This window comes from Apium graveolens, chromosome 10 (genome assembly GCF_009905375.1).
Source record: "Apium graveolens cultivar Ventura chromosome 10, ASM990537v1, whole genome shotgun sequence".
Lineage (NCBI taxonomy): Eukaryota > Viridiplantae > Streptophyta > Magnoliopsida > Apiales > Apiaceae > Apium > Apium graveolens.
Genome location: NC_133656.1, coordinates 235,398,953 through 235,461,883, shown reverse-complemented (window position 1 = coordinate 235,461,883; position 62,931 = coordinate 235,398,953). Strand labels below are relative to the sequence as shown.

The window sequence follows — 62,931 nt, the reverse complement described above, 5'->3', positions numbered from 1 at the left end:
TGCAGAGTAGATTTGGGGATCAGATAGCACTTCCTGATCTCACTAAAAGTGACCTGATGCATATCCCTATAAACAAACTATAATTGTTTTTATTATAATAGTATAGTTTTAATTTTTTTTAGTAATTAGAGGTTTATCTACCTTAAACTAAGCATCTAATATCAAAATTATCGGGGGTGAGCGAGAATCGAACTTTATGATAAAAATAAGTTTTCACCACTTAAGTTGTTTATATGTTCTAAAAGGAAAAAAATAGAAAATACAGTGATGACCTTTATGTCATCTCATTTTCATTGCATATTAATTTATTTAATTTTTTATGAAATGTAATTAAATTTATGGAAATTTATTATTCACTATTACGTAATTGTTGTATGAATATAAAATAAAGTTAAAATGATCATTTAACGAATTCAGAGATTAATTTCTTATAGACACAAGTTCATTCGAGATAATATTTTAATATAAATACAGGCTCGTGCCTTGCACGTGCTTTTACGCTAGTTAATTAAATTGATCATTAAAACCCCTTGTTATATATATATATAATATATATATAATATATTATGAATTATCCCACATCGTTTGTGGGAGGGGTAATTTGCTAGAATATAAGCAGCCAGACAATTCCAATTAGTATGGGGACTTTTGGGAGTAACCCAAAAACAAACTCGTGTGGACTTCGCCCAGAGCGGACAATGTCATACTAATATGGAGTTAGGTCTGCTCAGCAAGCCCAACAAGTGGTATCAGAGCTTCAGGTTGTAAACGGTCCATAACAATCTCAGATGGACTCTAGAAGTGACCTAGGAAGAGGCAGATGGGCTTGTCCCATAATGGGCTCAAGGAAAAGGCATACGGGTCTTCTAGTATGGGCCTAGGGGAGCAGATAGCCAAATGGACTTTCAGTATGGGTCGAGGGGGAGCCTGATCACACTGAAGGAGGCAAAATCGACAGGTGTCGGGCCCGATGTGTGAAGAGGGAGATTGTTAGGAATTATCCCACATCGTTTGTGGGAGGGACAGTTTGCTAGAATATAAGCAGCCATGCAACTCCAATTAGTATGAGGCCTTTCGGGAGTAACCCAAAAACAAACTCGTACGGGCTTCGCCCAGAGCGGACAATATCATACTAATATGGAGTTAGGCCTGCTCAGCAAGTCCAACAATATATATATATATATGAGAGATAGATGAGCCAATTACACCATTCTTTGTTGTATTAAATCATGCATGTTGCGATACCCGATAATCTTAATTTGAGTAGGTCTGAATTCAAATGCCTAGTTAATTATAAATTTGAGTTAAATCTGATAAAACTCTTTATACACAAAATCATACCTATTTGACTTGATTGTATCCGAAATTATACTATAGGTTCGTCGGTATAAGAAATGATATGTATTTTAGGCATAAACAAAATCAACTTTTGACAAAAAATAAAATGATTCGAGGAAGTCATGTTACTAATACTTTCTTACTAATAATATTTGAGCTGGCCACAATTGGGTGTATAACAACATCGAAATATTTTGGTACTAACATTTTATGTCCCATTTTTTAAAACCGATAAAGATAAATAAACTCAACTCAAATACAAGGAAAACTCTGCTAGATATAGTTGATGATGTTAGAAAAAGAGTTCAAAATTTATCATCAACATACATGTCGTCAGTGTTTGTCATTAGCACTTCGTCACTAGTGTTTACTCAATCAATATTTACCATTAGTATTTGATGATAATAGATAATTTCTTTCTGTTCAAAAATGTAAGATATGTTAATATATGTCAGTTCCTGGAAAAACAACAGAGGTAGCTATCAGTTACATTATATGCTATACTTTTTGTCATGAATTTCCATGGATAATACTATACTTTTTGTCATGAATTGCCATGGATTGTAATAACATATCTTCTACATATAATGATATACTTTTTGTCATGAATTGTCATGGATAATGTTATACTTTTTGTAATGATTTTTCATGAATTGTAATCACATATTTTTTACATATAATAGAATAACAAGGTGATAATATTTCTCAGATTAAAAAGTTTCATTGAATTGACCAATTTGTTTTTAATATTTATATAAAAGACGTGGTTTGTGGGAATCGAACTCGAGATATTTCATTCACCTATACAACCTCATGCAAGCACATCATACTGTCACATGTGTTTTTTACCATACACATAATATATAAATGTGTTAAATTAATATTTTAATTAAGTTTAAAGATAGTTACTTGAATTCCGCAAAATAAAATAGTCACTTGAATATTTGTACAGATAATTTTAAAGAATTGAATTCCAGATATATAGTTAGGTTTTAATTAAGTTTAAAGATAGTTACTTGAATTCCGCAAAATAAAATAGTCACTTGAATATTTGTACAGATAATTTTAAAGAATTGAATTCCAGATATATAGTTAGGCATAGTGCATAAATGGATCATTATCTTATTTATTAATCATTTTTTTAGTTTAAAAATATATCTCATATATTTTTAACATATTTTTAATTATAAAAAGTAATTAAAATGTACATATAAAATTTTTAAAGAAAATATTGAAAATAAAATCGCTTATATATAAATAATCTATATCGGTATTACATATTTAGAGAAGTTCGCAATTATAATGAGTCAATGCATTTTAATTTATTCCGAATTTGAAATCAAAACTTGACCCATTGTTAAAAAAAATACTCGAAATTAAACTTCATGACCTGTCCAAAAAATATCGTCACATTCTACGTTTAGTAATTTAAATTATAAGCTCAACGAGAATATTTTACCAATAATGTGATTTTTTTTAATATATTATATTAATATAAATTAATGTGTTTGAGGTTTTTATAGGATCAAGTCAACTAATTATTTGTATTAAAATTACTAACTTCACTGTTAGCGCAATATTATTATAGGGACTTGTCCCGATTTCAAAAACATTCAAAATTTGATATGAGATCTCACGAGATTTCTTAAAATTACGATGATATATTGAATTGATTTATTTTTCATTTTTCACTTTAAAAAACTAGATTTTTAAAAAAATCTTTTAGATAAGCAATATTCATTGATCAGGATTATATTGTACAAATATTTGAATTATTTTAATATTTTGGATTAATCAAATAAAAGTTATATTTGTACTATATTGTAGCATTTGATTCAATGCATTTTATAATATTTAAAAAATATATTGCTCAATAATTTGATAAAATTAACCAGTTCAACATGTTGTAAGGTTTGAGGGTACTACTCCTGATGGGGAGCTATCTAAATCCTCTTTATTTCAATTGTAGGTTTCTTTTACAGGAACCACTCCCCTAAAACCCCCGGTTGAAATTGCACTCATAATTGAGCTGGTTTAGCACATTCAAGTGCAAGCTCAATACAAAATGAGCAAGGGTTTGAGGCAATGGTACATGACAGTAACCTGATCAAATCCCCTCCAATTCAATTGGAGGTTCCCATGGTTGGTGAACAACACACTGTCACAACCACATTTTCTACTATGAGTCCAATTGTGGCTTCTGTCACAGGTGATGTTCAAGAACCCCAACCCTCCACCTCAAACCCTACAAACATTCCTTCAACATCCAACCCCACACAACAATCCTCTCACCTAATTCAACACTGACTAGAGAATGCTCAATCCCAAATAAACACCATGGATGACCTTCTGGTTGAACAACTTTCTGGACTTGCCAATATCACACAACACCTGCTCATTACAGATGTGTCCAATCAAGGCTGTCAAATCATTCTGCTATCCTATAATGAAAATGTTGAGAAGCAAAAGCAGAAGATAGTGAACGAAGTCGAGCAGGATGATAATATGGATGCTTGGTTCTCTAAGGACTTTACTTTGGAAATGGATGAGGTCTTGTAAAGGTTTAGAGAGGAATATGTCACCATTTTAGAGAGTAATACCAAGACCCTCACTCCACGGGAAGTATATGATGCATTCATTGAAGTCTACAAGGCTCAAATCAAAGTTTTTCGTCTTTTTGGTGAAGCACTACTGTGACGGCCTCAACCTCGGGGTCATGAGTTGACGTCACCACCAACAACAATAAACATAATATAATCCAAATCATTAATTATACGTAACCACGACCCCTTTAACAAGACATTTTCCAGGTTTAAGTATGAATTAAGTTACAACTATAACAAATCCGTCTTACAACAAACCATCCTGACGCGACTAACTTAATACAATAACTCAATAGACCATCTTTGGTCCAACACAACCACCTCAGATGAGCCTGACACGGAAGAAACTGGAAATCTGCCCTGACTATCGCGGAAGAATCTCCTAGGCATCTGCAATACATATATAAATATTCTGTAAGGGTGAGCAATCAATTGCTCAACAGTACCACTATATGAATAACAAGTAAAATGATTTATGACAAAACAGTTATAGAAACTGAATTCATAACTTGTTAGAAACAAGTAAAATATGTATAAACTGGATATCAAAACTAGCATGCTCTGTAAAACAAAATCAACAGTCGTGTGTTGTGCATAAATACCAAAGTTCAATTTTAGCATGTTATTTTCATTTTCAAACCTTCCGTTCCATTACAGGAACCATAAAACCATTTGTCCCGTTACGGGGATCCAAAACCATTTGTTCCGTTACTGGAACCTCAGTCACTTGTTCCGTTACTGGAACCACAAAACATCTGTTCCGTTATGAGAACCACTAAATCAAAATCAAATATATAATTGGACGAATCCTAGGGACAACTGATCAGTCTATCCCACCACAAACCTGTTCCGGAACTCAGAGACTAGCTAGGTTTCTGTCACGGTGGACTAAGCGGTTTAAATAGGGCGTGCAACCGACTTAGCCTCTTACGCAAACCCGTTGGGTCGTTACGGGCCTCTTACGCAACCATCCAATATCTGATCCGTTTTTATCCAGTTTCTAAAAATCAATAATACCTATCTCTTTTAAACAATTATATCACATCACACTTTCCAAAATCTTTCCAATTTCAATCACAATCTAGAGATAGGCATTTTCAGAAGTCACTTTCCCCTCGAAACGCACGTTAATAAAACATATTCAAACACGGGGGAAACGTGACTTAAAACGTTTTGTTCGAGTACATAAATTAAATCAACAATTATTCATATATATTGAACAGTAAAAGATTGTTCAGGGGTACTTGCCTTGCAGAGCTTTACAACTAATATCGATTGACCTTGGACTGACTTGGACGCTCGGTTTTATCGCTTTACTAGTAGGCTATCCTGGATTCGACTTCGACACTTAAATCCTTTGCTTGGAACCTCGCTGAGCTGGTCGACTGATCACTAGGCTATCTTTGGTCTGACGTAAATTTTCTGTTTTCCGACTATAACCTACAGGGTCGAACTACTCTATATTAGACAACCAGTTATGCTTGACATATCCTCGCTATCAGTTATACCCAAAATATATCAAAACCCGATAAAAATTATATGTACTATCATCATACACATAACAATTAAGGTTCGCACAATTGGAACTTAGTCTGATGATCATAGTCAAAATATACGAACACTCTTGTTTCAGAAAATAGGGTTATCGAATATTTATAAAATATTTTATTTATAATTATATACGTATATACGTTCGACTAGTAATCCCAGTAATCACATGATGTGTCCCAGTATTTTTGAATTTAATTTTTCCAAAAATCGGGCAGCACCTCCTCTGTTTACTGGTCTACCCGTCGAAACATAATCGACGTCTCAACAATCTAGCAATCACAGTCCAAACCAATCACGCAATCCAAATAATCCCGAGAATAAATATTTAACTACTACTCTATCTCGAAAATTATAAAAGAGAAATTATAACTTTGATATTTTTTTAAGAGATACTCAAAATCAGAATTTTTAAATCGTAACCCAACGGAAGTTGAATTTTTCTGAAGCAAAACACAACCCAACACAACATGCAACAACACGCATAAACACGCACCGCCACCCTCACCTCCACTAATTTTATTAAATTGAGAAATAATATTTTTAAGGAAACTCCAACTCGAGGCTCTTATTTACTATCCCGTACAGGTTATCAAAAAGTTTCGGGACCAACAAAACTTTTACAATTTTTGAAAATATTTTGCAAGTTCGGCGTTTGATGGTGATATCTCCGTGAAACGCTGTTTACTAAAACGGTCGTTTTTTCCTAAACCGTAAGTTCGATTTAGGCGAACCACGTATCAAAACGAAGTTTAAAACACAACCTATCTAATAATGGAAGTGGTAAAATATGATCAGAGGGGTTCGCATGCCTAGTTTCTAGTGCAAGTTAAGCTTAAAAGAAATCGGGAATTACGACGGCTACGTTTACCTGCTTTCCCATTTTAAACCTATCCCAAAACAAAAACCAAGAAACTATATTCCAAGATATTCACTCCTAACATCATTTTAAGTCAAAACCTTCTCATAACCAAGGCCATTTCAAACTACTCATCCACTTATATCCATTATCATGCATAAATCATCCATTAAACAACTAATACTAACTACTTAGATAACCATGTCATAATCATGCTTCAAAACTCAAAGTTAAGCTAGGGTTTGGATCTGTTATACCTTCCTTGGAGTTTATATGATCACTATGATACCTTGATCTATGATTATCATGATCAAACTTGAAAAGGAATTCAAGAAAGAAGTTAGAATTTCGGAGTTACAATTAGTCCTCTTGAAAGAACTGGAAAAACGAGGGCCTGGACATACTTTTATGGACGAGGCTTCTAAACAATAGTTGTAGATCATCTCAAGACCTTTCCAATGAGATATAGAACACTAAATTTGAGTGAGATATGAAGGAGAAAGAGCAGTTTCAAGTTGTTGTCTCTGTTTTAGCCGAAATGAGAGAAAATGGAGGGGGGGAGGAGTGTAGCTTGGTTTCTTGAATTTTTATTCTTCTTTTTCTAAGCTAGGCGGAGAGTTCTTCAAGGGGGGGAGAAGAGAGTGTTCTTGGATTGGTGGAATTGTGTTTGTTTATGCTTATTTGAACAAATTACTGTAAGGGCTATTTATAGCTACATAAGGATAAGATAGTATTACACATACTACGAAAAGATAAAATATGATTTAATCAAAAAATCTCATATATCAAAAATATACGGTTTATCGGATAACGTTTTGGATAAGCATTATCCTATTTTGGATAATTATTATCCTGTTTTGGATAATTATCAAAACTGGGCTTTTATAAAACGCTTTTATACGAAGATAATGTTATAGAAAAAGGTTATCGTATTGGAAATTTTTGTGTCGGACCGCGCACGGGTCGAACCGCAATCCGGATCAAAAATGTCAAAATACGGAAAATGTCCGGAATTACAAGATTAGGTTAGGAAGGAGTTTTCGGAAGAGTTTTGGGTTGTAAAAACGTAAAAACGGTTGAAGTTGGACGATTTCCGACTTTAGGAAATGATTTGTAATTATTCAGAAAATAATTAATAAATTCATAAATCAATATAAAATCATATAACACTCTAAAAATTACCAGAAAAAATACCTTACTTGTCTATATTTTATTCTGAACATAATAAAATTAAATTACTTATACTTTACCACATATAAACATCCACATAACAACACCAATCATCAGATAATTCACCAAAAATCACAATATAATCACATAATAATTATTTATCAATAAAAATAATTACACGATATGTCCCAAATATTACAACTACAAGTGACTTTGACTGGTCATCAAGACAAAATCAGAAAAATGGCGAGGGAGGAGATGGATGAGATTATACATTCACATATAGAGATCAAAACAAGGTTTAACACCTTTGCATAACGGATGACAATATTTGATCTAACAAGAGTGGATACAAGTATCAAAAATCTAAGGCAATCATTCGTGACTCTGCATGAGGTGGTTCAACAACATATTGCAAATTCAAATGACACCAGACTCAAGTTGAATCAACTCCATCAAAGCAGATATGAGCCCTCAGCTCTGTTAATGGAGTGTATCTGTCCAAGCCACATTTGGTGCTACCATGCCTTCTAGCTCACAACAGTCAATATCCACTTCTACCAATCTACAAATCCAATCTCTTCAACAACAAGTCTCTACTCTTCAAGACTCTAGTGACTCTCTTACAAAACAAGTCTCTCAACTCACAGCTTTGGTGCAGAGTCAACAAGCTGACATATACAGAATTCAGTTTCTTTGGGAGCTATCATGGGTGCACTCAACATTCCATTACAAGCCCTGCCTGAAGCTGTGAGGCCTGAAATACCTTCACCTCTCATTTTTCCTGTTACTAAAACTAAGGGGGAGATAGATGAAAGGTTGCTAAAATCATCACTTCAAATCAAGAAAGCTAATGAAATGGAACTAGAAAAAGCTAAGGGAAAGGATCATGAACGGTAAGTTGATGTTGGGATGGAGAGGCTAATCCATGCAGCCGAGGGGCCAATTATGAGCAATAAACTTGAACAACTGCTAAAAGCTCTTAGGGACTCTCTATCCAACAATCACTTCACATACAAGAAAGCTTTAGACATGACTATTAACTTCTGAAGGGTGATTATGATAGTAACCAAAGATGGTGTCAAGGAAAATAGAGTTGTGGTCAACATAAATGACTCTTGTGTAAATAGATGTCTACATGTGTCCATAAATTTTCTCACATCAAGGAGGGAATCTGAACAGGACATTCTGATTAACAAAGTAAATAGAGTGATTCCTAAAGACACTCTCTTGCTGACTAAATTGAAAACTGCTCAAATAGCCGCTTTTCCAGAAGCATATCTGCAATCAAGCAAGGGAGTGGCAAATATTTGTCCAACTACCAAACATTGCAGACATTTCCAGATTCCAAAACAATGTATCATGGCAAATAAGAAGTTGATAATGATCATTGAGACTTGTTTGAAGACTAAGAAGAACGAGATAGTTGATGACATTGAGATGATAAAGATTATGGGGAGATACTTAAGAAATGTTGAAACTATGTTGTCTCAAACAAAAATCAACGCCAAGGATGATTTGGATGATGATGAGCAGAAGAAAGATGATCAAAAACCTTCTGGCTGAAATCCAACTTAATCCTCTAAGGCAGCTGGAAGCAAGGTGCATGAAAAGAGGAGAGGTCAAGATGACAAGAAGGGAGATTGGAAAAGAAATAAGAATGAGGGATACAGGGATTCTAAGAAGAAAGGTGTCCAAGTTCAACAAATCCAAACTCAAACTAATCAGACCCCTAAACCTAAAGACTCAAACATTCAACCACCTTTAACCTTTACGCCTAAAGTTTTGTATAAACAAACTGTAAATACTCTCCTTAAAATACCAATCACCTTCAGCCAAACCACTTTTAAGAAAATTTCAAACCTACCTTCATTTAAGCCACCTATCAAAACTCATTTCAAATCTGTTGGTAGAAAATCAAAGAAGCTGTAAGTTGAGGAAAAGGGTTATCTGAAATTGTTTTGATAAACTGATTTTCTTCCACTAAATTGGTGAATCACATATGATGATTACTTTCAACAATTAGTTGAAAAATGGTCAAAGTTTGGGTTGTTTCATTGAGGAAAGTTAGAATTTACTATCAAGAAGGCTCTACACTTTACTTGGCAAGGATTTAATAGACACATTTTCAAACACATAAATCAAAAGGGTGATTAGCTTGTTGAAGGATAAGGACACCAGTACAAGAGCATGGAGGGCTATGTTGTGTGTATGGCTAAAAGTAAAAGATGAAAGAAGAGCAAAAACATAGGCCAAAAAAGAAGAAAAGGATAGGAAGTATGCAGTAGAAACTGCCATATTTGAACAAATATCAAATGATATCAAGGCAAAGGGGATGAGCATAATTTCTAAGGATGGGCACTTTTTGAACATTAAGGTTGACAGATTTTCAAGATTAAGTGTTGGTTACTTGAATGGTTATTCATTGGATCATTGGCTCAAACTTGTGGAAGCTGTAAGAGGGACTTAAATCTTTGAAGAACTTCAATATGTGTAGGGAAAAATGAAGAAAGTCATATGGATCATAGACAGTGAATACTCAAAACATATGACAGGTGATAAGGCCCTGCTATCACAGTTTGAGGAGATGGCTGACCCGTTAGTGACTTTTGGAGACAAGAACAAAGGTTTCATTATGGGATATGTCAAGTTAATTTTTGAAAATGTAGCACTGGTTGCTGGTTTCGAAGTGAATCTCCTAAGTGTCAGTCAATTCACAGAGAGAGGATTCAATGTTGCATTTGACAAATGAGAATGCTTAATCATCAGCTTAAAGACTAGTGAAGTTGCTTTGAAAAGAGTAAGAAAGGGAAGCATTTTTGTTATATTTAAATATTTATTTTATTATTATTACATGAAAAAATAAATCTTCCAATAATATTTTACGTATATTTTTTTACAAAAAATAGATACAAAAACATATTCAAATTCAAATTTTACAAGACTTGACTGCACTTGAGTTTGTATGACTTATTGACTTTAAACTCGATTAGTAAAAACAAAATATTTAAATATAAATTATAATTATCTTTATTTTTATTATTAATTTTAAATTACACGAAATATAACGTGAAACGTACACGAAATGAAAGTACAAGAACACGAAACGAGTCCTTAACCGTTCAGGTTTGAATTAGTCATTCATGACACAAAATACGAAAGTACATGACGAACGAATCTTCAGCTCTGCCGCTATCACTAATAATTCGTACAGTCTACAAAAAGTTGAGTTTAAATTCAATGAATGATCATTTGATTGTCATAATTAATGACACGGGATCGAAATCATTATACGAGTATCGGTTGATATATTGTTCTTGATATCACTTTATTGTTATCAGAATGAAAAATAATTGAAATCATAAGTCGAGTTACGATGGTAGAGTGTAATAACTATTTTATATTATTTGAGTTATTAATTTAATGTCGTATTAAATATTTTCATGTATTTATAAAAAAAGGAAAACAGATAAAATGATATTTGATTATTGGAACACATGCTTCATAAGGGGTGTAAAATAAGTCAAACGTATGGTTCGTGATTAACTCTAACTCCACTCGTAAAATATTTAAATTTGGTTCATTTTGTTTGAGCTCGTGCTATTCCAATAATTCACCGAGCCGTGCTCGAATTTTAAATTACTCGGCTTGGAAGATTCATGGGAACAAACAAACTTATATTAGTATTATTACTTTTATGTTATTTATACATTTTATATAAATATTTAATAAACATATGTTTTTTACATGTCTAATCGAGTCGAACTTGAGCTGAATTTGTCGCATTAGAGTTTTTTCTAAATTGATTTGAGTTTTAAAGCTAAACTAGAACTTATTGATTTTTTTTGATCGCAACGAGTTTCGACCTAAGAATTTATGCTTCGGTTGAGTTCGAGCTTAAGTTCGAATTGTTAAATCAAGCTCCAACTCGAGTCTTGTAGTGTTTTACTCGATTCAACTCGTTTACACCCTACATAACCACTTTATCCTGTATAAAAAACCAATATCTCGTGGATATAAGATACTAGCTACGAGGAAAAAAATCAACCGAACACGAGGCTTGAGTTTGAAACGAATTAAAATTGAACATGACTTGAAAATAATTAGAACCAAACAACTTTTTGAAATCTATGGGATCTAAGCGAAATTTTGAAAAATTTAAAATTCATTACAAAATATCAACAAAATCAGTTTTTAAAAATTCTTGAAAGTCAATAAAAATTTGAATAACACTCACTTAAAAAATTGTTTGGAATTAATGTTAAATATTAAAAAAATATTTTAAATCCTGATTGGAATATGTTCATTTTGTTTAAAAAATCCGAATGAACTGTTTTCACATTTTAAAAATGATTTAAATTCTTTGACGGGACAACCCTAGATCCAAAATCAAATATTTAAATTCTTAAAATCCGCAAAAATCTTCTCGATTTTCAGTTTTCAATACACTTGGCGGGTCTTGTACAAAAGTTTCGTCTGACTCTGAAAGTGTTCGCAGTTTGGCCTCGAAAGCGGGCAAATTTCAAAACATTTGCGACACACACTGACACACTCCAAATTTAACCACACCAAAACTCAAATATTTAACTAAAAATCAAATTTTTAAGCGGAAAAAAACATTTCGTAAAAATTTTCAAACCCAAAACAAAATGGCGCCACATCTCTCTCCTTTTTAATATAACCCCTTTTCTCCCCTCAACATTTCACACACACTACATTTCTCTGATCTCTAAACCCTAGTTTCCAATTCACAATGTCGGGTCAAGAAAATTGTGTCCGAATGACCCGACTCGCAGTAAAACGGGCTGCTCTGTGTGAACTGCAACAACCCATTACCAAGAAACGCACAGTGTTGGGTGAGATTTCATCGAATTGTGTTAACGACGTCGTTGCAAAGGAGAGCAAGAAGTTGCGGGTCGACCTGGAAAAAGTGTCGGGTCGGGTCAAGAAGAGAGGGAAGAAAGGTGTGAAGAAGATTGAAATTGAGGAGAAATCCGGGTTGGGTTTTGATGTTGATGGGGATTTGGGTGACCCGCAGATGTGTGCTGCTTATGCTGCTGATATATATGAGTATCTTCGTAATATGGAGGTGAGTTTAATTTGGGGCTTTTGATTGTTTTTTGTTGGGGTTATTTATTTTTTTGTGAATTTAAGTGGGTTGTTGATAGTTTGTGAGTTCAATTGATTTATTTTCTGGGTTTTAGTTTTCTTGATTTTTTAGGGTTTGTGATTTGGTATTTTAATTAGGGCTTTTGGGGTTGACATTTGAAGTTATGGAATGAATTAGTCCAGTAGAATGATTAATCTTGTTATATAAAGACTAAATCTTGTTGAGAATGCGATATCATGAAGTTGAATTTGCTTGGATTAGTTGTTCATTAATTGAGTTGCCTACCAATTCAAGAAGTAGAATTTATTGCATTGTTTATTGGTTTATTGTGTTTAGAGTGTAGTTTACAGTTAAAAATTTTGAATTGAATTGATGTCATGTTTAAATTTTGTTTAGGCGGAAACAAAGAGAAGACCGTTGTCAAATTATATTGAAAAGGTGCAGAAAGATGTGACTGTGAACATGAGAGCAATTTTGGTGGATTGGTTGGTTGAGGTAGCGGTGGAGTACAAGCTTCTTTCCGACACTTTGTATTTGACCATTTCGTACATTGATAGATATTTATCGGTCAATGTTCTGAATAGGCAGAAGCTTCAGCTTCTTGGTGTCTCTTCAATGCTCATTGCTTCGTAAGCATCTAATATGTCTTTTTATAGTCTGTTTTTATTATAGTAATATGATGATTTGTTCTTATGAATGCATGTTGTGGTTTATGAATAGAAAATATGAAGAAATCAAGCCGCCAAATGTTGAGGATTTTTGTTATATTACCGATAGTACATACACCAAAGAAGAGGTTGTGAAAATGGAAGCTGATGTTCTCAAATCGCTTAAATTTGAAATGGGAAATCCAACTTTGAAAACATTTCTTAGGTTGGTACATACAGCAAACTATCTTTACTTCCCATCTCTAATATATTGCATCTCTAGTATGCTTTCTTTATGTGACTAAATATAACTTTTCTCTTTTTGATTTGTTCTTGCAGAAGATATAACAGTGTTGCGCAAGAAACTCAAAAGGCCAGTCTTCTGCCTTGTGTTATATTTGTATATGTTGAAGATGGTATCTTTTTCTGTTTGTACTTACATTTACTGTTCTTCTCTGCAGATACCTAGTTTGAAGTTACAGTTCTTGGGGTATTACCTGGCAGAACTAAGTTTGCTGGATTATGAATGCATCAAGTTTTTACCTTCTTTGGTAGCTGCATCTGTAATATTTCTGGCAAGGTTTACCATTGATTCGAAAGTGCATCCTTGGGTATGGCACCTAACTATGTATTTTGCAATTCTGTTACTTCAATAGATGGTTTATTAAACTAGTAAGAAAGTAACTAATTGCAAATTATACTGAATTTGTGAAACTTCTCTATTCTTACTGTTTGCACATATGTTGCAGAGTTCTGCTTTGCAGCTATACTCTGGATACAAAGCATCTGACTTGAAGGACTGTGTACTTATCATACAAGATTTACAATCACGGAAAAGAGCAAGCTCATTAAAGGCAGTTAGAGAGAAATATTCGCAACATGAGGTATATATATGGTATATTTAGCTTTTTGTTTTTTATATAGAACAAATCACTTCTAAATATGGACGCTAATTTATCTTGCACTTATTTGGAACAGTTCAAAAATGTGTCGGAACTAACAAGTCCAGAGATTCCAGTTTCGTTCTTTGCTGATATTAAAGAATGTTGAGGCAGATTTCGTGTCTGAAAAAGCCATTGCTGATTCTCAGACTATCTAAGTGGATAAAGCTAATGCACGTATCATTGGATTGAACCACCAAGATGCTTGATGGAGGGATTTTATGTTGATTTTCAATTGAAATGAAGTTGCACCGTGTGAACACTAAGACTCTGATTAGTGTAGCTTTATGATACAACTGATACATGATGTGAATATTACAATGGCTTTATTCAGGTCAGGATATTACGTTACTTTGAAAGGAACCATGTTGACATTTAGCCTTGTTTAGTTCCTAGTTACATGATCTTAGTGTGACAGTGTCTCATGTATGAAGTTTTGACCTGGCATGAGTTGGTAATGAACATTTAGTTACCATTTATTTTCTTAAATAGTAGTCAATCTTTTGAGTATTGAACGAAGAATCAATACAAGTGTATTGTTTTCCAACCATTTTTTGTTAACAATAATCTTGCCCCAAATGCATTAGAGATGGACTTTCAGTGATTTTAGCGATTTCTTGGGTAGTTATCACTTGATATTTAAATGTTACAATTATATTGCACGTTTGAGTCTCATGGCATGCAGCTTTTGTTTTTGTTGTCTAGATTGTTTGCCTTCTCGATTAGTATCCAGTAATATGATGTGTATTGGCTTACTGAAGCTCGATACTTTGATTGGAAGTCTCTAATTTTATTTTTCATTAAAATCCAGTAAGATGTGTATTGGCTAACTGAAGCTTGATACACATGTTTGCTGTATAATCGAGTTAATTGGTCACCGTCTAGCGATTAACTACCCATTGATTACCGATTTTTAGAACAAAATTTGTAGGGATATAAAGGTGTAATTAACTATGCAATTTTCCGCGCATGTTTAAATTCTCTTGAAATTTAAGAGAGAGAGAAAGAACTCTCTTGTGTAAATTCTTGGTATCACTCGTCTCCATCATAACTTCTGTATCAACGATATTCATTCTTTTTCATCAAATTGTTGAAAAATCAACAGCCAAGCACTAAGAATCGCAGCCGAATAGACCATACAAACACAAATACTAACTGACAATTACTATTACCATGCTTATTTGATTACCTATGAAACCATAATGAACGCGCACACACAATGATCAAGAACATATACATGAAATTCGATGGCTCGATAGATAAAATAATATTCTAATTGTCAAGAAAAATGGGACAGTCTCTTATGCAAATGGGACAGTCCCTTTACAAATGAGACAGGGTATAGGACAGTCTCAATTGCACTGCAGAAAATAAATAACAGAAATAAAATGCAGAATGCTGAAAACTAAAAAGTAAAAACACCAAAAGTTTTCACTTGGTTCGGCCCCTACACCTAGTCTATGGCCTACATCCAAGTCCCCATGCCAACTAGCATAGAGAATGTATTATATCAACTTTAATAAAAGAACTTACAGTCTTTTCCTTGATTACAAATATAGCACCTGAAAGAAACCATTTCCCAAGCTACCTTACTACCTAGCCCACTGCTATTCCTTAGCCTTCTAGCTACCTTGCTATACTTTGAAATCAAGCTTGCCACAACCCGGCACAAAGTTGATATGAATACACGAGTACAAGAATAAACAAATTGATTACAACTCAAACTAGGTTTCTTGTTTTTCTGGATATGAATATCTCGGGTATGAAACAAGAAAATAATTTCAGATGATGAAAGATTCTCGTGAAAGTGTTAGCTACAAATCTGAAATGAAGAGTTGTATTTATAAGCAAAGTTCTAACAGATTTATTTTCAAACACAAGATAAGGTTGGAAGATAAGTTTGTTTGAAAATATATTGAATGAATCTTTGAAACTAATAAATCAAGTAAAGATAAGGCTTGAGAGATTTAAACTTGATTTATAAGATAAGGTGGTGGGTTTGTTTGAGATAAGGTTTATCCAGATAAACAAGATATACATAAAACCCTAACAAACCTAATCAAAGTTCAAAAACCAACAAAACCAACACACCAACAAAACATAGTCTTAAAAAACCAAAAGAAACATCGCGTCTTAAAACACATAAAATTCATAAATTTCTCCCCCTTCATCATAAAAGGGGCAAAAGAATTAATCAGACAAAGAACACATACTAAGTTCTCGACGCATCAAACAAAATCTATCTTCAGCTAAAGGCTTAGTGAAGATATCTGCACGCTGTTTCTCAGTGGAAATATAAATAAGCTCAATATTACCTTTAGAAACATTATCTCGTAAAAAATGGTGACGAACATCAATATGCTTAGTACGAGAATGCATAACAGGATTTTTAGAGATATTAATTGCAGAGGTATTATCACAATAAATAGGAATATTTGAGTAAGAAATACCACAATCCTGCAATGTTTGTTGCATCCACAAAATTTGAGCACAGCAACTTCCAGCTGCAATGTACTCTCCTTCAGCGGTAGAAAGAGCTACTGAAGTTTGCTTTTTACTATGCCATGCAACTAAACAATCTCCTAAAAATTCACAAGCACCACTTGTGCTTTTTCTATCAACCTGTGACCCTGCATAGTCAGCATCTGAAAAACCGATTAAGTCAAAGGAAGAGGAGCTTGGATAAAATAATCCCAAGTCACTCGTACCTTTCAAATATTTAAAAATACGTTTAACGGCATTCAAATGAGATTCTTTAGGTTGAGATTGAAAACGAGCACACAAACATACACTATACATAATGTCAGGTCGTGAGGCAGTTAAATATAACAATGAACCAATCATACCTCGAAATTTAGTGACATCTACAGGTGTACCTTGTTCATCCTTAGTAAGCTTAACCGAAGTACTCATCGGAGTTGATTTAGGTGTGACATGATCAAGTGCAAATCTTTTGAGTAAATCCTTTATGTACTTGCCTTGGTGAATAAATATTCCTGCATCAGACTGATTAATTTGCAAACCTAGAAAGTACTGCAATTCACCCATCAAACTCATATCGAATTCCTTATGCATGCAATCAGAAAACCATTTACACAAAGATTCGTTAGAAGATCCAAATACTATATCATCAACATAAACTTGTACTAAAAGAAAGTTATCACGTTTATGAAAAATAAAGAGAGTTGGATCGAGTGTACCGCGAATGAAACCATTGTTCACAAAAAATTGACTGAGACGCTCGTACCAACAACGAGGGGACTGTCTCAATCCATAGACTGATTTCTTGAGCTTGTAAACATAGTTAGGGTACTTCTCGTGAATGAAACCTGGAGGCTGCTTCACGTAGACTTCTTCCTTGAGATAACCATTTAGAAATGCGCTTTTGACGTCCATCTGATAGAGCTTGAACTTCTTGTGAGCTGCAAAGGCCATTAAGATTCGAATAGCTTCTAAACGAGCTACTGGAGCATATGTCTCATCGTAATCGATTCCTTCCTGCTGGTTGTATCCCTCAGCAACCAACCGAGCTTTATTTCGAATGATATTTCCATCTTCATCTTTCTTATTCTTGAAAACCCAACGAGTTCCAATGATCTTGGCATCCTGAGGAGGTGGGACGAGTTCCCAAACATCACAACGCTCGAACTGGTTCAATTTCTCCTGCATTGCAACAGACCAGTGTTCGTCTGCAACTGCTTCTTGAGCATTCTTTGGTTCGAATTCAGCAACAAAAGCACAGAATGCACATAGATTATGAAGTCTGCTTCGAGTAGAAATCTCTTGATCTAAATCAGTGAGAAGATTATCTGGTGGATGATTCTTCACAGTCCTAGAAGACTTAGGAAGTTGAATATTACTCATTTCTTCCTCATTAGAATTATCTGCCTGGAAATGAATAGGAGTTGTCTCATTCAAAAGAGACTGCCTCATTTCCGCTTGTGAAGATTTATCCAGAGGAGTAACAAAATTCACATTTGAAACACTATCGGGAGTCTTTGGAGAGCTAGAAGATTCATCTGAAGCTTGAGTAGATCCTGCAGAATTATCAGAAGACTGAGATGGACCTAGAGAGTCTTGACTGTTTGATTTATCAGAATGAGACTGACTCTTTTCGGAATGAGACTGTCTCATTTGGGAATGAGACGATAGATCCGCAGTGTCTTCATCAATTTGAGATATATTCCTTGAGGATTCATCGAATGTAATATTGATGGATTCTTCTACTTTGTTCTTGACAGAATTATAAACACGATAAGCTTTGCTTGTTGTAGAATATCCCAAGAAGATTCCTTCCGTAGATTTCGCATCGAACTTGCCTCGATTATTTTGAGTATCTAAAATAAAACACTTGGAACCAAATACTCGAAAATAACTAATGTTAGGAGTCCTTTTCTTAAGCAATTCATACGGAGTTTTAAGCAAAATAGGACGAATAAGTACTCTATTTAAAACATAACAGGAAGTGTGTACCGCTTCAGCCCAAAATTTTCTTGGAAGCTTACTCTCATGCAGTAGAGTTCTGGCAGTTTCCTGTAGAGTTCTGTTCTTGCGTTCTACTACTCCGTTCTGCTGAGGAGTTCGAGGAGCTGAGAATTCATGAGTGATTCCTCTTGATTTACAGAAAGTTATGAAATCCTTCTCGAATTCACCTCCATGATCACTACGGATAGTCTTGAGCTTAAATGAATACTTAGTCTCAAGGTTAGTAATAAGATCCTTAAACTCAACAAAAGCTTCATCCTTAGTTCGTAAAAATAATACCCAAGTAAAACGAGAATAATCATCAACTATAACAAAAGCATAATTCTTACCTCCCAAGCTTACATACCTTTCTGGACCAAAAAGATCTAAATGAAGAAGCTGCAAAGGAACAGAAGTTGATACTTTATTCTTAGCAGTAAAGGAAGTTTTCACCTGTTTCCCAAGTTGGCAAGCTGAACAAGGTTCTATTTTCTTGTACTTCAGCTTTGGTAGACCTCGAACCAGATCATGAGAAGATATCTTCCGAAGAAGATCCATATGAACATGACCAAGACGCCTATGCCACAGATCTTGTTGTTCTTGAACGGTAGCTAGACAAATTTCTTCTTGCTGCTCATCAAAATCTAACACAAAAATATTTCCTTTCCTTTTGGCAACTAAAACAAACTCGTTAGTATGAGTACCAATATAACATACATCTTTATCGAACTTAACCTTATGACCAGCATCAGTGAGTTGACTTACACTAATAAGATTATATTTCAAACCATCAACTAAACGAACATTAGAAATGGCAAACCTGTCATTACCAATGGTGCCTTTTCCAATAATTCTGACGGTGTTTGAATCTCCAAGAGTAACTAAGCCACCTTCCTTGGCAACTAGAGATAGAAACTTGAATTTATCACCTGTCATGTGACGAGAACAACCACTGTCGATGATCCATTTATTTCGCGGAACATGGACCTTCAAATAAACCTGCAAGAATTGGTTTATCTCTTAGGTACCCACTTAATCTTGGGTCCTGGTTGGTTAGTATCACAAATCTTATATAAATGTCTATCTGATTTCTTAATCCACATCTGAACAATATTAACAGAAGTATTAGCAGATTTATATCTAGTAGACGATTTATAAGATGAGTTAGAGGAGTGGCCCTTGATACCACATAATCTAGATTCAGATGTAGGGTGGCCAGCTTTGCCACAATCTCGACATTTCTCATAAGGCATCTTATATTTCATAGGAGCTCGCTTATAACCGCCTTGAAATGCACGTTTCTTGATTGACTCACATCCTAAACCTCCTTTATCAAGAGAAGATTTTTGTTCACCAAGAAGAGCATTCAAAGTTCCTTCTCCATGAAAACATTTAGCTAAATCCTTTTCAAGCTGTTCGACTTTCTGCTTTAATTCAGGAACTAAGGGATCAGGAGCATTGTCTTCTTTAACGGTTTCTGAATCAACAGATATTGACTCTTTCTTCAAGGCTTCAAGGCATACATCCTTCATCTCAATCTCATTTTTGAGATATTGATTTTCTTCAGTAAGTTTTGAAACCCTTTCAAGCAATGATTTGTTCTCAGCAACTAGGGCTTCTTCCTTCATGGGGTCATCCATTTCACTAAGAACTTCACTTAAAGCTTGCTTTAAATAAGCATTCTTTTCTTTCAACTTCTTGACCTGGACCTGCAAATTTAAAATAGACGAAGATATATTTGAATTATACTTAATATTCTGTACCTCATCATTATCACTGGAGTCGTCCTCTAGTCCAGCAAAGCAAAGTTGAGCAACTTCATCATCTGAATCGATCTCCACATCAGATTCATCATCACTCCAGGTAATTAATGCCTTCTTTTTGTTCTTCAGCTTGTAGCAGTCCTTTTTGAAGTGCCCTTTCTTTCCACACTCAAAACAGGTATCCTTGCTTTGATTTGTTTTATTCTCCTTGCTCGGATTAGATTTGAAGTCCTTCTTTGGAAACTGTGACTTCATAGGTCGTTTGGAAGCATTCCGTTTGGCAAGAAATTTATGAAACTTCTTTGTTAGAAGAGCAATCTCTTCATCAGAATCATCAGGAGACTCATCTGCATCTGCATTAAGTGCAAGAGTTTTCTTACGAGGAGCTTCATCTTCTTCATCATATCTACGTAGCTGATTTTCGAATTCTTCCAATTCACTGAACAGTGTTAGAGTATCCATAGTCGAAAGCAGTGTTGAATCCTGCAGAATGGTAACCTTTGGAGCAAACTTCTTTGGCATTGCTCTGAGGATTTTCCTATTGATCTCAGATTGAGGAATGATCCTTTCCAGAAGTGAGATGGAGTTCATCAATGTCAGAAACCTCCCTTGAGCATCTCGCACGCTTTCATCTCTTTCCAACCTGAAACCTTCATAGTCACTCATTAGCATACTTAATTTTACTTCACGTACCTTAGACGTGCCTTCATGGCTGACTTTGATCGTATCCCAAATCTGCTTGGAAGTAGTACATGCTGAAACTTTTCTTAATTCTGTAGCTACCATGCCATTGAGAAGTGAGTTCATAGCTTTAGCATTGGAATTCATTGCGTTCACTTCTTCGGGAGAGAGATCCTTGAGAGATTTTGGCTTCCCTTCTTTCATAGGAATTGTGAAACCATTTTCTACAGCATCCCATTCAAATGCATCACGCTGGAGAAAGATTTTCATCCGAAACTTCCAGTCATTGTAGTTTTCAGCACCATGAAGCAGTGGTGGATAATTGTTTGAATACCTATCTGGTTGAGCCATGGATCGCTAGCAAAATAAATACTAAAAAGAGAATTAAATGTACCTGCTCTAATACCAAATGAAATTCGATGGCTCGATAGATAAAATAATATTCTAACTGTCAAGGCAAATGGGACAGTCTCTTATGCAAATGGGACAGTCCCTTTACAAATGAGACAGGGTATGGGACAGTCTCAATTACACTGCAGAAAATAAATAACAGAAATAAAATGCAGAATGCTGAAAACTGAAAAGTAAAAACACCAGAAGTTTTCATTTGGTTCGGCCCCTACACCTAGTCTATGGCCTACATCCAAGTTCCCATGCCAACTAGCATAGAGAATGTATTATATCAACTTTAATAAAAGAACTTACAGTCTTTTCCTTGATTACAAATATAGCACCTGAAAGAAACCCTTTCCCAAACTACCTTGCTACCTAGCCCACTGCTATTCCTTAGCCTTCTAGCTAACTTGCTATACTTTGAAATCAAGCTTGCCACAACCCGGCACAAAGTTGATATGAATACACGAGTACAAGAATACACAAATTGATTACAACTCAAACTAGGTTTCTTGTTTTTCTGGATATGAATATCTCGGGTATGAAACAAGAAAATGATTTCAGATGATGAAAGATTCTCGTGAAAGTGTTAGCTACAAATCTGAAATGAAGAGTTGTATTTATAAGCAAAGTTCTAACAGATTTATTTTCAAACACAAAAATAAGGTTGGAAGATAAGTTTGTTTGAAAATATATTGAATGAATCTTTGAAATAATCTGTTAGTACGTTTAAAAGAGATAAATCAAGTAAAGATAAAGCTTGAGAGATTTAAACTTGATTTATAAGATAAGGTGGTGGGTTTGTTTGAGATAAGGTTTATCCAGATAAACAAGACATAAAACCCTAACAAATCTAATCCTGAGAAATAGTCTTCTGGAAAATCTGAATCACTGCGATCTATGAACTCTAAACTGCTGTTATGTTGCAATTTGAATATCATCATAAACTCGTAGATTAACAATACATTCACACAATTACAAACCATTCTTTAGAAATTTGAAAATGGAGCCCGAAAGCTGGTTTTATTTGCTTTCAGTTATATCCATTTGTGTCGTTCTCCTTCACCTTGCAAAATATCGGAAACAACAATCTCGAAACACGAAGAAAGACCCTCCATCTCCTCTTTCACTTCCAATTATCGGCCATCTCCATCTAATAAAAAGTCTATTACACCGTATGTTACAGGTTTTTTCGTGCGAAAATGGTCCGATTTTTGGTCTGAAGTTTGGTTACCGTTCCATACTTGTCATCTCATCACGGTCTGCTGTCGAAGAATGCTTTACCAAACAGACCTCGTCTACTTTTTGGTAATTACCTATATTACAACTACACTACAGTTACTGTCGAAGAGAAGAAATTGGATTACTGATCAAGAATCCTTGTCAGGAATCGCGGGGAGAATCTGTGAAGGTAGAAATGCAAACAAGGCTATCAGAACTAACGTTCAACATTCTGATGAGAATGATTTGTGGCAAGAGATACTTTGGAGTTGAAGCGGAGAATCAGGAAGAAGCTAAGAAACTAGCAGAAGTGGTCAAGGAAGCTTTTGAACTTTCTGGAGGATCAAATTCTGGCGATTTTCTCTCATTTTTGCTATGGATTGATTTTGGAGGCATGGATAAGAGGATGAAGAGAGTGCATAATACAAATGATGCAGTTTTACACGTGATTGACGAATCTAGGCAGAAAAGTGAACCAGGAAAGACTAAGACACAGACACTTGTTGCTGTTATGCTTTCATTGCATGAATCTGAACCCAAGTACTACTCTGATGATATTCTCAAAGGCACCATTGTGGTACGTTGTTGCATGAATGCGATCATATTCTTAAAGGCGCGCGCACACACACATTTATGTACTGCATGCGTTGTTTAAACTAGGCGTTGCTTAAACAACTAACTGTATTTGAAATGTGCAAAGCAATTGCTATTTGCAGGCACGGACACAGTATGGGCTACAATAGAGTGGGCAATGTCCCTTCTGCTGAACCATCCAGTGGCACTAAAGAAGGCCAAAGACAAACTGGATAATAATGTTGAACACAAGCATTTAGTGGAGGAAAAAGATCTTCCAAAACTTCAATTCCTTTAAGGCATTGTCAATAAGACGTATCGACTATACCCAACAGCTCCGCTTCTCCACATGAGTCATCAGAGGAGTGCACAGTTGGAGGGTACAATCAATGTACCCCGTAGCACAATGCTGTTAATGAATGCATGGGCGATTCATAGAGACCCGAACGTGTGGGAAAATCGTACGAGTTCCATGCCAGAGAGATTTGAAGGAGCAAAGTCTGAGAATACAAACAAGTTAATAACATTTGGGATGGGAAGGAGACAATGCCCTGGAAATTCACTTGCCACTAAAGTGGTTAGTTTATGTTTGGCCCAATTGATTCAATGCTTTGAGGGGGAAAGAATTGGCGATGAGTTGGTGGATATGACTGAAGGCAAAGGGATTATAATGCCTAAAGCTAAGCCATTGGAAGCTATGTCCAAAATAGATGAAAGAATGACTAATGTCCTGAACCAGCTTTAAGAGATTTCTTAAATGATCATGGAACACCAATAATGAAATGACATTGTGCTACATTCTAAGTTTTATAGTAACAAACTGTCATTTTGAAAACAACTCTTTAACATTTCCGCAAAAAACAGATCTAGGACGGCCCTGAGATTCAGGACACCCTAGTCGAAATTAGTTTAGGAGACCTCATCGTACATTTAGGCTCTACATGTTTTATACTTTTATACGTATACACAGGAGATTTGAAAATTTAGGGTCCAACAAAGTTACTGAAGTTTTGGTTTTTTAAAAATAGGGGGAAACGAGAAGATAAATTACTCTTAATATTGTGATCTTCTGGCAATCCAAAACAAGGAAGTTTGGTTTATGTGTTTCTCCTTTACCTTGCAAAATATCGAAAACAATCCGAAAACACCAAGAAACACCCTCCATGTCCTCCTTCACTTCCAATTATCGGCCACCTGCATCTAATAAAGGATCCATTGCATCATATGTTAGAGGATCTTTCGTGCAAATATGGTCCGATTTTTAGGCTGAAGTTTGGTTATCGTGTTATACTTGTGGTATCATCACCATCTGCTGTTGAAGAATGCTTTACTAAACAGGACATTAGTTTTGCAAATAGGCCTCGTCTACTTGTTGGTAAACACCTTAATTACAACTACACTACAATTGCTGCAGCCTCGTATGGTCAACACTGGAGAAATCTACGTCGTCTTAGTGCAGTAGAAATCTTCTCCACTAATCGACTCAACGTGTTTTTAGGTGTTAGAAGAGAAGAAACTGGATCACTAATCAAGAATCTTTGTCAAGAGTCATGGGGAGATTTCGTGAAGGTAGAAATGCAAACAAGGCTTTCGGAACTATCGTTTAACATTATAATGAGAATGATTTGTGGCAAGAGATACTTTGGAGTTGAAGTGGAGAATCAGGAAGAAGCTAGGAAACCAGCAGAGATGGTTAAGGAGGCTTTTGAACTTCTCCACACCTCCAAAACTAATCCATTGCAAAAAACAAGAAGCTAGAATGATTTTCAAGGCATTGTCAACGAGACGTATAGATTATTTCCAGCAGCTCCGCTTCTGGTGCCACACGAGGCATCAGATGAGCGCGTAGTTGGAGGATACGATGTACCCCGTGGCACAATGCTGTTAGTGAATGTATGGGCGAATCACAGGGACCCGAACGTGTGGGAAAATCCTACGAGTTTCATGCCAGAAAGATTCGAAGGAGCAAAATCAGAGAACGCAAACAAGTTAATAACATTTGGGATGGGAAGGAGACAATGCCCCGGAATTGCACTTGCTAATAAAGTGGTAGGTTTGTGTTTGGCGTACATGAACTCTATAAACACAAAAAGCAATCATAAAATGCCAGCCATATAATTATGTCAACTACAAGTCAAGATTTGTCAATTACCCCCCTCGCTCCCCTTAACCTGAGCCAGGGGGTTCCGAATTTTGTCAAAGACAAGATGTGTGTGCGAGTTTGTTGATTACAAAAGCAAAAAGTTGAAATTTGTTGGAACTAAGCTACATATATTACAAAGAATTGTAGAATGGTTTTGTATAGCCTAATGACCTCGCCCTCTTTTGCTAGGCCCAGAAGCTAATTTGAACATCAAGCTCTGTACTGCAGAACCAACACCACCACCTGAATTTTTCGGAGAAACAACGAGCTTTGCAACGCCAGTAGCAGCTCCTTGATCCGCCATATTCGACGGAAATGCTCTGCATTCAACAACACTAAACTGTAAAACCGTCAAAAGAATAACCACAACCAACACCAAGCAAAGACTACTCATTGATGCCAATGTTTTCGCCATTTTCGTTTCTCTTCTGTATCGTAAATCGTAATCCTCTGCGCTATATTCTTCGCGTGCGTGTTTGTTGCAGTTTCGACTTTCAAGTGTTGATCGAGAATATTGATCAAGTCAGAATGCATTGCCTCTATATATAAGTAGAGAATGCAGTGATGTGAAGGCGATTTGAACACTTTTGACAAATGCGAGATTTGACTTAATTTGATTCCATGCCGCGGCTACACATCCACACTCTTGTCAAAGAACTGGCGGTTGGTGAAGACTAAAAGTTCGGTAAGTTTAGTTGTACCTACAGATTTTACCTGTTAAAAGTTGTAATTGGAATCGGTCTTTATTAATAAGCGAAACACCTTTTCGGTCCGTAATTCCGGTCCACCGCTGGTAAACATCTGTCGCGCACATATGTACACGTATATAATTATATAAAGAACACATTTTATGTTTGCGGTGAATGCTAAAGCTGAAAAAGATGGGGAAGCCGTGTGAAGAAGACTTTATATAGTCTAAAACTGTTTTTCAAGCTTTACGTCATTTTGAGCAATTGCATGTGTAATACGCCGTCTTTTGAACTGTCTTCTTTAGCCTACAAACATGACGGTGAAATGCAAATGTACGCACCTCTACCTGCTAATCCAACATATAGCTTTCTGAAAGTCAAATTCTATTTACATTTGTCAAATGGAACGAAAAAGTCCTATTGTACCTTTGGACACACTTTTCATTATCTTACTAGGGCTGCAGAGTCACTTCAATATTCCGCGCTTTATTTTGTCCAGCGTTTCAACCATCCACAAAATTTTTTGTGGACAAATGATTTGTCAACTATCGCGTGCTATACAGTGGACCAACGCCAATCTTACTATGGTAAGGTGAGAATTGAGGTAGTTAGGATACAAAAGCAATTTTTTTTAGAATTCATAATCTAAAAGATGAGACAATAACTTATTTCAATATTTTTTACTATGGTAGCCAAGATTATAATACCAGACAAGACAAAAGCAAAGAAAAGAATGTGCCACCAACACCATTGAAACAAATGGAAAGAGAAATTAGATGACTTGTAAAGAGATCAATCTAATTTTTCAAAGTCAGCCCCTTTTTGCGCGGTAGAACTTAGAGACAAACCTGTTAATTCACCAGGCAGATTAAATGAAGAAAAAAGTGTACTTGCTCATTGCATCATAAGTTAACAAGAATGCATTGCGAAAAAAATTATTTGTAAAGTTAGATAGTTTCTCCTGGTACATGACGGCTGAACTGAGCAGCAAAAACCACGGTGGGATCAAATTATGTACAAATCACATGTTCTACAGGATGGGTGGTAATAACAGACGCCAACTCACTTAGCTATACAGAACATACGAAAAACAGTATCGTAACAAAGACTCTGTCACTCTGTACAACATACCTTCACACTTTGAACATGCGAACCTTTAGTTCCAAGGTTTGGATATTATAATCTGAAATTGTGTTGTATTAGACAGTGAAAGTGAAACACAGTATATTGAAAAAAAATAGGTCGTATGAAGTCAATAATTTACCACAGAAGATAATGTATACAGGTGCAGAAGTAGTACTATGTCCATACTTGGGAGGCAAAAAAATCTGAACTCCATAAGCTTACATAACTTATTCCAAGCCCATCTGCTTCATCCACAAGGACCACTTAACAGCCTCCAGAAACATGTCGTTATTTCGAAGAGCCCCGACAAGGTTAGAATATGTCGCCTTATCAGGTTCTATTCCATTTTGTCTCATTTCCTTAACCAGAGACACTGCATCGTCAACCATTCCAGCAATTCCATATGCCTTTATCAATGTATTGTAACTGCACAAATCGGGTCCTAGTCCTGATTCTTTCAGTTCAGTAAGTACGTCAGAAACTTCTTCGATCCACCCTTTCTCCCCATAGATATTGATGATAATATTATAAGTGTAGTGATCTGAAGCACAACTTGATTCCTTCATTCGCTGCAAAACATCTTTAAACTTCTCCATGTCACCTGTTTTTCCATAGGCATCCAACATACAATTATATGCTTCAAGAGAAACTGAAAAACCATTAAATTGCATTTTCTTGATGGTTGACGACATATTCTTCAAGTCTTTGCCTTTACTATATGAAGCAACAATTGTATTGTAAGATACTACATCAAGCAAACCTCTTCTTTTAGCCAGCCTATAAATTCTCCCAACCTGTTTAAAAAGTCTACACTTACCATAGACATTGAGCATCACATTGAATGTAACAGTGTTAGGTTCAAAGCCACGCTGAAGCATCTCATCAAATATCCTGGTGAGTTCATCAACTGGTAATGCACGAGCACAGCAATTAATTAGGCAGTTGTACATTTCTTGATCCAGGGGGATTCCAGTCTTTAAAATTTTGTAGTAAAGGTCCGACAATTTATCATGCATGTTAAGTCTTTGATAAATACGCAGCATATCACGGAGCAGATAGACATCTGGAAGAATGTCCGATCTATTTTCTATTATTTCAAGAACTGAGCAGGCATCCTCCAAAGATCCTGACTTCACGTACATTCTTACAACAATGCTAAAGGCTATCAGATCCAAGGCAACGCCCGATGACTTCAACTTCATGTAAAGGTTTTCAGCTTCCTTAAATTGATTCGTAACGGTGTAAATGTCAATCATTGTGGACATTATGTGCAAATTAGGCTTCGAAGAATTTCGCATACTATCATAAATCTTAATAGCATCCTCAAGATGACCAAACTCTTTGCACGAACAAATTAACAAATGATACAAATTGTCCTCAAATATGGGATCTTTCCACCGTTTGTCTTGCAAAACTTTCACTGCATCAGTTACTAAGCTGTGTTTCACATAAGCCATTACTAGAATGGAGCAAGATGTCTGATTAATGAGGATATGTTCATAGAATGAACCCGTCACTACAGAAGGTACTTTATCAAACTTCCCAGCTCTCTCATAGGCCTGTATAAGAATACCAAGGACAGACGAATACTGGCAGTCCATTGCTATCATCTCGTTAAGGGTTTTAATTGCACCCTCTTCATCCCCGTGCTTAGCTTGCAAATTAATCATCGTATACAAGTTTGATGAATTAGGACTGAATCCCAATCCTTCAAGTTCCTTGTAATACTGCTCTGCCTCTTTGTAATTATCCATTCGACCCCAACCTTCAATCATAGACCTGTAGGTGGTTTCATCAGGCTTTAGTCCAACTTTTTCAAGGTTCAGGAATAACGATTGGGCAGCATTCATATCAAAAACTTTCCCATACCCTGTGATCATTGTGTTGTACGCAACAATATGTGGGGGAAATCCAGCTTTATGCATTGATTTCAATGCTAGCTCAGCTTTCTGCAACTTCCCTTGCTGACAATATGCATTTATCAGAACCAACCAATTCTCCTTATTCATTATCACCTTATCCTCTTTCAATAATCTGATAACTTCTTCTGCCTTATCATGCAAGCGTAAACGTGTATATATAGTAATCATAGCAGAGTATGCACTTTCACACATAATCTTAAAGCTCCTCATTTGTGAAAAAGTAAACTCTGCTTCCTGAACCAACAATCCCTTTTGGTAAAGACTCATAAGCATACCAATGGTTGCAACATTAGGCCGAACCCCCATATCCAACATCATATGAAACCACTTCCCACCAATTTCAGCAAACCCTTGCTTATTACAAGCATAAATTACAGTATTAAAAACCTGAAAGCTAAGTTCACATCCAGATTCATTCACCATCTCCCGAATCATAATTTCCGCTCCATCCCAATCCCGTCGCCTACCTAAAACACGAAGCGCTACCTTATAACCACTAACATTCCGCTTCAACTTCCCCTTACTTCTCATCCACCTAAAAAACTCCATCGCTTTACCATCACTAATCCTCTCAAAATTCTCCAACATAACATTACACCGTGCAACACTCATTTCAGGATCAAAATCACCACCAAAAAATTCTCCCAAATCCCCCCCACCATCAAAATCTTGATCACATAACAACCCAGCTCCCTCCCCATTCTCGCCCTTCGTATCATTCCTATCAAGAATCTTTAAATCTTTAACCTTACTTAAACTCCGAAACCTCATCCAAATATTCCTCTTACCCTTCTTAAATTCACTACTAAATTTTGAGGCTTTTTCAAGAACTGGTTCAGATAACTCAACATTATCTAACCTAGAAACCCTAATGTTCTTGAGCTTACTAAAGGGTATAATCATAAATACAGCAGTTGTATGCACATACCCACTAAAATTAAGCTTGTGGGTATCATTTGATTCCACTAAAGATGCAAACTTTATAGCAGCCATTGCTTATAGTGATCAAATTAACACTTTTTATGTAATTTACTCAATTGGGTTGATAAAAATGAACATAATTAGCTAAAATTAAATTAAAAAAAATGGTGAAATAGAGATGAGTGTACCTTTGAGAAGAAAAATGAGTGGAAGAAAACTAAGCCCACCCAGTTAGAACTTGTGTTTATTTTCTTTATATACTTTGTTATTTATGTGGGTTTTATTTGAATAAATGTAAAACAGAATGACAGCTGTGGGATTTGAACCCACGCCCTTTCGGACCAGAACCTGGATCTGGCGCCTTAAACCACTCGGCCAAACTGTCTCTGTGTTATCAAAAATCTAATTTAATTATGACTTACTAAAAAAAAACAAATTCTAACACCTACTGTCCAATTGTTATTTAATTTAATGTAAAATCTTATTTTCCGGATAATTAGATTTACACGTTTTACAAATAAACATACATTATACATGCACGAATTTAATGGATTTAAGTAAGGGTTAATGACGATATTGCTAGTACTTTCTGAAATTAGTCGAGGTGCGCGTAAACTGGTCCGGACACCTGATTATAAAAAACCAATTTTACAAGTTAAAACGACCACCGCTAGAAGGTACATACAACAATCATATTCTCTGTGTTTATTGAGCAAGTACATTTAGAATTCGAAGAAAGATGGTAACTAACAATATGAAAGCTACTGACATTGTCTATTGGTTTTTGATAAATTGCGAAAACTACTTGAAAATCTGTGAAATCAGTCATCATCAGTATAGTCAGGTTCTCGAGGTTTTGCTGGTACTTTCATCAATTCTCCTCCTGATACGGAGCCTCTTGACCGGAGTCTTTGAACTCCACGAAGAGCACTAGCTGCAAACTTTGAAGCTAACATGGTTGTCCGAAATTTAGTTTTTGAACTACTCTTAAGCAATGCTCTTTCTTCTTCTGCAATGCCATCAGCTTCTTCCTCTAATTCTTCCTTTCGACGAATTTCCAAGAATTTTCTACGTGCATATCGTCTCCATGCTGCTTGAATAAAGCTGGCAGCCCAAGTCCTCCATTGCTGTGAATAAAAGCGGAAAGTGTGCTGAACTTGCCTGCTGTGGAGTTTCCTGAATTGAGAGCTGATAAATTTTAATTCGTCTGCTGGTAAGGCGAATGCCTCTACTTCTGTCAAACTCCTCACAGTTCGAGTAGACGATGGTAAGTTTGCGCCAGCCTTAGGATCCAACGCCCATGTCAAGAGTTCCTCACCACAAAAATCACTTTCTTTCAAATATCCACGGTTGAAAAAACCCGTCCTCCCACCATCTGTCGTTACACTCTCAAGGCGACCACGAATGATGAATAACATTTCATTAACAGGATCACCTTCCCGGACTATATATGTGTTCTGTGTGTATAAACTTGGTTTCAGTCTCTCACAAACAGCATCTAGCAAACGTTCGTCCATATTTTCAAACATAGGAACCTTCAATCACATGAAAATATAAAATAATCTTAGAAATATACTACGGATTAATGTGAGAATTTAAATTAATTGTTGATCTGTTCACAGTCGTGACTCGTGACCTCATGCAATCTACAACTTAACTATTAACAATTTATACAAGACACTAACATATTGCTGAACTGGAGAGAATGACTAAAAGATTGTATTTACAGTGCTTACCCTTTTTACCAAATTCAAACAAAGATGCCGCTTAATATCCCTCCTTAGATCTTTTGGAAGACTCCCAACTATGGTTTCTTCATCAACTCCTCTTGTTTCGAGCCACTTGTATTGATCATACCGCCTAACTCTTTCTCTAAGCTCCTGCGGAAGCACTCTATGATGCATCCACTGCTCTGAGTCACGCCTTTTAATTCTCATCTCCTCCAATCGAACCGTGAGAGACTGAAGATAAGTCTGTAATCATCACAAGGCATGTTATGATTTAGCTCGACTGTGCCTATTTGCCCAATTTATAAGCTCTGACAATGGAAACATCTTGCATATAAGATTCCCACAAATACTTTGGTACAGAGTACAATGGAGCAGTTGAATACATAAATTATCTTTAAAAATTTAACTATTTTAATAAACTTATTTATTTTTTTATTTGAACTGCAAGGCTGGACATTAAAAGGACTAGTGAATGAAAATGCAAATTAGTAAAGAGCCCTCCCATTGGAAATATGACCCAAGATATTTGCTTAATTTTCTAACTGCATTGGTGAAATCTGGGAACCAATCAACTTTGCCAAACTTTATAAACTGAACTACGTATTGTGTAGCCGTGTAGGTACCTCCTCTAGCAGGTCTACTTTACTCTATGACTTCTCTTACACAAATTTCGAGAATGATTGTTATGGAAGGTAGGTAAGTGTTATAGCCTTATAGGTCTATTTACTGATAATGGATTACCTAGACTTGTGAACATGAAGTTTTCTACAAAAGTTCAAAGAATTCGTTTTTCTTTTAATCACGCAAACTTGTGTCTGTGTACAAAGACAATATTGCACGTAATAATCTGGCGTGCAATGTAGAAGAATGAGACAGAAGCTCAGCGCCAACTAGATAATTCTACTTCAGATAATGACTTGAATATTATGTTGTTTCTGTCATGCTACATTATTTTGCATTAATCAATAATATTTCCATATAGGGTTATAGTGCAGTCCTCCGAGTTATAGGTCTTAAACATACCTGCATATTACCGATCAGAAGAGCAAAGAGAATGAGCCCAAAAATGGCTACTAATATGGAAAATATGACCTCTGAAGCAAATGTACTGGTTTCAAGCCCTTGACCAAGAGTGCTGAAAAGTGAAATAAAGAAGTGAAACTAATGAGGTCTGCGGAACATATAGGTGAAAGTACAGTGACACTGATCTCCTGTCAAATGCTGCTATGGACAGAAAGCCTATAAGAGAATTGAACATGCCCAGGTATATTCATTTGATAACTAAACTTTTGGAATCTCTTTTAGCTCTTAATCCTTGTTCTATATTTTATCTAACGTATAAAGTTAAATGAAATGAGAAGGAACACCGTGTTTGAACTGGACGCGCAAGCTTACACACATTGAGAATCGGGAAAGATATCAGGAGAGCTTCTCAATAGTTTAATCATATAATAGTGGTTTACCTCAAGTTTTGTAGACCGAACCACAGACAGAACAAGTACTTGGAGACAATATCTTCAGATTCAGTGACACCAGATGATATAGCACGTGCATAGATTCCATAATCAAATTCTAGATTCATTTCACTTGCAGAACAGTTCTTTTCAACTTGAAGTCGACTTTCATTTATCCATTCCCTGTGTTCTTTTGTTACTGGTTGCCCACAGTACAGATAATCTTTGCTACACTTATTGCTAGTACTACAAGCTTTCTCCCAACAAGCATCTTTGCGTTCCACAGCTAATATGTACCACAAAGAACCAACTACCTGTGACATTTTAAATATGAGGGCTTCTTCAATGAGTCTAACAAAACTTATAATCATTGAGTTATAAGGATTCTATAATAGAATGAAAATAACAAGGCCTCTCTTCATATGACTTCGTTTACTTATGAATTCTATAATATCCATAGTCCCTGTCTGAACATTTTGAATAATAGTGTACAAAGACTATGAGAATTGCAGACTTTTAACAAGCCAATACCCAACCATAAAGCTACTTACATGACTAGCAAGCACGAACCACAACAGATAGTATGCAGCACCAGCCCAAGCTGACTCAGTAACTACACCAACGGTCTTTTTCATTTCAGAGATTAGTGGCAGAAATCGCCAAAATCTAGGAATCCACTGGAGCAGGATAAGGATTAACAAAGCTTTTTTTGTAGCCAAAACATCTGCATCTCCTGATTCCTGGAGAACCCTCCACACGGCAATCTGTAGGATATAACAAATTAAGAGTAAGTAGAAGCTATAAATAAATGTATGCATCATATGCTTCAAAATGGTGCACCAAAAACTCTTCAAAGAAAAAGATAATCCTAACACTATATACCTCTACATGTGTGTGTGTGTGTGTAAATCCCTCACAAAAAAGGTAATGTTTTATCATTTATAATGCTTACTGGCATTACTTTGCTGTTCTCTGATAGTCTTATTACATTTTCATCATGATTGTCCGATATATGCATTAGCGGATAGAGGCGATGTATTTTATATGTACATGAAAGATTTACTATATCATTGTTCATAAAGATTTAGATGGAAACTGTACGCAATATGCACGTGAAATGCAGATGTTATCAACCTTAGTACCCAGTCATGGGGCTAATTACAGGTCCAGCATGTTACTCTAGTTTTGAAAGAAACAAGTAGATAAAATGATTTTTCATCATCTCAGCATACTGAATATTGGCTTGGAAGGTGCATCGAATCTGCCTAGAAAATTCTAGGAGTCTGTGGATTATAAACATGGAGATCAAAATAGGATAACAAAAGACATCATTTCAGCTGAATTAACTTGTAACTCCTACCTATCCTGATCACAATATGCATATATATTTGAAAATGTGTATCCCGATATCTCAACAGGCACAATGCAATGATAATCGAATATGTATCCATATATCCGTACATGTGGGTAAAATATTAAAGAGAAACAGCAGCATCATTCTCAAACCTGAGGTAGAGGTAATATAGAAAGTAGATCAATGATGAAATAACGATGCAAATATCTGCTTGCTATTTGTGCAGGGTCTATCACAAGTTCACCTCGACCAAAAACCCGAGAAGATGGTGCAATATAAGCTGTGCGAAATTGAAGTGCTATGCGGAAAATGTAGAAACTGTCAACTATGCTTCGCATCGTTACAATAAAATGTGCTAAAGTTTTATCAATATGGAGGCACATCTCTGCATTCTCGAAAACTGGAAGGTAAAAGAACAAAGGATCCAAGTATACCGAAAAGATAGAAGAGATAACAAAAAGCTTATTCCAAAATAGGAGGAATCTGTCCTGAGGATCAAATATTTTTTCCCTGGACACTTTAAGCTCTTCAGGGAAAACTGCTCTAGTGACTCCAGATCTCAATGATTTACTGAAAGTCATCAGTCCTTGCGATTTTTTTTTCATACCCAGCCTAATAGACCTTGAAGCGCTATGCTTTGACAAGCCAGCATTACCCAGCCCCTCTGAAGTAAATCCATGTCTTTTCATTCCACCTTTGTCCGAATTAACTGATGGTCCCGAATCAAGGTCCTCCAACCTATTATAATGCAAGAGACATCACATAGTAAAATGAGACAGAAGTATACTCAAAATGAAACCACAACTCCAGAATACAATTTATCCAATGAAATATACTTCCCTTCAAAGGATCAATTTTCAATTTTTCGTGTGCCTCGTAGAGATATAACAATGATTCATCAAGTAATAATATAAATGGTGATTAAGTAAACAACCCTGAGAACTTGAAAAAAAAGAAGAAGAAGAATACGTTTCTTTAGTAGATATCTTAGACTTTGCTGTCCATTTTTACCTTACGAAATTCTCTCTATGCCGCCCATAACCAAACATTTTGCAAACCTAGATTCATAGAAAAAAGAAGCTCCGTAACAACTTCATCATCCAGGTAACAAATTAATTTGTTCTACGATTCAGCTGTGGTGACCTGGATCCAAAATTTGAGATGTTATGTAACATAAAAATTACGTTCTACATAACAAAGCACATCATTTACTCAGAGAACCGAGTAACAATTAATCTAACCAAGAGATGATCACAACAGCTCAGCCTAATCAAGTATCTCCAAGTGAGAAAAATATGTTTGTTGTGCCTTTAACATTAGTGTATCTGCTACAAAAACCCAATAACTCATTTCTTCTAATGCAAAATGAGGTGGTCTTCTCCGACGAAAATGAACATATCTTCTAAGAAAAACAACATTATGAACACATTGGTTCCGCAATATAGATTGGTCCTCATTTGAATCTAAACCCTATATATATACTGTTGGAAATTAATGAAGCCTTCAAACAATATCGAAATTCGAACTTTCAATTTTAAAACTTTAAAACTTGACAAACCTGAAATCATTCCAAAAAGGAATCAAGAATGGACAAAAAAGGTATTTCTAATTCTGAGTTCCTGCAAGTTAATCATAGGATAAATGCACAATACAAACACACATACACATGCATAATCACAATCAGTAACACACATTATAATATGAATGGAATGAATTGAAATTAAAACATGGGAATATTTAATAAAATCTATACAATAACTGGCTTACCACAAAACAGAACCAAAAATGTTGCAAAAGGTTTGACACAGCTATGTTATCAGTTATGATCAAATCAAGCATGCAATGGTTGAAACAGAAGGTGTGTGTGTAGAAAATAGAATGCAGAAAGAAAATGGTGAGTCGAAAATTATGGGTTGCTATATATAATTTGCAGGTTTGTATTTCACCGTTGTATACGGACTATTTGCCTCATTTTCTTTGAGGCTTAGGCTGCCAATATTGTCATTTGTCTTTATGAAATCATATTATAACACTAAAACAAAATAGAAGGGATAATAAATCAAAATACTGCATATTAGTTTTCTTGAAAAAAACAAGTAATTTTTTTAAGATATTTTAAACTTTCTTACTATACCGCCTCAGGCCCAATACGTGCCATGTAAATCGGGTTATCACTTCAGATCATTCAGCCCAACACGTGACATGTAAATCGAACTGGGCAATAACCATTTCTGATATATAAGTTAAACCACACATCATCTTTAACTTTATAGAGTTTTTATAGAAGCAACTTTTGGTTATTTTGAGTAATATTTCTTATGATCTACTCTTGTTACACGTTTGCTAAAAATAGTATATATAATATAGTGCTAATTATGTAATAGTATGGATTAAATTATGTTCAGCCTATTATAATAGACTAATAGTACCAATGTATTGTCATTCTCTTACAGCTCCAGATAAATTATTGATACTTTTTTCCAGTATATATATGGAGCATTACATCAGAAGATACGAGACATAGCATTAGAACCAGCGACTGGAATTCGAAACATGCAACAATTATCTTTCCCCTTCAATGGTAAGAAAGTATTTAAAAAATACTAATACCAGTTGACTTCAAATGATTAAATTGCAGTCTCTTGCGAATAGTAATCCCCTCAATTCTTAAAACTGAAGAAAGAAGCGTTCTTAAGCGTCATTCACTAGCTCTAGCTCCAACTTTGGCAGTGAGACTTCTGAAAGGAAGGACTTGCTCGGCATTGAGACTCCTGAAAGGAAGGACTTGACGAGCATGAGAGCTAATTTGGGCTTATGTAGTGGTACTTCATGTCCTGCTCCTCTCACTGTAACAAAATTCAGTCCTTCGTAAACTTGGTTCCAACCTCCTACCTGTTTCATGCATAGTATTACAGAAAAGTAATTATACAGAAACTATTAATTATCAGGTTTTTCAAAAGTAAGCTATTATTGTATGTTGTCTAATATCTCATACAGACGAGAGTCACGAGACCTAGCACTGGTGTCTGTGTATGTTTATGATATATAAAAACCATATATATTGTAGTAGCTTTTAAGTGCACACTTTTCAACTGATAACTGAAACTGCAAGTAAAAATGCTGATAGTTAAATGTACAAAGGGAGGAAGGAGGAGGATGTTGAGTTACCTGTCCTTCATCGTCGTACCAAGCATGCCATGGAGTCACAGTTGGAAGTTTGAGAGCATCTATAGTGTACCGTGTGGATGTAACTGGGATGACAGCATCTGTATCACCACTGTCATTTGGCAGGAGGCATAAATAGGTCAATACTCTATATGGCTCAACTCCATGACCAGTTTTTGGGTTGCATAATTTTCAAATGAGAGTATAGTATACACTGCTTATTCAAAGGAGATAATTTTGCTATTCTATAGCATTAGTATATAGCCTTCCGTATTCAATATTCGTAAATATGATCGATACTACTAGATGATAAGGGTCTATCCCCAATAATTAACAATTACCATCCCACCTAAAATTCTAGAAGAAGAAGGCTAAATAACAATTTTGGACCCTGATTTTTACACAGGAACGAGCAGGACCCCAAACTTTAACCATGTATTTTATAATATACTCTATTTATTTATTTTTCTAGTTAAACACACTCACACACCCACCTTGTTTTTGTGGTTCGAACCCTCGACATGCCATAGAGGGAGCAAAGGAGATACCACTACACCAAGAGGTGTTGGGTCCACAAAAAGGGGACGAGTTATGAATGATTTTTTTTATTAATGGATTACGAATCATTTTAATTGCATCCTTTCCTTTAAAGTATGCATCGAGTTGTAATAATGTATTTTTCAAAATAAGTAAACGCAAAAATGAAACTCAAAGTGATATATATGCAGCAAAAAAAAACTAATTTAGCAGAAAATCAACAAATGAACCTGAAGACCCATATACGCAGTCCAGAACTTATAAGCTCATGATAAACATCCAGCATTGACTTTGGAGAATCCTTCCAGTGAAGATTTACCTCATCACTGCAAAACATGAAAAAGCCCAAATGTCACGGAATGCATGTTTGTGCTGTAAGATACAACCCGTCAAATACTCCAGCTTATGGTAGGATCAAACGTATAAAATATTCCTAAATCATTTACAAAGGATAATATAGTCATTACTAATACACATTGAACAATTAATACATTAACCCTAAAGATAAAGTGTCCAATAATTATAGGTTGCAGCATATATTTCTTGTAAAGATCTAAATTTTGCCACCAAAACAGATAGATGGTTGCCAATGCATAATGTATTACGAACACAAGAGTATGACTGTAGGACTAGTAATTTTATATTCCTGTAATAGAAACTATCTATTCGCTCCGGAAGATAATAAAAAACTATCAAAACACCACTATATAGCATAATCTTAATGAATAAGATAAACTATGAACCATAATTAGTCGCAAGAAACCATGGTCATAGTCATAACTATAAGATTTCAGCAGAAGCCATTGTAAAGTTGAAGATCATCGAATTGAACTACCTGCATGTTTGCCATCTAAATTCGGCAGCTCTTTGATGAACATGAAGAGCTTTCTGAACCTCGGGTAGATTGAAATATACAGTAGAGTGCTTTTCAGTGCAAGGATCATACTTCTGGCCAATGTGACCAAATTTCTAAAAGAGGAGAATGTACCAACTTAGATTGGATATATGAGGGACCAAAAGCAAATAGTAAAGTATTATCGGAGCCAGGATTAAATGTACATCCAAAAACTGTAAAAGCCTAATATATATACAGAATTCACGGTTGAGGTACTCACATGCCGTCTTCTCAATTTCTCATTTGATTCGCTAAAGTTACCAGTGCAAGAAGGAGTGAAGATGCTATAAGGATCAATATTGCCAAATTCTTTCTCAGCAATGTCCAAGACCTTATCACACTGCTCGGATGTGTGAATAAATGATTGGAAGTCACAAAAAAGGTTCAGCTTCTTGTAAGTTTGATCAGAAACCAAACCTGCTGACCACATAAATTGGAAAAGTCCCAAGTGGTCATGAAAATCATCAGTTAAAGCATTTCCAACCTGCATTGTAAGCATGTTAAAATAATTGCTTAAATTTGCACATGCGGGAGTGTATCAGAAAGAATTCATACCATGTAACCCTTTAAATTGATCAACTTGGCTTTTTTCTCCAAGTTATGCTTTACTATTGCTTGGCTCAGTTGTGGAACATAATGGCCTGGCGGAAAGGGTCAAAATGATTGAAAATTATAAATGTGTGCAATTTTATGGTATGACTTCTATATGTACTTCAGGAGATGCACACGATTTACTGAAATAGATTATATTTAAGGCTTCTAATTTTGTTATATTTACTTTCTGCCATACCATGACAGTTATTTTACAGTGCCAAGGCCAATTTCACTTTAAATATTTTTAAACTTGCCACAGAAAATTTAGAATTTTTAGAAGAGATTCAACAGACAAAGAAGGCTTTCAATAATACTGCAACAAGGGAATTGTATAATATACGAAAAAGTGACAATTTTTCTCCGTATGTAACATATCAAGCAATATAAAAAATTATGATTAGTAAATTACGCGAAGGACGGGAAAGATAAGTAATAGTATCCACTAGTTTCCTTTGGCTACCAAACGTTGAAACTGCTGCTATTACTACTTTAGCTAAGCTCTTTTGATGATTTTAACATTTGAAGGACCAAGGATAGGTCGATCCCATCTAGCTTGTTGTCCAATTTCATTACAAATTCCTTGGACTTTTTCCTTTCCTTTATGCCTTGGCTAGTTTTAGTAGTTGTAAAATTTACGTCTATTATCTAATTCATTTCCAAATCATTCTAATAGAATAAAGAATTAAATGATGATGTCATATGGTTAGACTTACAAGGCGCAAAGGTAAGTCAACGCCATGATAACATACATAATTTCAATAGTATAGTAGGAAACTTTATATAGACTGAAACTAAACAACACAAAAATGTACCTGCATAACTTTCCCCTGTGATGTAAAAGTCTCTTCCTTTATACTGAGGAAAACGCTCAAACCAATTCAGAAGAAACTGCAGTGAATCTTCAGCTGTAAGAAAAAGTATGAGAAAGAGCAAATAATAATTTATTGAAGTCATAGCTAAATTAGGATTACTTCAGAAAATATTTAATAGCAGTACCAGTTCTTTTATCTCCATTGGTTAAATGATCAGAGGAGGTGTTTGAATATGAATAACCAACACCAACAGGGGCGTCGAGAAATAAAAGATTAGCAACTGCAGAAAACATACAGCAATGATGTAAATTTTCGGCTGTCAACATATCAGACTATTTTTGTAATAGAAGAAGGCCACTTATTTATTAAGCACATACGCTTTTATAGCATATGCCATATTCAACTTGGTATTAATTAATAGATTCTCTTCCATATAAAAATTTAACCTGTGGTGTTTAAATTGACTACTGTATGTTTTTAGTAAACATAAACAAGCTAACAACCTACCTGTTAATAGAAAAATTCGGATAAAAATCAATATGATGTTTCACAAGTTTGAAGCCGCAAAAGGAAACAAAGAAGAATTGATTGAACACGGCTTCAGTAAATTGTTACGTATGTTTCAGTATTGTTCAGCAACAAAAACAGTTGCAAAAATATATCGAACTTATTTCTTTAATCGACACATTTAAATGGATTTATGTGTTCTATTGATAATACGATGATGATGTGAGTATCAAATTTCTGTAATAGTTAAAGAATGACCCCTTTGCTATGAGGATTACCTTTAGACACAAAAGAAATATTTTCATGGTAACTATATTTATCAAGAGCTCTGATAAGGTATGAATGGTTTTAGAAAGGTAGTATCGTTGAAATTAAACAGAATTGGGTGTAGTCAGACCTTAACTCTGCTATGAATAGATAAAAACAACTACAAATGTCACCGCGCTAATATACTAGAGTCTCAAACACTCGAAATTCCAAATTATTTACTTGATATCTTACAATTAACTAATTACATTCATATACTCTCAACGAATTATATATCAGGTAATTATATACTCTGCAATCTGCATTGCTTGCCAAGATGTCTGTGGTATGAACGGTTTTAGAAAGGTAGTATCGTTAAAATTAAACAGAATCAGGTGTAGTCAGACCTTAACTCTACTATGAATAGATAAAAACAACTCCAAATGTCACCGCGTTACTATACAAAAGTCTCAAACACTCGAAATTCCAAATTATTTACTTGCTATCTTACAATTAACTAACTACAATCATATACTCTCAATAGATTCTATATAGATAATTATATACTCTGCGATCTGCTTTGCTTGCCAAGCTGTCTGTGTTGACATTGCTATTTGGCCGTAAGAAATATTTTATTTGTTTGAATTAATTTAATTACTAAGCGGTGAACTAGGGTGAGTCAACCACAGTAAAATTCTATATCCCTAAGATACTCAATAACAGTTATTTCTGATAATAATTAACTATAGAGTACCCCTGAACAAAATAAGACCAGCGACATCCTGGGACTTACAGTGCTAAAGAGAACAAACCAAAATAATTTTATTGTTATAACCAGGCCACTTGAGATAGGGCTTTTAAATGTTATATACTCTGTCAAATAAACTAGTAGAAATGATAAAGCGCATAGGCCACTTTTAGATGAATTGAAAATCAAGCTTGCTACCCCTAACGTTACATTCTATAATTAGACAAGTACCAGTCTAAGTTAAGTTGCTGGGCTTTCAAACCATACGGACCTATATCTCGACCTTGGGGTCACTATTAACACTAAGTAACGTGTATTGGGTTGCCTTGGGGAGTTACATATACAAATTATCCTTCAATTCAATTCAACAGCTGTGCAATATTACAATAATACGGGAAGGGTGTTTAAATGAAAAAGCACTTATAATTTAAGGCTTAAAAATTACCTTTATTCCAAGAGTAAGGATTTGAATAGAGAGTCTTCCCATCTTTATTAACATGAAAAGGTCCAATTTCCTCAGCCATGCCAAAAGCAATCGATGAACATCCAGGACCTAAAATAACAGCTCAGTTTCAAATTCTAGAACAATACCATTGTCAAAAAGAAAACCCTCTGTTCCAAAATCAAAGATACTTTCTTTTCAGCAATATTTAATCCTAGTATCAACCTTACAAATTTTGGAATATAGAGAGTAGTCAAAATTTAAGCCACCTCAAGTATTACCCGATCACCCATACATATTACTAACTCTTCTAAGATTACTTCTTAGATAATATACAGCAAAAATACAATTATTGATTCAACAATTACAAAAAAATAAATTGCTTCTTGGGTTTTTCCCGAATAATTAGACTTATATGCCTGAGTATCTGACTATTTGTTCTACAAATCTTAGAATGAGCTAAAATCAAACCCGGGGATGACAAGAGATAAACCCTTAACACTCGAGATATCTCATCGCGCCGTGCTTACTGGGTTTAAAACAATTACTGATCAATACTTATAAAAAACAATCAACACAAAATACAAATACAAGAACAAGAAACACAGTCAAGGCACAAAAATCAAACCCAAAAAAGATACAAAAAATCTATAAAAAAAAGCACCTCCATTGAGCCAGAGAACAAGAGGCTTAGTAGAAGCATGATCAACAGCTTCAGTCAGCCAATAAAACAAAGCTCTCCCAGATTTTTCATTGACTGTAACATACCCTGAGAACTGATTAAACCCAACATCAAAATTTTGGCCTGGTAAATTCAAAACCTTGTCTAGTTCTTGCTCAATGATTGGGTCTGAAGATGAACATTTTACTGTAGATATAATGAATAAAATGATGTGTAACAAAAAACCCAGTTTGAGATGTGACATGTTGTCAGTGGGTTGCTTTTTTGAGGTCAGTAGAATGTGAAGTAACTGCTGTAATGAACTGATATATAGTACTATTTATTGCCTATTGTTTATGAAATGCAAGTGGTGTATGTATAGATTGAAGTGAAGTAACGAAAAGAATCTGTAATGATGTCAGGTTTTGTGTACTTTTGTGGTGCGGTTTGTTTGTTAGTTAAGCAACGAGCCCCACGCTGCGGGAGGGGGTTTGCCCTACATAATAATTTGGGTGAAAAAATGGTCTAAAATGATATCGATAGTAGAAGTTGGGGAATATCTCTGATACGTATTTACGGAGATAGTTAATTTATTTAATTACAAATATACCTTCGTAAATTAATATTAAAAAATATTTGTAATTAAGTTGAGTACATATTCAAAAGAATCAAAATCTGGAACTAATACTTTAAAATGTTACTCCTAGCCCAAAACCTAAAATATTACTCCAAACCCAAAATTTTACTCGAATATGAATATCGTTTTATCAGAACGGTATTCATGTTCTATTGACAAAACAATATTCATGTTTTATTTTATGCTGCTCGATTTTATTCAATTTTCTCATGCTTCGTTTCGATTTTGATTCAGTTTTTTGGCTGATTTTCAAATCGCAACAACATTTTGAACTCAAATTTTGGACCACTTATTTAGGTTGTGCTATTTTGGCAAATTATATCATTTTGGCCCATTTCTTGAGATGACTAAATGTTTGCATGTGTACGATGCTAATTTATGTTACGTCTCGGTATCACTTGTGCCATGAATTTAGCAAGGGGCCTTTCTTATATAATTTTTTATTATATTTTTTTAAAATTTATTAAAAAGTTTACATAAAAATTAAAAATAAAAAAATACTACAAGATTCTAGAATTTACACGATGTTATTTAAAGTTGTGAATACAATATTTAGGACCGTGCATGAATTTAACTGACACGGTGAATAGCTAATTACGAGTTGTGATAGGCTATTTTACAACTTAGCATAATACAGTTAAATCTCGATGAATTAATACTTGATAAATTAATAACCTCGTGAAATTAATAATTTCTTATAACTCCGAGCCGGACTCTTTATATTAAATTAATAATTCGCTAAAATTATAAGATAATATATTTTTATTAATACATATAAGTCTCATATAATATATAAATTAATAATTATATATTACATCAAAATTATAGAATTTTATGATACACTTGTATAGTAAGTCTCAATTGTAACCTGCTTCTTTTTAAAATTGATGTCGCATTTTATTTCATCTTGAATCTTTCTTAATGCATTATGGAGTTATGGCATACTATATTCATGTTACAAGAGAAAATTACGGAATGTAATTGTTGTTTTAAGGACATCTTTTCCAAAAACTGACTTCCACCGTGTATTTAGTTAAATAAGGTCTCTTTTATTGTTGTGGTAAATAGGACCAAGGCCGGTCCAGTAAAGATAGGACCCTGGTTTTAACCATTTTGAGAACTTCAGGGCATTACGTAATCTAGTTAAATAAGTGAATCATTTCAATTTACTTAAATTCATAAATATTTCTTAATATTATTTTAAGTATACAATAGATAAAAACAAATTATTATTCTCAGAATTGTATATGTTATAAAATTTTAAATAACATATCTTGATAAATTAATAAATTATTAAAATATCGATAAATTAATATTTGGATCAATTAATAATTTTTAATGATTCCAAAGGTATTAATTTATCGAGGTTTTACTGTAGATGATATGTTGACCGTTGATGACATTGTTTCATTTTGAAGAAGGGCTTAAGGGGAGATGCGTAATTCTCAAACATCACATTCTTCGGCTCCTCCACGAAATTTATCAATTATGAACTAGCCAGCCGATTTTTAAACGTCTGAGGACCCCAACTCCTAAAAAACGTTTTCACGATAACTCTCTTTGGAACTAAGATCACATGATTATCAATTATGTTTGCAGCATAAGGGCATTTTAAAATTAACTAACCAATGAATATTTTAAAAATAGATGTTAGCTTTTACTAGCTTAAAATCTGTGCGATTACACAACTTTTTTTTATATTATATAATTTTTTTTAAAAAAAATATGAATTCAATTTTGAATTTTGTTCATTTAAAACTTTAATAAATTATATGACTTCATAATAATTATATTAGTAGACGTATATGTTCATAACTTTTTATAACATTTAACTTATTTAAAGTGATAGCATTGGTAATGAGGGAAAATGTTATTATAACGAAATTATTATTTTATTAAGGGTAAAAATATAATGTCTTCATTATGTTGGGACTTTAAAAATTATTATTTTAGCATATTGATTACTTAATCGATTAACATTAATTCTATAAAAGATATTTGAAACAAATAATATTATTGATTGAATGATATAGTTTTATTGATAATTCTATGTGTATTTTCTAAAAAATAATATTTATGTTTTAATTAAAATTTTAGTTCACAGGATACGAATTATACTTAATCTAATATTAATTTGATTTATCTCGGATTAGTGATTTATATTATTTTATTTTAACCCGATACTCAATACACCAACCAAATCAAACTAATTATTTTTATTTTTTTTGTAAAGTGTGGATCAATAAGATAATTTTGTTTTAGACTGGATAATTAGTATATATTGTTTTATTTTTGTTGGTCAAATTTTATTTTTATTTTAGTTTTGTGTTAGTTATATTTTATTTATCCAAATTCATTTGTATAATTTTTTTAGGAGGACTAATAGTATTATTATGTTATCATAACCAGATTCACATGACATATCAACTAAATATTAATAATTATATCTAGTTTGCTTATTAATTTAGCCTGAAGTAACAAATTAGAATAATATAGAACTCGATATGAATTAAAATATAAATTGGTAGAAAAAGTTGAATTTATTATAAATTATAATTATATTGAATTCAATATAAAATAGAATTGAAATTGGTAAAGTAATAGAGCAAGTTGACTTCAATATCAATTATAATTAGAATTGATCGACCCAATAATTAGAAATGAAATAATTAAGTAAGGGTAATTAAGTAATTTCACCAAATACAGACCGACCGACTACCAAACTTTTAATGTTTCGTATATTATAATATAGTACTAGTTTAAAACCCGTGCGATACACGGGTCGTACAATATTTTTTTAATATTATATATTTTTTAAAAAATATGTATTGAATTCAATTCTTAATTTTGTTCATTTAAAATTTTAAATGATATGACTTCATGATAATTATATTAGTAGACGTATATGTTCATAACTTTTTAAAATATTTAAACTTATTTAATGTGATAACATTGGTAAGAGGGAAAATATTATTATAACGAAATTATTATTTTATTGAGGATAAAAATATAATTTCTCCATTATGTTGGAACCTTAAAATATATTATTTTAGTATGGTGATTACTTAATCGATTTACTATAACTCTATAAAAAATATTTGAAAATGATAATATTACTAATTAAACGATATAGTTTTATTGATAATTCTATGTGTATTTTAAAAAAAAAAATTTATGTTTTAATTAAAATTTGATTTTTAAGTTCATATCAATAGATACGAATTATACTTAGTGTAACATTAATTTGATTTATCTCGGATCAGTAGTTTACATTATTTTGTTTTAGACCAATGCCCAATACACCGACCAAATCAAACTAATTATTTTTATTTAATTTTTAATTTTTTCAAAGTGTGGATCAACAAGATAGTTTTGTTTTAGATTTAATTATTAGTATATATGATTTTATTTTTGTTGGTCGAATTGTATTTTTATTTTAGTTTTGTGTTAGTCTGAATCAATTGTATAATGTATTTTTTTATCATGTATAAGTAAAATATATTATTTTGTTTATCTAAGTTCATTAGTATAATTTTTTAGGGGGGTTGATAGTATTTATTATTTTATCTTAACCCGAGTCACATTATATATTAGGTAAATCTTAAAAATTATATTTAGTGTGCTTAAATTTAATTCAGCCCGAAGTAATAAATTAGAATAATATAAAACTAGATATGAATTAAAATTTAAATTTGTAGAAGAAGTTGAATTTAATATAAATTATAATGATATAAAATTCGATATAAAATATAATTGAAATTGGTAAAGGAATTGAGAAGGTTGACTTTAATATCAATTAGAATTGAAAATGATCGACCTAGTAATTAGAATTAAATAATTAAATAAGAGTAATTGAGTAATTTCAGTAAGTACCGACCGACCAACTACCAAACTTTTAATGTTTATAGATATATTTATCAACTAAAATGCATCCACTTCCTGAAATATCATATTAGGAACGTGTGCGATGAAAACCCGCGTTATGTTTTTCGACTAAAACATAATATATTTATACTTTTTACAACTAAAACACCTCATTTTTTGAAAATTATAACGGACATGACCAATTAATAAAATATAGTAATAATAACATTATAATTATGAGTAACTAACTAATTATTATTTTTTTCAATTAAAATATATTACATTTCTAATTTTTCTAACTAAACCCCTTTATTTTCCAAAATAACAAAGTTTATCATATTTAATGGAATATAATAATATATTTAAATTTTAAGGAGAACACGTTTTTGTTGGAGACCACTTATGTTCTGCAACTAAGATCTTGCATAAGCAAATTGTAATATTTTAAGAATTATATTCTACAAATATCATTATTTTATTCAAAATATTGAATATTATACATGTATTGCTTGTTGAACATTATAAAATATTTTATAAAATATTTTATTCTACAAAATATGTTAAGTTTGCAGAACATACACATCATATTTATTAAACTTAACAATTTTAATGAATTGGTAATATTCGTAGAACATACTTCACAAAATAATATATTTCATAGTGATTTGATTACAGAACATAGGTGATCTCCGAGATCTCCGATAAAAATGTGGACTTCGTAGGTCTTTTTTATATAATAATAATATAATTATTAATAATCAACCAATTAAACTTTTCAAATAAAACGTATAATCAGCTTATAGAAATGTCAATTCAAATTAAAAAAAAAGTATAAAGTATTAAGGAAAACCGTATATATAATCAGAGTCATTAAGATTTGTAAAACTTTAATCTTATATTGGTGTCGAATCTGTTGATTAGTTATAGATTTACAGACTGACCCATGTAGCATTTTTTATAATATTATCCGAAACAGCCCGCAATTATTGACTTAATAGGTTAAATAGTAGATAACTATCATCTTGGTCACATATTCGAATCTCACCGGAGGAGAATTTACGATTATGCCTCTTTAGCCAGAGCATGTCGCTTAAATGCGGTTTAACGGTACCCGTATCGTTTACCCAGTGCGCGCCCGAAAAGTAACGGTTGCGGGTTACCTGCGATAAAAAAAATATTATCTGAAACAAAAATAATTTTAGTTCTTTGACAAGATAAAAAGAGAAAACAATTTTTTTGAATATCTACACTATCCTATAATAACCGGAATTGAGTATAGTTTGATTTAACTTAAATAAATAAATAAATAAATAAATAGTGTTATATATCCTCTAAACTACTAAATTGTTAAACTATACTATACTATAATAACCGGAGGTATAATTTAGTTCAACAGTTATCCCCTAATTTTGATTATTAAATAAATAAATAACGTTATATCTGCTAAACAACTAGATATAGTTTACTTATTCTACTAAACTTCGACCACGACTTATTCTATTATTGAAAATTAAATAAATATTGTTATATAACGGCTAAACTACTAAATTCTTAAACTACTAGATATAATCTACTTATTCTACTTATCTTACTAAATTACGATCATATGTTATCCTATTATTTTTTTATATAAATTTATACTTATTATATATTTATATAATATTTTAATATTATAATATGACAGAAAAAATAAAAAAATTAAATATTAACGGAAATTGTAAGGGATTTAAGCTAATTATATGTTATATATAATTAGTGTAAGGTACTTAAAATTGTACGGTTAGATGGTTTGGTTGTCACGGATTAGAAAGTCATTTTAAGGTACAACAAAAAAACCAATTATTTTTAAAAAAAAATTAGTTAGCCTAATAAACTCAAAAAATAAAAATATATTTTGTTCAATAAAGCTCATTTTAATCATTTGTAATATATAATTATTTTAAATAAAAATTCTAAACAAATATCAAAAAGCTATGGAAGCAAACAAATAAATATAAAGAACAAATACATAAACAAAAAATATTAAAAAATGTATAAAAAGTAACATCAATTAATTAATAAATCGGAAAGTAGAGAAGTTCAAAGTAAAACTAAACAAACTAATATTTTTTGAAAAATGAAATAATTATAAGATAAATAAAAGTAGAAGATAAATAATTTAAAAATATCACCTTCCCCGGCTTATCACGAGTAGTATGTTCAGAATTCGAAACTCAATGAAAGTAATAAAGTTCAAAGTACAAAAAATTAATTCATATTTTTTAAAAAAATAACTTGCCTAATAAACTCATGAAATAAAGATATAGTTTATTCAATAAAACTCATTATATAATATGTAATTATTTCAAATAAAATTCCTAAACAAATGTAAAAAAGTTATGGAAACAAATAAATATAAAGAACCCCTAAACAAATATAAAAAATTATGGAAACAAATAAACATATATAAAGAACAAATACATAAAAAAATATAAAAAAATGCACGAATAAATTGCATCAATTATTTATTACATCTAAAAATACCGGAGTTTAAAGTACAACAAAACAACGGAATAATATTCATAGGAAAAATGAAACAATTAAAAAAATAAATAAATATAGGAGATACGAGAAAAATGATTTAAAAATATAAATAAAAAAATATTATTTTAAAACCACAACATCATTTCATAACTAAAACGGCCTTACTCAACTCATGAAATAAAGATGTAGTTTGTTCAGTAGAACTCATTCTAATAATTTAAAATATATAATTATTCTAAATAAAAGCCCTAAAAAAATATCAAAAAGCTATACAAACCAACAAACAAACAAATATAAGGAAAAAATACATAAACAAAAACATATAAAAATATGTACAACAAAGTTTCAATTAATTAATACAAAGTATAGAAGTTCAAAGTACAACAAAAAATCTAATTATTTTTTAAAAAAATGTAGATCACCTAATAAACTCGAGAAACAAAGATGTAGTTTGTTTAATAAAACTTATTATAAACATTTATTATATGCAATTATTTTAAATAAAAACCCAAAATAAATATCAAAAAGCTACATAAACAAAAGAACAAATAAAAAGATTAAATACCTAAACAAAAAAGCAAAAAAAATGTACAAATAAGTTACATCAGTTATTTAATACATCAGATATTACAACAAACATTTAATTAAAAATTGAAAAAAACTTGAATGGACAAGACAAAGACAAGTATTTAATTCAATAAATTTAAATTAAAATAATATTTCTGAAAAAATGAAATAATTAAAAGATAAATAAATATATGAGATACAACTATTGATAAAATGATTTAAAAATATAAATAATATATATCATTTTAAAACTACAACATAAACTAATATGTTATATGTATATTATGAGATACATTATTAATTTTAATTTTTAAAAATAACTGAAGTTAAATTTAATTAAAATAATAGGATAAAAAAGATTATTCAAGATAAATTAAATTAAAATAAAATATTTATATTAATAATTTACAAATACCTCGTGCATTGCACGAGTATAGAGCTAGTAGTGGATAATAACCCTATATAACGCAAAATGCACTGATCAAAATACAACCCTAAATGCTCACCAGACACGATACACATCTTGAACATCTTGAAAATACACAACACCCGTCACACGGATCTTTTTAAAGAAAAAATAAAATAAAAAATGGGATACATATTTTGAGAATGTTTCTTCAACACCACCGATGCATATTACTTCTTTTCATAAATACTTTTTATATTTGTATTAAATATGTTTGTCAATGCACACTTATTATTGTTAATTTTTTTAATTTCGTGTTAATATTAATTATAAAAATTTTATTGTATTAAAGTACTCATAAATTAAGAATTAAGAGTTTATCCTCTGTCGTCCCAGTTACTGGGTTCGATCCTCGCTCACCCCGAGAATTTATGAGAACATATACTCATTTGTAAGGTTATAAGCCATATTTGTCAAAAAAAAATACTCATAAATACGAATCCAACAAGATCATTAATAACTATATTTGATCTTATAAATTAGATATAAATTAGTCAACAATCACTTATCATAAATAGCATAAAAAATCAAAACAAGAAACGTTTTTTCGGGACGGAGGTAATAGAGATATTTTGGGTAATTGCGCAGGAAAATGATTTTGGGTCATTATCGCTGAAATGTGTAATTCCTTATAATACACATTTACTCAATTCTCAAATGAGTGCATAAAACACCTCCATAACTTTCCAAAACAAAACATAAATCAAGGGATTAACAAAACAACACACAGGAATTACACAGCAGATTGCCTAATAATGACAAAACAAATGATTATACAAACAAAACAAACAACAGAGCCAATAATTAACATAAAATTAAATTAATAAATAAATGTCATCTTCCAAGAGTAAAAGGTGTAGAAGCAGCAGATGAACAGAACAAATAAGCTCTTCGCCACTAGTGTTTACTTACAGTTACACACACCTATACATACATATCTTTTCCACGAACACGAATATAAACAATTAAAAAAACTTTAAGTTTATTTTGATTAACTTGTTCTTAGTTAATTTATATCTTCATCTATGTATTTGACACGTCATCGGTTTAGTTTACGATAATTGTCGTGTTTTTTAGTTAATTGTGTTGATTTAGTTGTTTTTAGTGATTTTATTGGTTGATTTTGAGCTTATGTAGTGTTTGTTGTTGTAATTGTGGCTTAATTGTGATGTTGTTAGGGTTTTGTGGACTTAATTGCTTCTGTTTGGGTTGATTTTGTGTTTAATTAGGGTTTTGTGGACTTAATTGCTTGTGTTTTGGTAGATTTTGTGTTTGATTAGGGTTTTGAGGAATTTGAGGTTACGGTGTGTGTTAAAATTTGGAAGTACTGTGTGTGGAGATAATTAGAGTGTAGTCGAGGATTTTGATGTGAAATTACGGATTTGTAGATAATTCTGTCATTGGTGTTGTTTGGTGGAAGTTGCGGTGTGTGTTGAAAATTGATGTGTGTTTGTGTGTGTGGGAAGATAATAAGGGTTTATTAGAGTATTTTGATGTAGAATTACGGATTTGTAGATAATTCTGTTGTTGGTGTTGTTTGGTTGAAGTTGCGGTCTGTGTTGAAAATTGTTGTGTGTGTGTGTGTGTTTGGGAAGATAATTATGGTTTAGCAGAGGATTTTGATGTAGAATTGCGGATCTATAGATACTTTGCGTGTCGGTCGGTTTGTTTGGATTTGGTGGAGGTTGTTGGCGGTCCATTTAAGTGTGTTTATTTGGATTGTGGATAGAAATGGCTTCCTCGAGTGGTTCGGAAAGTGTTTCTTACAGGGGGAAGCTTTGGGTTCACATAGCTGAGAATGGACATTCATTTGAGCTTGATTGCGATGAATGTACTCTCGTTGAGGCTGTCCAGATGTACCTAGAATCAGTTCTGGGGATCCATTTAAATGATCAGCTTCTGCTGTGTATGGACATGAAATTGGATTCGTCGCGCCAGCTTTCGGCATATGGACTTCCGGCTGATGACCGAGAAGTTTATTTGTTTAATAGGGCTAGGATGCGAAGTAATTCGCCAGCTCCTGCACCGGAGCAAGTTGAAATTATTGAAACTCCAGACCCGCCATCGCCGACCTCGTCCCGCAATCCACACCCGTTGGATGATGCTTCTGATCCTGCTCTTAAGGCATTGCCTTCATATGAAAGACAGTTCAGGTATCATTACCAGTGTGGGCATGCAATTTATGCACGCACTTTGTTGAAATATGAGACATGTGAGAGGTTTTTGAGAGAACAGAAAGTGCAAGAGCAGGCGCTGGAGATTGCTCGTGGTAATCTCGATCATTTCTATAGGATGATATTTCAAAACTATACCGACTTTGTGAAGCATTATAATATGCAACATCGTGCCCATTCTAGTCTTCTGGAAAATTTTGGAAAGGATGTAGAGAAACTGAGGTCCTGCAAACTTATCTCTTCTTTACAAACTGGGAACCGCAAGTGCCTGCTAGACTTTGTGAAAGAAGAGAATCTAAGGAAGACAGTGGAGGATTGTAGCAATTCCCATAGGCAATTTGAGAATAAGGTTTCTGAATTTAAGCAGGAGTTTGGAGAGCTTAAGCACAGCACTGAGCACTTGCTTTCTAACAAAACTCTAGTCCTTGCAGACTTGGAACTTAAAATCAAGGAACGCCAGAAATTTTTTACTGAGCAGAAAAGTATAATGCAGACTTTAAGGTTTCTTTCATATCTCTGTTTTTCTCTTTCTTGGTCCTTTAACACAGTATTTCTAGTTATAAGCTTTTTAATTATATATTATGAGTTTTGACTTTTAGGCCCATACTGTATTATTTGTGACTTGTGAGTACCACCAGTACATAATTGATTATATTAGCAGTTTGAATTTAGTAACGAACATCTTAAAACATTGGTTACTCAGTATTGGTTATGCACAGTCTTAATTTGTGGAAGAACCAGAGTAGGAAATTTTGTGCATATGACTTCCTTGTCATTGCAGTAGTCAGTATTGGAGTTGTGTGTTAAGTAGTTAAGACTGCATAGCCAACCTGAAAACTTAAGAATTGACCTGTGTTTTATCCTCTGTAGATATATATCTTAGTAGAAGACATGTTATTTGTTGCGAACATCTCGAGAGAGATTTCCGTTGTTTACAAACTTTACATTTAAGGTCTTTTTTTCTCATATATTTCATGTGATATCTTTGCTTTTAATTACTCAATTATCATCGTTTATCATCCATGGATTTTCATGCAGCAAGGATGTCAGTACGGTGAAGAAACTCGTGGATGACTGTCTAAGCAGTCAATTGTCATCTTCTCTCCGTCCTCATGATGCAGTTTCAGCACTAGGTCCCATGTATGATGTCCATGATAAAAGTTACCTCCCCAAGATGCAGGATTGTGAGCGATCAATATTCAATCTGCTTGACTTCTGCAGGAACAAAAAAGATGAGATGAATATGTTCGTGCAGAGTTACATGCAAAAGATTGCTTACATTCAGCTGAACATCAAAGATGTGAGCTACAAGTTTTCTGTTTTCACCGAGGCAATGAAGCGCCAGAATGATCAATTTGAGCATTTGAAGGTGATTCGTGGCATTGGACCTGCATACAGAGCTTGCCTTGCAGAGATAGTGAGACGAAAGGCTTCAATGAAGCTCTACATGGGTATGGCTGGACAGTTGGCTGAACGGCTTGCTACAAAGAGGGAAGCTGAAGTCAGGAGAAGAGAGGAGTTTCTAAAAGTACATAGTTTGTATATACCTAGGGATATATTAACATCTATGGGATTATATGATAATCCTAACCAATGCGATGTCAATATAGCTCCTTTTGATTCTAATTTGCTGGATATTGACATATCAGACATAGAACGCTATGCTCCTGAATATTTGGTTGGATTGTATTCTAAGAGTGAGAATTATGGAAGTCTGAAGGGTTCATTTTCCTTGTCTCGTGATAGTTTCACGACAGAGGTCGAACACAGTTCTTTGGATGCCACTGATAGGAATAATTTTGACGAAATCCTTGAGGCTTCTGAGCTGGTAGAAATTGCTGGAACTAGCAAGATGGAAGTTGAGAATGCAAAGCTTAAAGCTGAACTTGCTTCTGCAATGGCTTTAATTTGTTCATATTGGTCTGATGTTGAATATGAATCACTTGATGACAGCAAAGTGGAAAGTATACTAAAAGATGCTGCAGAGAAGACTGCTCAAGCCTTGCATTTGAAAGACGAATATGGAAAACACTTAATCTCTATGCTAAAGAATAAGAAAATGCAGTGCGAATTATATGAGAAACGAATACAGGAATTGGAGCAGAGACTGTCCGATCAGTATGTTGTGCAGGAGCACAAGTTCACAATTGATAAAAATGCATCAACGTTTGCTCCTTCAACTGATAAGGCTGATAGTAAGTCAGAAGTGTCAGGCGATGGAGAAGCTCTCGTGGTATCAGTAGCAATGGACGACCTTTTCTCTGCCTCTAATTCAGAACATGTCAAATCGGGAGTTCTCGATAAACATGGGAAGTCTTACGAAGGTTTGGATGAGAATATGACAGACTCATCTGGAATTATTAATACTCAATTAGATTCATCTATGGTAGAGCCTATTCTCGATGATCTGCATTCCCACGATAAAGACGGCAAGGAAACAATGTTGGCAGACGTTGGAATGATACTAGCAACCAGTTCAACTGCTGACAGCATATCTCAGCCTCCAAAAACCTTACTTTCTGATATGCACAGTGATTCAAATTTTGATTCTAAAAGAAGTGGTGAACTCGTGTTGGAGCTGCAACATGAACTTGCTGAGAAGTCCAGTACTCTAGCTGAGAATGAAACCAAACTTGACAAGCTGGTGGAGGAGATTTTCAAGCTTGAAAGAGAACTGGAAATTAGTAGGAAGCTTTTAGATGAATCACAGGTAGTGGAGGTTATTAAACAAGTTTTTGTTAGGTCTCCTGCTTTTGTCCTTCTAGAACCAAAAAAGAAGTATTAATAATTTAGTTAGTTGATATGAATATATATTTTTATTATTATATTGACCAACCTGGTTTATATTTAACTTTTTTAAGTAGTTTTATATTTTCTACTGATCTACCACCTGGAAGACGTCATATTCATAATATACTAGTCAAATTCTGCCAAAATTTTCTATCATATCAAACTATGGACCTCATCTGTGCAGCAAATTATGATAAAGAGATTCCTTTTTAGTTTGTGGGACTAATCTGTAACTCTAATGTTTTACAGATGAATTGTGCACACTTGGAGAATCGTCTACATGAAGCAAGAGAGGAAGCCCGAGACCATCTCTATGCAGCTGAGAGGAGGGCATCTGAGTATAGTGCATTACGAGCCTCTTCTGTAAAAATGCACAGCCTTTTTGAAAAACTCAAAACATGCATGTTTTCTGGAAGCATGGCTGCGACAGCAGAATCATTGCGTGTCTTGTCTCAATCTTTGGCCAAGTAGGTTGCCTAAACTTTGTTTTCATAAATCATTACCATCTTATCAAGTACTTTTTCTATTCTTAGCAAGATATCATGAACTCTGACATTATATATGCTTCTTAAATCTGACATTATCTGTGGTTGTTAACATAAACTATTTTCTCTCCTGTTTTTTTGTCTTACCTGAAGATTAATATTGAAATTTTCGGCTAGTGACCATACTTCAGTAAATGCTTGTTTTATCTAAGCTAAAGTTTGTGAAGTCTCCTATTTCTTAAGTTACAATTGGTGCTTTGATTTGTGTCTACGGTTACTCTTTCTTTTGAGTCGATACTATATATGACTATATTCCTCGCAGTTTGTGCGATACTAATTATTTGTTTTCCATCATACTTTAAGGCATGTTGAGAACAATACTGGTTTGACTGAAATCTCTTTTGTGTATATATAATGAAAACGTACTTGAGGGTTTAATAACTTTATCTGATATTTGCTAAGAACTTCCAAGTAATCAGTATCACTTAAATGGGACTCTGGAGGCTGGAAATTGTAGATTTATGAAAGGAAAAATTAGGAAAACAGGAAGTTTAGCTGCTACCTCGATGTAAATGAAGTTTTAGTAATGCTCTCTGATGACTCGTAACATGAAAGTCAAAACCATCATTAATGCTAGAAATTTATCTACAACACCCAATCCTTTTGCATATAACTTCCAATTGCCTATCCAAATCAGCTCTGAAAGTTACGAACTTCATGAGTCATGACCAAATTCATCACTATATAAAGCAAAAAAAGAATAAAAAATTCATTTAACAAAATAATAGTATGCACATTTTTGTGATATTGAGCATTTTAAACATGAATGCGCCAAAGTGCATTAATATATTCAATCTCTCTCTGTTTGTTTACACTGCATTATATACACAGCCTACATATTATAGATACAAATCTGATCTTATATAGCTGTTATACAAGCTGTTAATATAGTATATGTAATCAGTCAAAATTCGGTCAATTTGACCCCAAAAAAGGTCAAACTGGACTACTGGTCTGAAATGAAGGGAGTAATAGATTATTTCGATCTTTGCATTAAAGTTAGGATTTGGGCACTTGCTTGTTTTTATTAAAAGGCTTGAAGCATGATGGTGCCAGTTACATTTTGGCATAGATTTGTTTATTTTGTCATGAACTTGTAAATAATCATAATGTAGCTTTTATGTAATTTTATTAATAAAATCCAAACATGAATAAGCTAGGATATGGGACTGTAGAAAGGGCTGAATGCCAAAATTAGTACTTTCCGGCTCCTTTCCACCAAGTCAATCTAGTGTTTATTATTATTAAATTTTTCCAACTAGAGATTGTGCATTCTAAAGTGTTTTTTAACCTTATTTGCCTGTTTTAAGCCAATGCATGGCATTGTTACGTAACTTATCTTTTCATTCTATCCGGCAATGAAATGGTTTCAGGTGGATGTATATTTTATGAACTTCTCTATACAATATTGTCTTTATTTTAATCTGCAATTTTTCTGGGAATATATAGTCCTTTTACGCATCTTAAAAAGATATGATTGCTGTTATACACATTCTAAATTTAATTACTGACAAGTGCTCCGAAAATAACATCAAACTCTACTGCTTTGTGTGTGTGTATATATTCAAAGGCTTCCATGATTCCATTAGTGCAATTAAAGCAACCTTTACAGTGCTTTGGTCAGGTAGTTATTTATTTGACATAATTCCTGCAAGTTTCATTTGGTATGCCTGAATAATAGGTTATGCTAATTCGCCAACCTAAATCGGTCCACTAATACATCTTCAGTCATTTGATATATTTATGCATATAAAACTTCTGATAAATTAAGTCTCGTGCATTATTTAAAAAGGAAATAGGTCTCATGCACGGATCAACACCTTTATAACAGCCTCTTTCTTTGCAAGCTTACTTCCTCTGGAGCTCTAAAAACATGCTTTTAAGTACCAGAAAAAATGTCTTGTAAAATAATGTTGACATCATGCACAAATGACTTTTCTCTATACTATAATTTTTTTGGGCAGAGATTATCAATTTACTTCATAGGATTTGATGGTAAATTGCATTGATTATGTAATTTCAGCTCCGCTGGTGACAAGGAGGATGATGGTACCATAAAGCTTCGGGAATGCATTTACGTACTTGCTGATAGAGTTGGTGATTTGTCGAGGCACCGTGCAGATGTACTTGACAGGCACACGAAGGTTGAAGCTGCTAATGATCAGCTTACCGAGGAGTTGGAAGAGAGGAAAGAGTTGGTTAATACCTTGTTCATGAAGCATCAGTCAGAGAAACAGGTATTATTTGTGGTTTATCAATGATTATTGAATGCTTACTATCCTTTTAAAAAAGGCAATGACCGACCAAGGTTCTGTCAAGATGCCTTTATTCATTCCGAAGTTATTATCTTTGGAAAGTGAGGCCTTGATAGTGATCTCGCAGGAGCATAATAATGAACCAGAAAAATGTTGTTCCCACACAAAATACATGTTTAAACACTTATGTGCACGCTATACACGTACACTCGTGCACACTGCACATATGCACAGAGTTACATACTTGCATGTATAAGAAATTGTGGAGAGGACAAAAATGTTTAAAATTAAGGAGAGATGAGGAGCGGCCCCCATGGGAGAAAGTGAGTGTCTGTGTCATAACGATCGCTTAATTTTACCTTATACAAATTCAAATTGAGAATGTTTGCTACTTAACAAGCCGAGAATCAAAGGTTATATAATTTTACATATTGTAAGTTGGTTATCAGGTAAATGGGACTCAAGTCTCTAAAAGTTTCTTAATATCTAGGATTACACTTCTACCGCTAAATTTCTAAATTGATAACAAATAATAGTGCTTTAAACAGGCAACCAAGGATAAGATATCCTTTGGCCGGTTGGAAGTCCATGAGGTAGCTGCATTTATACTCAACTCTGCTGGGCATTACGAGGCTATCAACCGAAACAGCCATCACTACTACCTTTCTGCTGAATCTGTTGCTTTGTTCACCGATCATCTTCCACAACGTCCTAGCTATATAATTGGGCAGATTGTGCATATTGAACGAATTGAAGCTATTCCAGTTCAAGCTGAGCATAATAATGACAGGGTTGAGATCCTGGCAACTGACACCGGAAGCAGTGTGGGGGCCTTAAATTTGATGTCGGCTGCTAACCCATATGATCTTCCTATTGGCTGTGAATATTTCATAGTAACCGTAGCGATGTTACCAGATACCACAATTCATTCACAGCCCACTTCCTGATCTTGCGAAAGTCTGATACTTGACATGATGGAAGAAACCAAGTGTACATCCATATTTTGTTAAACTTACATATTGTTTTGTTGGTGGGTTTTCGTTTTTAAGTTAATCTTTAATCTTGTACAGTTAACACTAGCAGGTCCAGTTTAGTCTCCTTTGTGTATATGTAAATTCTGTCTTTCGCTTTCTCCCCAACACTGTAGAATCTGTACATATGATGAAGTTTATGGATTTGTAGAATCTCAACATATTATGAAGTTGTATCACCATTGCTTTAGAAGCCATGGCTTCTGAATTTGTTGAATAATGAATTTGAACGTTACCTGGAACAAGGATAGAGTAGATAATGCTGTACCTTTATGTCGCGTCTTCGTGTCCTAAAAGTCCAAACTCCAAACCTCAAACACAAAAACTTAAGCTGAAAAAAAAAAGTCTAGTTAGTTGAAAGATGTTTCTCCTATTTTTGGTTTAAAGCTGTTTTTAACTTTTTATTTTATGTAAAAAGATCATTTTTTTTAAACTTAGAATCAAAAATTTCTTTAAAGACGGGGTTGCAAGAATTTGGGCTGATCCAACTTGTTATAGTATGGCCTTGTCCAATTGTAATCTTTGTAATATTCAGGCACCGGTTTCAGCCGCCGAAGCTATTAGGAATCATAATGTCGACGTATACCACAAACACTCTGTAAGTTCTTTTCTCTTTTAGGCGTAGATTCCAGTTTATCTTTGTCTCATGCTATCTAATCATTATCCTAGCTGTTGTTCTATAGTAGTATAGGGTTTATCTCGTGGGATGATCTATTACGGGGAACGGGACACATGCCCCCATGAATAAGTTTTTTAAATTTAAATTTAGAGGGCGTCTCCAAAATGGGCGTTGATCTCAAATATCACTATATGGGAGGAATAATCCTCAATGTCAGTTTGGAAATAGATGACCCCAAATGTCATTCCAAAACGGAGTTTCGGTTGAAGTTTTTGTTGTTTATAAAAAACGCAATTTCGTGTTTCGTTTTCAATATTTTTTCTAAAAAAAATTGAAAACGCAACTTTAACTTGGGGGTAAAACGCAACCTCGAGATGAGTTTTTCATATATTTTTTTTCCGTATCCTGAGAAAAACTCGGTTAGAAATTGCGTTTTTACTAAAAACTATGTTTGAAACCCCGTTTTTATATCCATAAACCAAAAGACGAGACTGCATTTTTGACCGAAACAATTTCTGAAATTGCGTTTTCATCAAAAACACAGTTTGAAACCACGTTTTTTAAACAAAAACACAAAACGAAACTGCGTTTTTCATTTATTTAAATAAAAAAAATTGTTATTGAAAAAGTTAATACGAAACTGCGTTTTTCGTTTATTTTGAAAAACTTAACCTGAATCCCCATTTTCAAGTGTCATTTGGGGCAAACTTTTCAAAAATTGACATTGAGTGCTATTTGACTCAAAAAAATGACATTTAGGATCCCAAAATTTACTAGGGAAGTGCTCCCTTTTAAGTAAAAACTAATGTATCCTCCCTGTTTATCAAACTGTTTGACGTGTGTTTTATTATATATTATTATTGATAATGTACATATACACTGTTTTTTTATAGATACTTGTTTCATGTTTCATATGCATGCAGCGGTCAATGTACTGAAATTCCCCACATCCCTGATGAGTTAGTTAACGATGTATTACTCCGTCTACCCGTCAAGCCTCTGCTTTGTTTCAGATGTGTGCGTAAAAGCTGGTGTTCTCTTATTGATAGCACAACTTTTGTCAAAAACCATCTTGAGAGAAACAGTGAACGCAACCCTCATTCTGGTCTCATCTTCGTGTCTATGCCTAAACGTAACAATTTTTACTTGGCGGATGCTGATTCTTTGAATGGTTCTACTGCTATTAAAATAACTAAACCGCTCAAGTCTAAATTATCCGGTGCTAAAATTGTTGGTTCTTGCAATGGCTTAGTTTGCTCGGTAAGGAGTGTTAATGAAATTTTACTGTGGAATCCTGCAACGAGAAAGTTTAGAGAATTACCTAGAACAAATCTCCGTCTTCCTTCTAGATCTTTCTGGTCATCCATAGTACGATCATCTCAACGATGACTACAAGGTTGTGAGAATATCTGAAAGATTATACAAGGGGGTTAAGTTGTCTGTATACAGCCTCAGAAGCAATTCATGGACAAGGCCTAGAACTCTTAGGCATCTCATTTGCTTATATAGACCTGGTACGTTTGTGGATGGATCTTTGTATTGGCTTTCATCCTACAAAGGCTACAACATTATCGTTGCTTTTGATCTTGCAGATGAAAAATTCACAGAAGTTCCATATCCTCGCGATTTTGATTGGACTACTGTGAATAAATTACTTCTGCTTGTCTTTAATAGGCGCCTGTGCTTGATTTCTTTCTATTCCAAATTTGACACAGATATATGGTTGATGAACAACTGCGGGGTGGAAAATTCTTGGTCCAAGATGTTTTCAGGGAAGAACCCGGGGATACTTTGGGTTTTTACATATCTGGCAGCAGTTGCTTCACCAATTTTACATTCTGAAATTTCTTTTGAGGTGAGGGACAGTAAGTTTTCGTGGTTTGACCGTGAAAAAAATGAATTTGGAATTGCGACTTTATATGGATTGCCAGCTATGGTTGCTCCATGAAGAGTCTTGTTCAGCTCAGTTAAGATTTTATATCGGAGGGGAAGCAGCTGTCGAAGCAACAATCAAAACAAAAGAAACTGAAGCAAGAAACGAAGAAAAAGATGTAAGAAACTTAATCTTCTAGCTGTTATAAATGTCAATAATTTCAAAATATGTGAAGCGGATAAAAGGAGAGGTTAATAACTATAGTGCTTGAGCATGAAGAGGAGAATTGAAGAGGAAGACGAGCAGTAGACCAATATTTTGCTTATGCCAA

At 33.8% G+C, this 62,931-nt stretch overlaps 7 protein-coding genes, 1 non-coding gene and 1 pseudogene across 9 annotated transcripts; 5 read left to right on the top strand and 4 right to left on the bottom strand.

Annotated features, from left to right (window-relative positions):
• Positions 1 to 12,123: 12,123 nt before the first annotated feature.
• Positions 12,124 to 14,695, top strand: LOC141689171 (G2/mitotic-specific cyclin C13-1-like). Its single transcript, XM_074493361.1, has 7 exons — positions 12,124 to 12,607; positions 13,025 to 13,257; positions 13,349 to 13,501; positions 13,615 to 13,648; positions 13,737 to 13,886; positions 14,025 to 14,159; positions 14,254 to 14,695. The coding sequence occupies exons 1-7, from the start codon at positions 12,272 to 12,274 to the stop codon at positions 14,323 to 14,325; spliced, it is 1,113 nt and encodes a 370-aa protein (XP_074349462.1). The 5' UTR covers positions 12,124 to 12,271; the 3' UTR covers positions 14,326 to 14,695.
• A 7,825-nt stretch (positions 14,696 to 22,520) lies between these two features.
• On the top strand, positions 22,521 to 24,136 carry LOC141692077 ((+)-piperitol/(+)-sesamin synthase CYP81Q2-like; annotated as a pseudogene).
• Positions 24,094 to 25,429, top strand: LOC141692076 (cytochrome P450 81Q32-like). The gene is made up of 3 exons (XM_074496817.1): positions 24,094 to 24,115; positions 24,399 to 25,022; positions 25,083 to 25,429. Exons 1-3 carry the CDS (start codon positions 24,094 to 24,096, stop codon positions 25,427 to 25,429), a joined length of 993 nt encoding a protein of 330 aa, XP_074352918.1.
• A 1,619-nt stretch (positions 25,430 to 27,048) lies between these two features.
• LOC141690147 (pentatricopeptide repeat-containing protein At4g30825, chloroplastic) lies at positions 27,049 to 30,347 on the bottom strand. Its single transcript, XM_074494806.1, has 2 exons — positions 27,408 to 30,347; positions 27,049 to 27,326 (listed from the first exon to the last, which is right to left on the bottom strand). The coding sequence occupies exon 1, from the start codon at positions 30,181 to 30,183 to the stop codon at positions 27,496 to 27,498; it is 2,688 nt and encodes an 895-aa protein (XP_074350907.1). The 5' UTR covers positions 30,184 to 30,347; the 3' UTR covers positions 27,049 to 27,326; positions 27,408 to 27,495.
• A 69-nt stretch (positions 30,348 to 30,416) lies between these two features.
• TRNAL-CAG (transfer RNA leucine (anticodon CAG)) lies at positions 30,417 to 30,496 on the bottom strand. The gene has a single exon. It is a non-coding gene; the product is annotated as a tRNA-Leu (tRNA).
• Positions 30,497 to 30,787: 291 nt separating this feature from the next.
• Positions 30,788 to 36,942, bottom strand: LOC141690148 (putative cyclic nucleotide-gated ion channel 8). Its single transcript, XM_074494808.1, has 8 exons — positions 36,417 to 36,942; positions 35,661 to 35,792; positions 34,802 to 35,387; positions 33,847 to 34,059; positions 33,305 to 33,609; positions 32,865 to 32,976; positions 31,848 to 32,084; positions 30,788 to 31,646 (listed from the first exon to the last, which is right to left on the bottom strand). Exons 2-8 carry the CDS (start codon positions 35,696 to 35,698, stop codon positions 30,933 to 30,935), a joined length of 2,205 nt encoding a protein of 734 aa, XP_074350909.1. The 5' UTR covers positions 35,699 to 35,792; positions 36,417 to 36,942; the 3' UTR covers positions 30,788 to 30,932.
• A 91-nt stretch (positions 36,943 to 37,033) lies between these two features.
• Positions 37,034 to 43,614, bottom strand: LOC141690149 (serine carboxypeptidase II-2). The gene is made up of 10 exons (XM_074494809.1): positions 43,260 to 43,614; positions 42,599 to 42,706; positions 40,837 to 40,932; positions 40,653 to 40,745; positions 39,802 to 39,887; positions 39,467 to 39,730; positions 39,187 to 39,320; positions 38,582 to 38,677; positions 37,818 to 37,926; positions 37,034 to 37,541 (listed from the first exon to the last, which is right to left on the bottom strand). Exons 1-10 carry the CDS (start codon positions 43,519 to 43,521, stop codon positions 37,341 to 37,343), a joined length of 1,449 nt encoding a protein of 482 aa, XP_074350910.1. The 5' UTR covers positions 43,522 to 43,614; the 3' UTR covers positions 37,034 to 37,340.
• An 8,430-nt stretch (positions 43,615 to 52,044) lies between these two features.
• Positions 52,045 to 60,278, top strand: LOC141692891 (autophagy-related protein 11). Of its 2 annotated transcripts, none has more exons than XM_074497843.1 (5): positions 52,045 to 53,988; positions 54,526 to 56,197; positions 56,527 to 56,744; positions 58,846 to 59,059; positions 59,614 to 60,278. In XM_074497843.1, the coding sequence occupies exons 1-5, from the start codon at positions 53,045 to 53,047 to the stop codon at positions 60,022 to 60,024; spliced, it is 3,459 nt and encodes a 1,152-aa protein (XP_074353944.1). In that variant the 5' UTR covers positions 52,045 to 53,044; the 3' UTR covers positions 60,025 to 60,278. The 2 variants fall into 2 exon arrangements, with proteins under 2 accessions (XP_074353944.1, XP_074353945.1); XM_074497844.1 differs by having other exon boundaries at positions 52,048 to 53,988; positions 59,626 to 60,278.
• A 402-nt stretch (positions 60,279 to 60,680) lies between these two features.
• On the top strand, positions 60,681 to 62,675 carry LOC141692075 (F-box protein CPR1-like). The gene is made up of 3 exons (XM_074496816.1): positions 60,681 to 60,706; positions 61,651 to 61,987; positions 62,097 to 62,675. The coding sequence occupies exons 1-3, from the start codon at positions 60,681 to 60,683 to the stop codon at positions 62,673 to 62,675; spliced, it is 942 nt and encodes a 313-aa protein (XP_074352917.1).
• The last annotated feature ends 256 nt before the right edge of the window (positions 62,676 to 62,931 follow it).

Bases quoted from the DNA above. Each gene is read 5' to 3' on its own strand.
- LOC141690149 (XM_074494809.1), bottom strand. From the start codon at position 43,521: ATGTCACATCTCAAACTGGGTTTTTTGTTACACATCATTTTATTCATT. The intron at 40,746-40,836 runs GTACTGCTATTA...TTTTTCTTACAG, and splicing joins CAATGGAGATAAAAGAACTG to CTGAAGATTCACTGCAGTTT. The intron at 39,321-39,466 runs GTGAGTACCTCA...CTCCTCTTTTAG, and splicing joins AGAAATTGAGAAGACGGCAT to AAATTTGGTCACATTGGCCA.
- LOC141692075 (XM_074496816.1), top strand. From the start codon at position 60,681: ATGTCGACGTATACCACAAACACTCT. The intron at 60,707-61,650 runs GTAAGTTCTTTT...ATATGCATGCAG, and splicing joins ACGTATACCACAAACACTCT to CGGTCAATGTACTGAAATTC. The intron at 61,988-62,096 runs GTAAGGAGTGTT...GGTCATCCATAG, and splicing joins GCAATGGCTTAGTTTGCTCG to TACGATCATCTCAACGATGA.
- LOC141692076 (XM_074496817.1), top strand. From the start codon at position 24,094: ATGACATTGTGCTACATTCTAA. The intron at 24,116-24,398 runs GTTTTATAGTAA...ATCCAAAACAAG, and splicing joins GACATTGTGCTACATTCTAA to GAAGTTTGGTTTATGTGTTT. The intron at 25,023-25,082 runs TTCTCCACACCT...ATGATTTTCAAG, and splicing joins GGTTAAGGAGGCTTTTGAAC to GCATTGTCAACGAGACGTAT.
- LOC141690147 (XM_074494806.1), bottom strand. From the start codon at position 30,183: ATGGCTGCTATAAAGTTTGCATCTTTAGTGGAATCAAATGATACCCAC.
- LOC141689171 (XM_074493361.1), top strand. From the start codon at position 12,272: ATGTCGGGTCAAGAAAATTGTGTCCGAATGACCCGACTCGCAGTAAAA. The intron at 13,502-13,614 runs GTTGGTACATAC...TTGTTCTTGCAG, and splicing joins ACTTTGAAAACATTTCTTAG to AAGATATAACAGTGTTGCGC. The intron at 14,160-14,253 runs GTATATATATGG...TATTTGGAACAG, and splicing joins AGAAATATTCGCAACATGAG to TTCAAAAATGTGTCGGAACT.
- LOC141692891 (XM_074497843.1), top strand. From the start codon at position 53,045: ATGGCTTCCTCGAGTGGTTCGGAAAGTGTTTCTTACAGGGGGAAGCTT. The intron at 53,989-54,525 runs GTTTCTTTCATA...ATTTTCATGCAG, and splicing joins AGTATAATGCAGACTTTAAG to CAAGGATGTCAGTACGGTGA. The intron at 59,060-59,613 runs GTATTATTTGTG...AACAAATAATAG, and splicing joins AGCATCAGTCAGAGAAACAG to TGCTTTAAACAGGCAACCAA.
- LOC141690148 (XM_074494808.1), bottom strand. From the start codon at position 35,698: ATGTTTGGTTATGGGCGGCATAGAGAGAATTTCGTAAG. The intron at 33,610-33,846 runs GTAAGTAGCTTT...AAAATGTCACAG, and splicing joins GGTTCGTGCTTGCTAGTCAT to GTAGTTGGTTCTTTGTGGTA. The intron at 32,977-33,304 runs GTAAACCACTAT...TTCACTTTTCAG, and splicing joins TTCGGTCTACAAAACTTGAG to CACTCTTGGTCAAGGGCTTG.